Genomic DNA, 69628 nt, shown 5'->3' on the forward strand with positions numbered 1-69628 from the left:
TCTTTGTTTTCCTACTGCTTGCTCTGTGGGATAGCAACAGAAGCTAAGGGAATGGTTCTCCAAGTGTGGTCTGGGCACACCCTTTATCAGAATTTGGCAACCTGTAAAAAATGCACGTTCGGAGAACGGCCCCTAATCACATCTCCAGGGGTAATTCTGAGGCACAGGCAACCTTTTAGAACTGATCTGGGGCCTAGAGGATACTTCCCCAGAGGCCTGAGTCCTAATTCTAAACGCATGTAATCTAATAATGACAATCTCTTACCTATATAGCCCTCTCAAGTCTGGTTTTGACATATTAGTTCCTTGATCTTAGCAACAACTGCGTGCAAGAGACTACATTGCGCAGGGCCTCCTTCCAGAAGACCGCTAAGGTGAGCTGACCAAGCGTATCCGAACAAACGGCCGGTGAACCAGCCACGCCCGGAAGCCGGGTGGAGCCAGAGCTGGTGTCAACGCGGCATGGGGGCAGGGGCCGGGCACCTTGTCTTGATTTGGGGGCAGGCTCCCAGCCCACGCCCCGCCCGGCGGAGCGGGACCCACGACCCAGGGGGCCGTTAGTCGCGACCCCTAGCCTAGGTCAAGGCCAGGGTCCTCTCTGACCCCCTTCCGCGAGGTACCGCGCGCCGCGGAGCGCTGCTCGGGCTCGCAGGCTCCGGCTCGGGCTCGGGCGCGGCTCCTCGGGCCCTGCGTGGAGCTCGCCTGACCCCTGCCGGCCGGCCGCGGGGTCGCAGGCGCGCAAAGCCCGCCGCTCTCGGGTGTTTGCCCGGTTCTCGGATCTGGCGGCTTCCATTGTAGGCTTTCAGGATGCAGAAGGCTCAACGACGTTTTGTTTTGCCAAATGAGGACATTAAAGAAAAGAAAAGCCAGCTGTCCTCTATCTTGTATCATGTCATACAAGAAAGGCCACTTTTGGCAATTAAAAAAAGTGAGAAGGGTGCAAACTCAGAACAAAGGCCAGTGTTTTTTTATTTTTAATATTTTGTATATGTTTTATGTTCATGGGTTTTAAAATATAGTTTAAAAGGCTTATTTGAAAAAAAAGCCTCCCCATCCTCCCCACCCCTCCCAGGATGAAACCACTTTTGAAGCTTTAGGAGACTTCTCTTGGTAATTCGCTTCATGCCTCAAAGTGATATGCGTACTCACTGATTGAATTGCAGGCACTTCTAGAGATAGTTCTTTCAAGTGCATACATTTGATTTATAAGAAGCTCATTACATGCCCACATTTTCCTCACTTCCTAAGGCCAGTCCTGCCCACAGGCCTGCATTTGGGAACCCTGAGATCAGATGGTGCAGAGTCCCAACCACATTCCTGGCTGTCCCCTGCCTCTGCCCACACTTAGTGCTCCTCAGTACCCAGAGCCCAGAGCCACACTAGTTCCTGTGGGAGCTCTCCCCTCCCTGTGTGCTGGACCTGGTCTCTCTTCATGAACAGGGAGCTGTTCATGAAGCTGGCCTCTCCTACACACAGCACCCACCCATTCTCAGACAGAGCTAGCTCGTCTAAATATTTCTTGGATCCACAACAACCTGACAACTTGCCTGCCTTCCTCCAATCCATGCCCCTCAACCCTTCTTCTATAGTAAGCCATAGTGAACTATCAAGCTCCCCCTAAATCCTTCAGTGGCTCCCAACACCTATAAGATCTAAGGTTTTGCAAGGCAAAACCAAGGAAGGCCTCCACCTTCCCCTTGGCTGCTTCTCTCCCCATCCCAGCTGAGCACTTGTACTCCGTGGTAAATAGTCTTCACAAGCGGCGCTGTTTCTTACCCCTGTGCCTTTGCCCCAGCTGGTCCCTCTGTGGAGGATGTCCTTCTAGCCCTTCGCCTTGCTCTTGCTTCCTCATCCCTAAAGGCTTCAGGAAGACCTCCCTTCTCTAGCCCGTCCCCATCTCACCCATCCTGAGTGGGGCCCCGTCCTGCTTCTCCCTCCGCGTAGCTCATCAGTGGGCTTGCCCCGCTCTTGTAATTTTCTCGTGTGTCTGTTTCCCCTGCATTAGGCTAAGGACTAAAGGGCCAGGATTGTGATTTAGCTGCCATCATGTGCTCACCATCCAGCCTGGTTCCTGGCACGTAATAGGTGCTCCACAAATGTTTATTGAAAGAGAAGGGTAGTCATGTGACCCTTAGCTCACATTTTGCTGGTACCATAGTTATTTGTGTATGCGATTACCTCTGAGTATACTGTAAGATCTCTGAGGTTGAAGACCATTTCTCACTTAATTGAACCCTCCCAGCAGCACCCAGTGCTCATAGTAAGTGTTCCGTGGCTATGTTCATGCTGAATGAGTGAAACAACAGGTGGGCCAATCCCTGGCCTAATCCCCAGAGTTGGCAGAAACAGCAGAGCCAGCCGGCCTGGCCTGGCCCAGCTCTTTCCAGGCCTTCTCACCCTGGAGGAGCCAGGGCCCAGCTGCAGAGGGGAGGCCCTCACCCCCGGATTCCTCTGACCCACTCAGAAATAGTAAGGAACTGTGATGAGGGACCCTGACCCCTCCTCTGCCAGCTGAGGACAAGAATGGGGATTGGATGGAGTAAGGGGGCAGAATCGGGGCACACATCATCCTTTTTTTTTCTTGTGTAAAATGTATGGTATATACGGAAGAGCGTGTAACATGCATATATGCAGTGTAAAGACAATAATAAAACAGATTCCTGTGCACCCAGCACACGAAGAGAACATTCCAAGGATCTTAGAAGCCTGTGTGCCCATCCCTGACACAGTCTCCCCAGAGGACCCACCATCCTGAATTTCATGACAGTCCTCTCCTCACTTTTCTTTATGGTTTCCTGCCTCTGTGTGTATCCCTAAGCAATATTGTTTAGATTGTTTGTTTTTTAACTTTCTACAATTGGAGTCATACTAAATACATTCTTCTATGTCTTCCTTCTTTGGCTCATCATTGTTTTTAAAGATTCATTCATGTTAATGAGTAGAGCTGTAATTTGGTCAATTTTTTTCTTGTATAGTATTCCATTGTGTGAAAATATTACAATTTAATTATCCATTCTAGTGTTGGACATTTGGGTTGTTACCAGTTTGGGGCTACTCTAAAACATTCAGCATGTGTCTTCTGGTTTATAGGAACTACAGTTTCTCCAGTTACATTCCCAGGAATGGCATTTCTGTGTCATCAGGTATACACTTGATCAACTTTACTAGGTAATTCCAAACTGTTTTCCCAAGTAGTTATGTGCCTATATATTTTAGAATGATGCCACCAGAGCTGACCAGGGGCAGAGGTGGCATGCCAGCCCCAGGGCCAACTCCATGAGCTTATTTTCAGCAAGAGGGAGAAGTCAGATGGCTAAAGTGTGCATCATGCTTCCCTGCCCAGGCCCATAACCTACATGGTCAACAAACCTTTAGAGACAAGCTGAGAGCCATGCACGGGTCCAGGGGCTGAGAGACAGCACTGAGTTAGCACAGACCAGCCTCAGAGAGGGACAATTATATTTCCACTTACTCTGCCAGGCAGCCAGACACAGCTTTGCCCTTGCAGACATGGGAGAGAGAGAAGGGCTGGACGGGTAAGTGGGAGTTTTCTTGAAGAGAGAAGGATGTTCTGGGCCCAGGGATAGCTCAGCACAGGCAATGTCTTCCCTCCTCAGATGACAGTGGATCAGTGGAGGAACTACAAAGGGCTGCCCTTGCCAACAGTAAAGGGAGGGAAGAAAGAAGACTAGAGCTATGCCCAGAACCACAGAGATAGACAGCTCCGTCCAAGTACACCTGTGCCCTTGTGCCCATCCAGGGGCAAACGCAGGTGCACACACACATTGACACACACACGCTGCACACACCAAGAGACAGGCTGTGAGACAGGCTGCAGGAGTGGAGGCAAGGAGTGTGAGCTCACAGCTGTCCGCGGGAGATAAGCCCAGCACTGGGGGCTGCCTGCCTGGCCTGCCTTGAGTCCCTGACACATCCGCCTGGGCTCCCAAGAGGCCTCTACAAAGCCGGGTGTTTTCAGGACAACCTGGGGCCCCACCCCAAATGCTTGTTCTATTTATGGGAATGGGGTAGCAAAGTGTCTTAGTCTGGACCTGAGCCTTATCCGATGCTGCCAGGCTGGGTATGCAGTAGGTCTCTTTGCTTGTTGAAGCAAAATTGTTTAATTTAATTTATTATAAGATGAATTAAGATTTAAAATAGGGGGAGGAGGAATCCGAAATGAGAAAAGGCTAAGGAGGTGAGACTTGTCCTTCATAATTGGCCTGCAGCCTGTCCAGTGCTTCCTTTCTTTCCAGACTCCCGCTGTTGGCCCAGAGTGGAAGGGTGGGGTCGTGGCCATTGTAAGGTTGCTAATTAAGGCTGAAGGTATGTGAGTTTTACACTGAGGTGGCCTGGGAATGTGGGGATCTGCTCCCCAGTGCCGAGACTGCTTCCAATGCCCAGAGCTGGCAACAGTTCAGGCTAAAGAGTCACCACCCAGATATTCAGACCAGCCACTGCCAGCCCCTCTCACCTCCTCTCTCCCACCCCCACGTCCCAGGTGCCCCTGGGCAGAGGACACCCTGCAGTCCTACAAGGCTGAGAGGAGAGGGGATGGGAAGCATGTTGGCCTTTGGGATCTCCATCTCCCCTGGGTACCCTCCCTCCCTGGGAAGCTGCCTGGCTCCAGAGGGAAGGAAGGTGAAGTTCTCACGGGAAAGCATCCGGGGCCCTCTGCAGTCTTCTCCTTCTGCGCAGGATGCCCAGGTGCTTGGAACCCTGCCCCCCACCCCACCCCATGCCCCATTCACTGACCCCTAGGGGCCTGTCAGAGAGCTTCCTGCTGCAGTTTTTCTGCACTCCCCACCGGATCACCCACACCTCCAAGGGGGCTGGAGTCTCATGTCCTGGACTACTGAGCCAGACAGAGGCCGTGGGGGTGGGGCAAGACCCTGGAGGTGCCTCAGAGTGTGGAGCCTGTTGTCAATGGGTGACAAGATGATCTGTAAATGAGGCTGTTAGCCCTCCCCAAAGACGAGTCAGAGAAATGCTGGCTCCTCAGAGTTAGCTCTGAGACATCTCCCTCTCTAATGTGTACCCTTCCCTCTCCCATATTCTGTATTTCTTAAACTTCCATGTTCCCCTCTGCCCCAAGGCTGGAAGCCCAAAGTGGCCATTCTTGTGGGCTCAGCCATCTTACACTTCCCGACAAGGTCCTCTGATAAGCCCCTTCCCTCCACCCAAACCACCCCCACCACCACCACCAGGAACCACCACCCAACTCATTTCCCTGCTGCCTCATGGAAACTTCATCTCTCTGCACCTCAGAGAGTCTATGAGGGCTTCCTGGGGCCCAACACCCAATCCCCAGTCAGTGGATGGACCTGCTTGTCCACCTCCTGCTCCTCAGCCCACTTGCATGACTGGCCCCTCCATCCACCAATCCCCAGCTCAGTTAAGAACAACTGGTATTACTGAGTCACCACTATGTGCCTGGGTGCCAGGGATTCAAAGACCAGCAACAGTTATGGGGCCAAAAGAGCTTACAATTTAGTTGAGGACACAGACAAAAAACAGATCATTTCAATCACTCCTATCAATTCTAATGTCATTCATTCTTTAAGACCTAGCCGTGACCGCTCACCTAAACATTACCTGTCTCTGATTTGCTGCTGGATCCCCAGCATTAAGCCTGGCTTAATGGAGGTGCCCAACCAATAAACACTTGCATAATGAATGCCTGCCCTGGGGGGCTGCACCAGGAGACCACCTTGCTTCCTGTCACCCTCCACCAAGCTTATCTAAATGAAATCAGATTTAACTGAAACATCAAGGGCAGACTTATGGGGGGAAGGGCAGAAGTGGGCAGGGGAAGTCCCAAGGCTTTGCCTGAACTAAATTCTCCGATCTTTTCAGTAGCAGCTAAAAGAGCAGGGTTCTGGGGCCACAGACTCTAGCTTCTCCGAGAAGCCATCTGGACTGCCAAAGCCAGAACTGTAATTTCTATGTCTCCAGGTTTCAAAGAGTCTGCTCTGTGGAACCCATAACTATCGTAATCCAGCCACTGAATTAATCAAGTCAGTAAATTTTATAGTAAAAATATACACAAATCACAAAACCCACAAGCGTTAGAGACTCAGAGGCCAAGGTACTATCACAACTAGTCCTGAAAACAGGCAAACTGGGCTGGGAGGAGTGAGCCTGCTGGGAGGCAGGGCCTGGCACACAGTAGAGCTACAGGAGGTAGTCTTCTAAGGTGATAGGAAAGTCCAGCACTGTGACTCCCTGGCAAAGCAACTGGACTGCAGAGCCGCTGCAGCACAGGGAAAGGCTTTATTTCTCAGCCAGTCATTCATTTATTCATTGTCATTCGGTGATTGTTACTGAGAACCTACCATGTGCCGGTCCCCTGCCAGGCTGTGGGGAAACAGCAGGACCCAACGCAGACATGGGCCTCCCCCCAGCCTAGTCGGAGAGTCAGGCCTCACCCAGGAACCATTCACTTGCCACGCCGGGCTTGGGAGGGAGGGAGCATCGCAGGTTCAGGAGTGTGATTGGGGGGAGGGGAGTAGGGATCAGGGAGCCTCTAGGCTGGGACGGCCTCAGTCATGGGTTCCAGATTCGGATCTTCATCCTGACAGCCAGCAGGACCCACAGACGGGTTTAAGCAGGAGAGTAGTATGATGTGATCTGTTTTGGAAAGATCCCTCTGGCTGCTGCGTGGAGAACAGGCTGCGGGGGATGGGGTGGGGCAGAGCGGATGCAGGAGGCCAGGGCTGCGGTTGCTGGGGTGGGGAGGAGGAGGTGCAAGGAGTGGAGGTAAATGACAGTCAGGCTGTGGTGATGGATTAGATATGGGTGGTGGCTGGGGAGGGAAAGGGAGGTGCCAAGAATGACTCGCAGGTTCCTGGCTTTTGAAACTGGGTGGGAAGTGGTGCCTTTACTCCAAAATCAAAACACTGGGAGAGCACTGGGTTTGCCTGTAGTTGGAAGTTGGTTGAAGTGCATCTGATGTTCCTGAAAGACCGCATTGTTATTTCAGTGTCAAAATGAGTGCAGGAAAAGGGTACTTTTGAGGAGGCTTTGCAAAAGGAATATTCTTTTTATAAAGAAATATGACAATATGTGTGCAACATTTTGCCCCCCATCTAATAGTGAGATGGATGTTGCTCACAGCAACTTTATGTGTAAAATCCAAGTAAGTTGCTAACAGACATTTGCAAAACATAAGAAAAGAGAATGGTTTGGGGAAGCTCATTTAGGAACAAGTGAAGGAGGAGCAATTAAAAGGGACAAGGCTGGGATCTGAACCCTGACTCCGCTACTTATTAGCTTTGTGACTCTGGACAAGTTATTGAACCTCTCCGTGCCTCATTTTCCTCATCAGTAAAATGGGAATAATAACCGTACCTATTTCATAAGACTGGTTGAGGATTAAAAGAGAGTGTATAAAGAATTTAGCACAGTGCCTAGCTCCTGGAATCTCTCCAGGAATGTTACCTATCACTACAGAACACACTCTAACAGAGAGAAACAAACGAACAAGGCAACTGCTGACCTCCGCGTATGCTTTTCTTTTTTGTTTTTTTTATAATTTTATTTATTTTTTCCCCCAAAGCCCCAGTAGATAGTTGTATGTCATAGCTGCACTTCCTTCTAGTTGCCGTATGTGGGACGCGGCCTCAGCATGCCCGGAGAAGCAGTGCATCGGTGCGCGCCCGGGATCCAAACCCGGGCCGCCGGTAGCGGAGCACGCGCACTCAACCGCTAAGCCACAGGGCCGGCCCTGCGTATGCTTTTCAATAAAGAAGAGTTGCCCATATAACTAAGCATGATTTTCACAAATCCTCTTGTAAGATTTTTAAAAATAGAATAATATTCACAAATCAGGGGAAAATATTTGTCAGACCTCATGCCTGAGTCTTAGTGACACCTACCCAGCTATTTATTGTCTGACCCCGTCTTGCTTGGGTCTTGTACTCTTTGCTGGGTTCTTCAGTTTCGGAGGGTCTCTCCCGTGCTGGGTGGAGTGGGAGCTTCCAAGGTCAAGCAATGTGAGCAGCGTCCCTTTTCAGGGCCTGTTGGTGCCTGAACGGTGCTGAGCTTGAGTGGCACTGTGGTTGGTTAAACTACTTGTGGCCCAGAATGTAGTTTGGGGACCTCTCCAGGGGGTGTCTCTGCTGGCAGGGACTGGTCGTGGCTCTTGTGGGTTCATAGAAATTGAAGGAAGATGGCAAAAGAGCCACAGGAGACTCCCTCTGCTCTTGGTTTCGGAAGACTAGAGAGCGAGGCTGTGGCTGGAAGCCTGTAGGAGATGAGCCACCTCACCTTGGGGAATGTAATTAGGGATGCCACCAAAAAACTTTGCAAATGCAGAGGAAAATGGCTGGGGTCACGGAGTCAGCCCTGGTGTTGGGAGGGTGGAGTGGGAAAGCCTTGGGGAGAGAGGCTGGCCCCTCCTCCAGACTCAGCAAAGGGAGGCATCCAGCCTGACTGAGGCCAGAGTGGGACATGCTGCACCTGAGTGGACAGAATACAGCCAAGGGCACCACATAGTAGGGGCTCCACATGGGAGACAGGGGTGCAAACAGGGGTTGCAGGACTGGATTCCAAAGCGGAAGCAGGGCAGTCTGCAGGCATGGGGGCATGATGAAGTAGAGTCATAATTGCTAATGCTTTGGGGGCATTTGCTATGGGTCAGGCACTCTTCTAGGTAGTTTGCATGTTTTAAGAAGCTGTAGAGCCAGGACTCCTACTGGGGAAGTCTGGCTAAAGAGTTTATATTCTTAACCACTACATGGTGTGAAATGAGAAAGAGTAAAGGTTTTAGACCCACAGAGGGTTGGACTTCTGTTTAACCTTTATGTTAACTGCCAGATTAAAAAAAAAGCAAAGGTTGGGGCAGCCAGGTGGGTGGCGTCATGGTTAAGAATGCATGCTCTGCTTCTGCGGCCCCAGGGTCGCAAGTTCGGTTCCCTGGTGCAGACCTATGCACTGCTTATAAAGCCATGCTGTGGCAGGCATCCCACATATAAAAAAAAAAGTAGAGGAACATGGGTACACATGTTAGCCCAGGGCCAATCTTCCTCAGCAAACAGAGGAGGATTGGCAACAGCTCTTAGCTCAGGGCTAATCTTCCTCACCAAAAAAACCCCACAGAGGTTTGGAGCCACTCCAAGCCTGTGTGATCTTGAGCAGTTACTTAGGCTCTCCAGGTCTGTCTCCTTATTCGTTTGTAAATTTGAAAATAATATTTACCTAATAGGGTTGGTGCAGATTAAATAAAGAAACATGCATTGTGTGCCTGCCCATGCCTTCTGTGAGGCCCCTGGCTTTGGTGGCTCTCAAGACACAGCTCATTTCAGATCTGGGTTTCCTCAACATCCCAGGTGTCTGCAGGTCTGGGTTCAAGGAACCATAGTGGGTATACCCTTGGACTTCTAGTCCACAGCCACTGGGGCTCCTTGGAGGAGGGGGTCCCCCTTAACATACTCCCATTTGATACCTGAGCAGACAAGTGTCATGATAGCAGTGACCCACACCCAGATGATCACAGACATTTCATGCTTCTTGGAATGGTCCTCCCTTCTCCATTGATTTATTTATTCAGTTGCTATTTACCACTTACTATTCCATTCATGAAATATTATCAGGCACCTATTATTTGCCAGGCATTATGCCACGTTCTTGGGAGGAGAACCTAGAGGCACCCACAGACTCTAGACCATGTTTAATTTCCCTTTTCATCTCCAGCCTGGGTCTATGGATCTTGGAGTGTGTTCAGTAACATCTGCACCTGGGGCAATCATAAAGGTACTGTTAGAGATGGGCTGTGAGAATCTAACAAGGCTCTCCAAGTAGGTCCAAGGGAGGCAGATGCTCCAAAGGCCTGGACCACGACACCCATCTGTGTCTCTGTAGCCACAATGCAAAGATCACAAACCTGAAAACCTTCAGGGGTCAGTCAGGCAGGTCTCATAAATGCTTGAAGAGGCCAAGGTGAGACCACGGCAAACTGGAGCATGCCTGCCTCATAAAGATGACATTTGTTACTTGGCACCAGCCTATTGCTGCAAGTGGAAATGTGGGCCAAAGACAGCCAGGTCTTCTGACTTTTCAAGAGACACGGGAAATCTTGATTTTGGTTTTAAATCCCCCAAAATTTCATCATTGGCGCCTAATTTTAATCTTTTTTGAAAGCCCTGTGAGACAAGAACTTGTCAGACAGAACTTGTCTACCTGCTGAATTCTGCTGAAAGGTTGCCAGTCTGGGACCCCTGAGTGGGTCTATAGAAGGGGAGAGGTAGAGGGCTGTGTGTCCTGGGGCCGCTTCTTGGGACCCAGAATGCCATCCTTCCTTGGATCCAGGAATGTGCTAGACACACAGGAAGCCATAAAGAGGAAGCTGAAGCCACAGTCCTGCCTTCCAGGGGTCTATAGCTTCATCACAGAGACTGAGGCAAGGCAGCAGATGGTCAGGAAGACAGTGTGGAGCCCCCAGGAAGTCAGGGCATCAGAGAGCAAGGTGGACCTGAGCTCCTGGAGACCTTTTCAGGAAGTTAGGCTTGAGGCTTTGAAGAGGAGGATTCCAGAGGCAGAGAGTCCAGCGAGCTCCAGGAACAAACACGAATAGGCACGACCTATGCTGGAGACCCCAAAGAAAAGCCCCGGAGAGTTTGCTTCCCAACATCCTGGGAAAAGGCTCGCTGGAAAGGGCAGGGGTATAGGGTGAGGCTCTGCTGACACCCCCACACTCGGTCCTACTCGACCTGGCAATCCCGACCGTGGTCGTGGTAGGGAAGGGCAGGCCAGCGGGGCAAAGCTGGTCCCCACATTTGCCGACGTCTTTCTCGTCGATGCTGCAGGAAATGGCATTGATTCTGGGAGGGCAGACGAGAAGGGGCGAGCGAGGGAGGAGATGAAGGTATTGGGTCCTCCTCATCCCTTCCCGGGGGCAGAAATAAGGTAGAACCCCTGCTTGGCGGTGGGGGCAGCGCTGAGAGGGGACGACTCTTCCCAAGGATAGACCCTTCCCGCCTAACCCAGACCCGGGAGGACAGGGGAGCCCCAAGGTTAAACATCCCTCCGGGAAGCCGGCGCTGGGGGAAGCGAGGCGCAACAGTCCCCCTGCATGAGCCACACCCGCTGGTCCCGCCACTCACTTCCCCAGAGCTCTGTTAGACACAGATGTTACCAGGACCTTCCTTCCCTTAAAATGCTCCAGTGCCGCCAATACTTTTGGGATGAAGCTCCTTGGCAAGGCTTACAAAGCCTGGGTGGCCCGAGCCACCCCTCCAGCTTCATCTCCCGCCTCGCCCCCAACTATTTAACAGCTCTACGCCTTTGGGGCGTCCTCAGCTTTCCCCCTACGGATGACAGGTCTGCGTGAAGAACGCCTGCTCCTTCATAAAGACTCTGCTCCCGGCTTAGCCCTTTCTGGAACGTTCTCGCACCTTACCCCAGCCCCACACCAGAGGCAGACCTTGGCACCCTTCCCTTTGCTTCCTCAGCTGCCATTATGCTGCTGTCATGAAGTTACGTTTACCACGCTGTTTTCCGTCTGCCTCTCCCTCTACCGCCAACACATCCCAGCCCCCGACTGGAAGCTTCTTGAGAGCAGGAAAACAGTCTTGTTCCTCGTGGCAACCCAAGGGCTAGCTCTTTTGCTTAGGGCATTCTGGCCACTCCACAAGGGATGGATAGCCGGGCGGGGGGCACGGGCGAGCGGGCAGCTGGACGGAAGAACTAGAGCCGCGGATGGGGCCGTTTTTTAAGAACCCGCGGGGATGGGGGTGGGAGTGGGGTGAGGTTAGCCCTCCACCCTCTGTAGTAGGCTCCAGCCGAATCCAGCCCACCTGGCCCCTCTTCCGCTCTCGGAGCCCGTGCCCACTCGGCCAGGTGATCTCGAACCTTCTCCCTCTCACACCCCAACAACAAACAACCCTCGCGCTCTCCCTCCGGAGAAAGGAGGTGGAGCCTGACCTCAGCCGGAGGCTGCAGCAGCTGCCGGAGTGGGGGGGGGGCTGGGGGGGGAGGGCTCGGAGCTCCAGTCCTTGAGGGAGCCTTTTCCCCAGGGAGTGGCGGGGTGGGGGCCTTGGCGAGTTCCCAAGCGCCCGGGAAGCCCTCCCTATGCAGGCTCGACCCTCCACGGGCGAGGGGAGGAGGGGCAGAGGGGGTGGCTTCAGTGCGTTCTTGCTTCCGACTCTGTCCCTCTCTCGGTCTGGAGTGCCCTGGGACCCCCCTTCCCCCCATTCACACCCACCCGTCCTCGAACCCTGAAGCCCCAAGGGCAGGGTGAGACTAGGTGCCGAGTAAGCAGGAGGGAGAGGATGCAGTTCCGCTGGGCTCCTGGGAGCCAAGGTGTGCCCATCCCCCACCCCTTGGCTGCGGGGGGCGGAGGGGGGAAGGCGCAGGGTCGTGAGACGGACCCCAGGGACACGCCGACTAGGGGAGGTAAGAGCCTGAAGTGGAATGTGGTCTGCAGTTGTTGGGGCTGTGGGGGAGGCAAATTGGATAAGGGGCAGAGAAGGCACCCCAAGGGAAGGCTAGGGGCCCTAAAGAGGGTAGGAGTGGGGAGTTGGGAGAGAGGGAAGGAGAATGCAGAAACAGCTTTTCCGGGGACAGGCAGCCTGCAAAGACTTCCCCTGGCCAGCAATCTGGAGGCTAGCACTGGGCAGATGGGGGTTTTGGACACAGCCCCATGGACATGTGTTCCCCAAAGTCTGAGTGCATGTAGCCCCCCTCGTTCCCTCTTAGGCAGAGACTGGGCCCACATAGGCCCCCTCCTCACTTTGACCTCCCCCCAGGCTGGGGCAGTGGGTGCCATTAGAGGAGGGAAAGGTCCTGTTCTTTGCTGGGCACTCAACAGCTGGCTCCTTGGGGACGGGAGGGGGCCTTGCCCCTCTAGTTCAGTCACAGGGAGAGCACTGCTGCCTCCCACATCCCTAGGGAAAGGGGCCCCAGCAGGTAAAGACCAAAGAGACATCTGCACTTGGATTTGCTTGGGGGCAAATAATTTCTGGAGATCCCTTTAAGGAGGGGGTTCCGATCCCTTTAAGAGGGAGTGGGTCGGATAAAAAGACTATAAAAGTCCAGCTTTCCTTATTTCCCCCAGCCCCGGGGGCTTCCTACGGTGGGGGAGGGGGCAAGCGCTGCAGCCGCATTTAATTGGTGCCCTGATGTCCCTCCCCCATGTAGCTGTGCCCTCCAGTTTGTCCAGTGGGGCTGAGGAGCCAGGTGGCTCAGTAAGTGTTCCTGGGACCCAGAGTTTAGGCACTTTAGCGGGGCGGGGGAGCAGCTGCCCTACTCCCAGGAAAGATGTGACCAGGGCGCGGAATCGAGGAAGGGGAAAATGGTTACTGCCACCACTGTAGGGACTGCGCTGCCCCGCTGGGGTGCCCTGCCCGGTGCCAGGTGGTTGAACCGAGGGCCGGCCGTCTGCAGGGACTGCGGCGGGCAGTGGGGGAGGTGCCTGACGGCTGGACTGGAGATGACGGAGCAGCCAGTCTGTCCCGGCTGTCAGTCTGGTCGTACGCTGTGGGGGAGGGGTGTGCGGCGTGTTTTCTCTCAGCCCTGGATGTTTTCCTCTCTGCATCTCCCTCTCTCTGCTCTCCTGCTCTGAGGCAGTTAACCCTTCCTGATGGGTCTGGAGGCGCCTGGGTAGGGAGAGCCCCTTGCCTGGAGGCAGGGAGGGGGTGATCCAGGAGATCTGATGGATCCATTCCTGTCTCCAGACCAAGGGGCAAACCCTTTTCAGTGGGGGATCTCTGGGCTGCTGGGTGTGCAGCAGTGAGGAAAGGTGATGGGCCCCAGGCATTGGCACAGCTGCCTTAGTGGAGTGGGGCGGGGGGTGGGGGCACCACTCAGGAAAGGTTAGAGGAGCTGAAGGAAGGAGGAAGAGATGGAGACCTTTCCAGGTGTGGAAGGGCTCTGGACTGGGAAGGAAGGAGGCCCAGGTGAAGGGGTCCCTGGAAATGGGGTCAAGGAGGAGAGGAGAGGCCGAAGGGTCCCTAGGGGGACAGGCAGGGGATGCAGCCCCTGGCGTCTTCTTTGCTGGCTTGTTGACCAGCTTTAACAAAGTAGATGGGGAACTGAGGTAGATCAGTGGGCTGGCATAGGAAGAACACCAAGTGCCTTTAGCCAGCCTGTGTCTCCGAATGGTCACACACTCAGAGCCTCCTGGGGCAAAGGAGACAGCCACCCACATAGGGGAGGCTCTGAGGGAAGAATTCCTCCAGCTGCCGGGCAGGCCAGGCAGTCTGGCTAGGCTGGGTAGTTTGGAATGGGCTCTCATGACCACTCTGCTTCCTCTCCAGTCAGTGTTGCCTTTTTCCCTCCCACCAGGGCCCCAAATAAAGACAGCTCTTCCCCCTACCCCATCCCAGGGCCACTAGATCTTCACTCCTGGATGCTGGGGAAAAGTCCAGCCCTCCAGCCTCACCCTGCAACCACTTCCTAGGCCCAGCACGGGCTTCCTGCCACTTGGGTCTCCTTCCCTGCGACTAGGTACATTTCTCTTCTGACCCTTTTGGCCTCAATCCCTGCCCATTCACATGGGCATGAAGCCAAGGTCAGCACAGGCTGGGCTGCTGACAGGAGCCTGTCCCCTCTTCTGCCTTGGCTCCAGGCTGCCAGGATGGCATGGCTCAGCTCCAGTGGTGCCTGCTGCTGTTACCCTCTATCACCAGGCTCTGATGAGGGGTGGGGGACATGAGCCCATGTGACAGAATGGGACAGGGAGAGAGAGCATTTCGTGAGGGGGAAGGTAGGGCTGGCCTGGTGGTGGTGGGGTACTGCTAGGAATCTTTGTCCTGGGAGGTTCAGGGAGGGGAGAAATCTTTTAGTGTCCTACTTGTATAGATTTGGGGATTTTGCTTTCCCTAAGGGTGGGAGGTGGGAGAAGTAAGGGGCACTTGTCCTAGGAGAACTTGGTCCTTTGAGAAGTTTCTAAGCCACAGTCTTAGCTTTTAGCTTCTATTCATACACTTCCCCTACTGGGTGGCCCCCTCCTTTAAATGTGTCCCCCACACAGCTAAGACTGTCTGGGCCCCCTTGACAGCTCTAGTGGCAGATGGGGAATGGTCTTTTAGGGTTTTATTTCCCAGCCATGGGGGCTAGCAGCACTGTTGTCTTAAAGGCTGCCTTCCTGAGTGCTGGAGTCTCAGGTCTAGGAAGGGCTAGGCAGCGTGTGTGGTGCAGCAGGAGCCCCTCAGCCACACTCCAAGGCTGGGTTTCTCCTCTAGTACCCAGGCAGCCCCAGCACTCGGGGGTGCTTCTCTCTGGGGGTGCTTCTCTCCACCAAGGCTTAGCTCGGCCCAGCCCCTCCCTAGGCTGCTCCCAGCGCTCTGGTGACTTGACACTACCCTCGTCGCTGCTGCTCCTTTTACCTCCCAAAGCACCCCTCCCCCGCCTGAATTGGGAATGAGGCTTTGTTCTGGGCTGGACTCAGCATTTCTCAAGAACCTACTACGTGCACAGCCAGTGCTTACCAAAGAGAAGCCCTATGCCGGGTCTGGCAACACAAGGTGCCCAAGACACAGCCCCTTCCCACACCTCAGAGGGACCTCCCACACCTCCGTGTGACCTCAGCCTGCTGTGCCCACCCACCCTGCTGACCCCGCGAGCGTGCTCGGGCTTGGAAAGGCACGTCTGTGGGTGTGAGACGGAGCCACAGCATTCGGTGACTAGGGGCAAGTCAGGTAAGTGTCCACGCTTGGTCCCATCCTCGCTTGGGGACGCGAGGGAGGGAGTCCAGCCGGGGCTGTCAGGCTGCCCGCCCCCTCTCCCCTCCCCCAAAGAGCTCTGATGTTCCCCGCGGTAGTGGAAGAGGGTGTGTGGGTGTCAAGGACTCACAGACCAGGCTCTGCTGTCAGCTGGAAATGGATGAGGGTTCCACACTCTGCTTCTGGGAAGGGTGAATTAGGAGCTGGAGTAGGGGGCGGTAGGTGAAGGGGAGAAAGAGGAAAAAGAGATGCGGGTGAGGGGTTACCGAGCCAGGACCGACCTTGCTTGAAAGGAAAGGAGACGTGGCAGGCAGGGAAGTCGGAAAGATGAGGCAAGGGCGGGAGGGGCTTCTCAGCAGTCGGGGCCCTTTCGCTGGAGTCTGGGGCCCTTTCTGCAGGAAAGGGGGGTTGTCCTCGCTTGATTTTCGGCTAGTCTTTCCGAAGCTGTGCCCTGGGGGCAGCAGCCGCTGGCGAGGGTGGAGTGTTCCTCGGCCTGCAATTTTCTCCAGTGGGTGGTGGGGAAGAGAAGGGAGAAGAGGGATGTAGAGGGGTGACGGCCAGGGCGGGGGCGAGATAAGATTTCCAGGGGGGGTAGCAGCTGGGGGATTGGGGCTCCAGGGTCAGGTCACTATGGGATACCGGCTCAGGCTCGGTAGACGAAGAGAAAAATCCAAGAAGCCGGCAAAGAAAACCAACCCCCACCACCACCCTTGGCACCGTACCCCTCCCCCCAGGCCCCACCACTCCCCGCACCGCCTCCCCCGGCCGCCTCGTGCTGCCCCCTGCGTTGGGACGACCGACCCACGATTCTGATTGGTCGGAGACCGGGAGGGGGAGCCAAGGGCCGGATTGGCTGGCGAGGCCAGCGCAGGGCGGGGCGGCTGATTGGTGGAGCTGGCCGAGGGGCGCGCCGCTGATTGGCTGTGGACGAGGAAGCAGGAAGGAGGGCGGTGGAGGCTCCGCTCTCGGGGAGTTTGTGGGGGAACCGCGAGCGGCGTAGCGGATCCCGGAGCCCGGCCCCCGCCGCCCGCCCGTCCGGCTGCCTGCCCCGCCCGTCCGGCCCCCGCCGTCCGCCCGCCCGGGCCAGGCGCGCCCGCCCCCCCGACGGCCCCGCCCGGCCGCGGCCCCCGCTCCGCCCGCCCGGCCCCGGCCCCCAGGAGGAGGCGCTGACGCAGCAGCGTGGAGCCCGGGAATTGAGCGCCCCCGGGGGGTTCCAGCCGCCGGATTCCAGCCCGGCCGGGGCCTGCGGGCGCCCAGAGCTGCGCCGTCCGCGCCGCCGTCCGGGTGAGCTAGGGGCCGGGGTCGAGGAGGGAGGAAGAGGCGAGCAGGCGAGAGGGAGCGAGCAAGCCAGCGAGGCAGACGAGCGAAGGGGAGAGGACCGGCAGCCCGTCAGCGCGCCCCACCGAGCGCGCCGCGTCGCCGCCCCCGCCAGCCCGGGAAGGGACGGACGGACGGACGACGCGAAGCAGGTGCGGCCGCCCGCTCGCGGCGCTTCCCTCCCCCGGGTCCGGCGCCACGGTCCCGCCATCGGGGAGCGCAGCGCGCCTCGAGGTGACAGCCCCCCGGGGCCGCTCGCTTCGCAGGCCGGGGGCGGGGTGGGTGGCGGCCGCAGGGTGGCAGCTCGGCCGGGAGGCGGCGGCGCGGGCGTCCCGGGCCTCGGAGGGCGGGAGGACGCCGGTCGTTTCCTCGCCGCGGCGGAGCCGGCTCGCCTCCGAGTGCGCGGGCGGCGAGGCCCCTGCCCCCCCCGTTGCGCCCCCTCCCCCTTCGCGGTCCCCGAGGCAAGAGGCCGCGGCCGGGGGCGGCGCCGCGGGATCGCCCGCTCAGGGTGGGGGGCGCCCTCCCGCGCTGGGAGCTGGCCGGTTATTACTGGATGGGGGGCAGAGGATGGGGACCGCGCCGGGGCGGGGGGGTAGTGTAGACCGGACCTGATCGGGCGGGGAGGAAGGGAGGCGCCGAAGACGGAAGGGAACCGGTTCGAGTAGCGAGTGTGGGCCGCGGGAGGCCCGGCGGGGACCGTGCGGAGCGGCGGGCGAGTCCGAGGTGGGGCGGGGGGATCGAAGTTGTCAGACCGCCTCCAAGTGACAGCGGGACCCTGTGCTCGCGGCCCGGCCTGGTCCTGCCCAGCCCGCCTCGCCGCCTCTCCTCCGGGGCGGGGGGCCGGGTCAGGTCGGGCCCGAGGGGCCCGCTCGGCGGTGAAGCGCCGGACAAAGGCGGCGCCGGAGCGGGCGCAGGTGGTGGCGTCGGGGAGGGGAGCGGGTCCGAGCCACCCACCCCGAGGGGCGGGCGACAGGGCCGGACTCTGCCCCGGGGATTGCGGGGGCCGGGGCGCCCGCCGGGAGGAGCTGCGGCACTGGCTCACCGCTCCAGCCGCGGATCGCCTCGCGGTTCTGGGAAGAGAGGGGTCGACCTGGCCAGGGCAGAGGGGCAGAGGTGGGGGTGTGCACACGCTGGGCCTGGCCGGTGGTGATCGGGTTGCTGGAGTCACCGAGACGACAGTGCAGTGAGCCACTCTGGAGTCAGCCAGGAATGAGGGGTTTCAGCAAGCAGAGGCTGCCCACGGGCAGGGGTTTAATCCCACGTAGGACATCTCCTAGTCGACATGTCAACAGTCTTAAGAGGGCAGGACACCAGTTGGATTGGGGACTAGGAGACAAACCCAGATGTGCTACGGCAATGCGTCCACAAGTGCCTTCAGCACTTTTCTTTAGCCAAAGGAGATACCCACATAGGGAAATGAGAAGCTGAGTTTATAAATGCAGGCAGGCATTTAATGACTAAATAAAAAAGGTTTCCAGTCCTTTTTCCTTTGTGCCGCTTGAGACTTGCCTCCCCAGTCTCTCCACCTCTGTGTTTTCTGAAAAAAGGAGAAAAGTGCCCTAGAGGCACCACATGTCCTGGAGGGACACCACTGTCCTTGGCCTGCTGGAGGGCACTTGGAAACCACTGGCTTAAGCTATGAGTGCCTCTAACCCCACCAGTGACCAGCTCTAAACTGGTTGCTGTTTTCCCATTTGTAAAAACCCACTTAGAGGTACCGTGCCCCTTAATGTGACCTCATACTTAATGGAAAAGTTGGGATCACAAAGACAGGGAGGCTCAGGCTGTTCAGAATGTGGTCTTTTGCTGAGAATCTGAGTTCGAATCCCACCCCACATAGGTGTTGGTTACTAGGTGCTCCCAGCTGTGGTTGGCTCTAACCCTGCCCTGGGAAAGCTGCCTATCAGCCTTGCTTAGTACAGACACGGAGTTAATTCATGGCCACCCTCTATCCCCTCCCCAGGAGGGTCTAGACCCTAGGCTGGGTGGAGTTGAGCCTTGTGGGAAAGGGAGGTATTACCTCATGCAGGAGACTGAAGTTTGTTCTGAGAGAATTTAATTGTATGTCTAAGATCCAGAGAATGGTGAAGAATCTTAAGGCCTTCATGCCTTCACTGGGGCTACACAGTACGTGATTTCTTTTGGTGGCAATCAGAAGGGGGTGACCTGGTCTGGCCGCTGGAATATATAAAGGGGAATTGCCAAAACATTTTTCTCTTTGACAAGCTCTTACCGGGCAGGAGACTCAAGTCAGTCAAAGAGATGTCTGGGAGGATTTGCTCTGGAGACTTTAGCCAGTGAAGAGCTTCTTTCTTTTTTATGTCTCCCTACTTTTCTTTCTTTCTGTTGCTCTGCTGTCCCCATGTCAGCCCTGTGTTGTTGTCATGGCCTTTCTTTCCCTCCGGCTTCCTCTGGTGCTTCTGATCCAGTCTGTACACAGCTGCTAGATCATTCTTCCTAAAGCACTCCTCCCCCGGTGTCACTCCCCTATCCCCAGACTTGCAGTGGCTCCCCTTGTCCTGCAGTCTGACCCTAGACAGTGTCCCCTGAGGCTCTCCCTTAGCTGTGCCATGCACATTTGTCTCCCTGCGTCTTTGCTTCTGCTGCTTTCCCCAGTTGTCCCCAGTGAGGAGCCCCTTGCCTTCCTCTCCTCCCGCCTGAACCTCCTCATCCTTCATCTCACTGTCACTTAGGACACCAGGCCAATAATGCTTGCCTCTGCGACTGTGACACTAGAATTTATAACATGGTGTGTTTTTGAGTGGTTTTGTAGGTTGGAAGTTTCTTAAGTACAGGGACAGTATGAGTGTTAAAGCTTTGTGTGTGTGTGTGTCTGTGTGTGTGTGAGAGAAAGACTATTCCAGGATTTCTGGTATAGTGCAGTGCACATTGTTTTTGTTGAATGAATAAATGCAGTTGGCTGCTTGGTTGGGTGGGAACAGAGGGGAAACATTCCCTTCTGCTTCTCCAGAAATGCTCAGTATGGAGTCCTTGGTGGTTTCCAACCTTTTCTGTCAATGGCATAAAGATAGAGCATGTTTCGGGTGCTTTAGCATGGGGGACAAATGAAATTTAGTGTTGTTTGTGATATTCCGGCTGGTGAAGAGTCTGTCCTGTGGATTGCTCACATGATACCCTATAGACATGAGTTGGAAAAGGGCTGTAATCCTGTTTTGCTCCTACCCTAGCAGGCCATTCTCTTCACCCGGCTTTGCTGCTCTTATGCAATTTTCCTTGTTGTCCATGCTAAATGAATCCATATGTTTTATCTCTTCTCAATCCTGGGTGTAAATGAGGGAGAAAACACGGTTCTGAGAACAGAAAAGAAAAGGATTGCTGGGTCTTGCCTGTGGACGGGACTTTTGGGACTAGTGTTGGAAGAGGTGTTTATAGGGGCATCGCTGACATGGGAGGCACGATCAGCCCCACACTGGACCCGTCAGAAAGGAAAGCTATGATCCCAGCTTTCTCGGAACTTGCGTTTTTGTTTACCATCAGCCCTGGACCATGAGGGAAATGGGAGAGAGGACTGGTGACTGGTTTGAGTCTAGATGGTGAAAAAATAAATTCTGCATCCATCCCCTTTCCCCCAAACCTCCCTTTTGTGCCCCAGTTTGATGATTAATGGACTAGCATTTCCCTTCCAAGCGGAAAGGCCACCCCTCATAGTTGCCATGGCAATGCAGACCGCTCCCTGTCAATTAAAAAAAAAATCCCTACTACTTCTGTCCTCCTTGCTTCTGCTCTAGCAGGAGACAAGCTACCTCAGAACGCATCTCCTGGGCTCTGTCAGCTGCCCAGGCTGTTTTTTGCTGTGTGTCCTAGAACACAGTCCTTCCTCTCTTTCGGAGGTGTGCCCGAGTTTCTTTACCCTGAGCAAATTGTGCCCTTCTTGGATCCAGCAGCCCCTGGACACACTTCTATGAAAAAGCAGAGAAAATTACTGTTTTTTTATTCATCCGCAATGCAAATCAAAAACCAGAAAGAGCCCTCTTCTATCTTTTCCTTTTGGGTTAAAAAAAAAAAAAATTCCTTTCCACACCTTCTCTGGTGTGCAGAGATATAAGTTGGGAAGGATTTTGACATCCCATAAAGGAAGTTTCAGTAAACCTGGAAAGAATTCAACCTCCCAACATACATACTTCACATTGGAGTTCTATGGGGATTTTTAATTTATTTATTTTCATTCTTCCCCGCCTCTCTGTCCCAGCCTTCAGGACGACTTGTGTGTTTTCATTTTATCTGTTCTTATTCCTCTTGGCCTTGCTCCGGCAACATCTGGCCTCAGCGCCCTGTCGCAAGGTGAGTCATTAAAGAGAAGGAAAAAAATCTTAAGGGAAAAAAGTCTCTGGAGTTGAGAAGTAGCCTGTGTTGAACTAAGGCTGCCAGCCGAAGCTGCTGGGTTTATGGAGCATTATAGGAACAGCCCCAACATTAAAGGGCCTCCTTTTTATGAATGGGTTGTGAAGAATGTAAATAAAGCAGCATCTCTCAATGGGGAAGCATTTTACATAAGCAGTACTACCCCGGCCCAAGTATTTATGGGAATTTGCTAGCACAGTCTGGCAAGACTCACTTCCTTTGTGAACTTGCCATTGTGCTGGGGACTTTGGAGGGACAACGAGAGTATGCTTCTATACTGAGGGCAGCGCCAGCTCTCCTGTTCTGCGGGTCCCTGGCCTTGACTTGGTGGGCCAGCTCATGGCTAGAAGTGCCTGTTAACCCTAAAAAGACAGAAAATAACAGACCATAGAGAAGAGCTCGCGGTGATTGGAAGCATAGACTCCTCTTGCCTGGAATCCTGGGATCCTGCAGCTCCTCACCCTGTGGGCTGCTTCGACCTCCGCAGGACAGGGGACACGGAGGTCCTGGGTGATGAAATCCTGCCTGGTTTTATGGGAGGCACCTAACTGGAGTAAAATGGACTGGTTTGAATTTCAGCTCCTTTATGTTTTTCCTGCCCACCTCCTGGTACCGCCACTAATGAGCAGTAAACCAGCTAACAGGGAGGAGGAGGAAGAGCAGCCGTGGCCGCGAGGCTGCAGACGGGCTGCTCAGAGCCAGAGGGCCCGACAAGCGCCCTCGGCCCCACTGAGCTGGCTTTGCAGCACTGCTGAGCACCAGCCGGCCCTGGGGTTCCGTGAAGGGGTAGATGCCCTGCCCCAGGCTACTTGGTCTAGAAGCTGGGGACCAGAGGACTGTGGGTTTGATGAGCAGGCCTCAGGGCGAAGTCACATCCAGGACTCTGTGTTGTGTCCTGGGAAGGATTTTCATCCAGATTCCGTTTTTCCCAGTGGGAAACACCTGCAAGGATGGTTGGTTATTCACCTGACTCAGCATCCCACACAAGAAAAATAAAAAATAACATTGTCCTTGAGATCCTCTGCAGGCCCAATCCACCAGGAATAAAAGAATGGGTTTGTCTTTCAACATCTCTGAGATTTGAAATGGGAACTTTTTTCCAAGGCACCATGACCAAGTTACCTGAATGAAAAAATGACAGGTGACTCTTCTTAGTTAACAGGATCAATGCCAGGCAAGATCTTGGGGTTGACGTCCTTTTTTCTCCATCAGTTTCTTTTCTAGTGAATTTAGGGGAGCGAGGTACCTTGACTCCCTGTCCTTGGTTAAGGGGATGGGACGTGATGTGTTTGCCTTTTGTGACCCCAGGATCTCACCTGGAGTGGTATTGACTGCTCCTATGTCTGTGTCATCTCCAGTGCCTGTTGGGTCCCCTGCCCTTCTTGGCTGCAGCTGTTTCAGCTTCCTGCCTGCAGAGGAGAGCGGTGGCCCACATTTAGGTCCTGCTCCAACCCCAGCTACCTGTCTAAAATGTTTGGGGAAAATTCAGTTTATTAGTCACATTCTCATCTGGCCAGGTGGTTTAGAGATGAATTATTAGTTTTTAGAGGATCTTTGTAGAAATCATAAGAAAGGTATTAGGGTGCTGGTTGATGCCAGGATATCTTGACAAGTATGCCAGAAGGAAAGGTGGAGTCACATTTCCATTATAGTCAGGGTTGGCAGGCCCTCCTCAGATGTGAGGGGTGTCCCCTGCTGTATGCCTGGAGGGGTTCACGCAGTTTGAACAGAATGTAGAAAAGAATTCTAAAATGGACGAAATGACTATAAGAAATGATCTTAAGAGAAAATCAAAAGGACTTGGTCCTATTCAGCCCAAAGAGAGGTAGCCAAAGGGCAGTTGATAATGTTTCGAATATTAAGATGGCTGTTTGGTGTGTGATGACCAAATTTCAGTAGTCATTGCAGGTCGGGCTGGAGGTGATTCGAGAGATATAGTAAGATGCGTCGGGGCAATCCATAGACTTCTTTTCTGGATTTACTGTAAAACCAAGACAATATATCTTTGAACCCCTTATGCCTTTCTAGGATATAAAATGGGTTTGTTTCCAAAGTGCATGTAAGAGTTAATTGGGAACATTAAGCAGATTTTCTGTAGAAACACTTTGTAAAATTATGTGTATGTTCCCTGGGCAGCCCACAGACGCCATTTAATTGGCGTACGTCTTCAATTCCTTTGTGGTGAAAAATCAGGAAAAACTAATAATGTGTTAATGCCAATAATTAAAACAACACTGAAAAACAAAATTGAATGTGCAAGTGTATCCCTGATGTGGGTCTGTGACCCAGCAGCTGTCCTGTGTTGGCGTGGGGGTGTGGGCTTTGGGACTGACGCCAGACGCCCGGCCTCAACCCTGGATGGTGCGGGAGTGTGGGCAATGGAGTGTCTGTTACCTCTATGTTCCTCTGTTTTCTCCTCGTTTGGATGAGATAACAGCTACTGCGTGGGGTGGTTGTGAGGATAAATGAGAGTGAATGTAATGTGCTTCGAGTGGTGCTGGGCACATAGTGAGTGCTTGACAAACATTAGCCATCCTGTTAGACTAGAAACCTCTGTGGTGAATCAAGCATTCCTGACCCTGCACACTTAGGGGATTTGGAGACTAATAATGCTAACTCTGGTTCTCCTCTACAGAGTTCACCTATTTAATATATGTGACATTCTTTGTCTTGATAGAAGAACCACCCTTGCTCACTTAATGGTTTGGAGGAAGGAGTAGAATGAGAGGAGTATTTTCCTGAGATAGCTGGGCAAGTTGGGGGAGAGAGAAGAAAGAGGATGGTAGTGAAAGAGGATTGTGCTATGTAAATATGGGAGATTTCCTGAAGTAGCCCTCTTGAACTTGGATTACATTGAAGAGGCAGGGTGGACTCCCGGGATGGGTGAGAGTGTGGGGTCACAGTTTCTTGTCCAGGGCTCCAAGTGGTGCTGTCAGTCTAGGGTAGAAATGTTAAATGGGGTGGGGTGGGATGGTGGGCAGCCAGATCTTTATTCATTCAGCAAGCTCTTATTAAGCCCTGTGGATGGGATTTAGTGATAAGGAAGGGAGAGCCCACCTGTCCCCATAGACCTTGCATCCTCATGGAGGGGTGGCACTAGTCAGTTAATCAGTTAGGTGTGAGATATGCAGGTTGGGTGCCCACAGCTCTAGTAGGGTCTGCCTTGCGGTTCTGCTCCTGCTGGCGCAGTGTTGGGAAGGCCTGGTCTTGGGTCTCGTTCCTCATGGCTGGCTCATTCAGGAGGTTAGCGCTCTGCTGGGGAGGCCAAGGGCAGAGCTTCCATCTTGACCTGGCTGGCCAGTCTCTTCTGTTCAGGACAAAAGATAGCACCTCAGTCTTGGCAGGCCATCTTAGAGATCTGAGTTGTTGGTTCCTGGAGTGTCCTGGTGGTTGAACAACACAATACATACCCTTTGCCATTCCTGGGCAAGTGCCCAGAGCAGGCTGGTGAGCTGTTGTGTATTTGAAGAATGATGCATTTGTAGCACAAGCTTTTCTCCTGGTTTTGCTGAGGCCCTGGTGCTGAGATTTGGGGTGCCCCTGTCCCTATTCCTGTTTTATGTCTCCTGTGCTGTTAACTACCCAGAGCAAATGGGTCCTGCTCCAGGAGTAGATTTGCTTCTGGCTCAGCCTGGGCACTGTGGAGCCTGGCTGGGAGGGTCCAAGGGAGCCTTAGTCCCGAGCTCCCTTGTCCCCCAGCCTGGAGTAATCCTGCGTGGAGCCAGAAGGGGTGAGTGTGGGAAAAGTTGCGTTTATCTCCTGCCTCGAGACTTCAGCTTTTGTCTGTTGCCTGTTCCTGCATCCAAATGATTGTGAAGTGAATTTCTCTGAGTGCAGCCCACCACTCCCTTCGGGGCTTTTCTTCCCTCAGTACACCTGGTGTGAAGTCAGCTCTCAGTAAGGATCTGAAGTCTAGCTCCAGTGTGCCCTCTGTGAAGCTGCCTTGGAGCCGGAGCTCTGTCCACCGAGCTCTCCATCACAGCCCTTGTCACACTGTCTTGTCCTATCTTCCTGCCAGCCCAAGCTCCAATTTCTTAGTCTTTTTTGCATTTTTCTTCAGCATTTAGCCTAATACTTGACATGTAAGGGGAAAGAATGAGCTCATATTGAGCACCTCTTGTATACCAGGCACTCTGCTAGGCACTTGACACACTTTCTTATTTAACTTGATCCTCATAACAACCTTGCTGTGTAGATAAGGAAACGAAAGCTCAGAAAAGTTCAGACCATTGACCAGGCCCACTTACGATTAGCAGCAGCACGAAGTGGCTTCCAGCTCTATGTGGATCTTGCCTCTGCTGTGTTGAGCCATGGCGAGGGGCCAGCAAATGCTGGCTGAATGAGCAAAGGTCACAAGAGGTGCCGGGTGCCTGGGAATGAGCAGCGGGTGCCCTGACTTAGCTGGAGTGACACCTGCAGATACAGGTCTACCTCGTGCACACAGGAGCTGTGCACTGGGAAGAAGCTAGGGAAAGGGAGATCGCCTAAAGTAGGGACATGTACCTCTAAAGAAACCTTCTAAGGACTAGTTTTGTATTGCACTTGATTACCTTCTGATTCGTCAGGTTAGAGTTTCTTAAAGCAGAGCACGGTGGTATGACTAACGATGCTCCCTGCCCACTGTCCTAGCTCAGGGGTCCATGTGTGTATATCGACTTCTAGATCCAAGAGGTAACTTGTCTCACTCAGCCCCCTACCTGTAGGAAGGGCCTTAAGACTAAGGCACTGGTGGCCGGCCCCGTGGCTTAGCGGTTAAGTGCGTGTGCTCCGCTACTGGCGGCCCGGGTTCGGATCCAGACACGCACTGACGCACCGCTTGTCTGGCCATGCTGAGGTGGCGTCCCACATACAGCAACTAGAAGGATGTGCAACTATGACATACAACTATGTACTGGGCCTTTGGGGAGAAAAAGGGAAGAAAAAAAGAACAGGAGGAGGATTGGCAATAGATGTTAGCTCAGGGCCAGTCTTCCTCAGCAAAGAGGAGGATTGGCATGGATGTTAGCTCAGGGCTGATCTTCCTCACAAAAAAAAAAAAAAAGAAAAAAAAAAGACTAAGGCACTGGCAGTTTCCATTGGGAAAGGGATTCCAACAACTCTACTGTTACTATATTTCTGTTCTTTATTGGGATTCTACTATAAAATGGGGAGTCCACTTTATAGTCTGAGTTAAAACTCTTCCTTCCCTCTGAGATTTGTGTTTCTTTACAGTTACAAGAGGTGGGATGTCTGGCTTTGTGTCTGGAGCCAGAAGTAAGTGGAGGTTCTGGACACTTGTGTGCAGCTCTGGGCCTGTGTGTCTGGGCTAAGATGGTCAGAGTGGACAGGAGTAGCCAAAAGTGGGGCCTGGCTGGTGCATCAAACCCTATGTGGGGTGGGTGTGGACTTTGCCTGCACCTCTTTGAGCTCCTGGGAACCCCCAGTGTGAAGTGTGAGAAGCAGGTGGTCTGAGAGGCCATAGATAGGCTTGGTGCCTCCAGGGGGCAGGCCCACCTCCCCAGATGGCCGCCAGACCGGAGGGCAGTCCATGAAACAGGCTGTGTCCAGACAGGTCAGGCCAGTTCCCTTTGGTTGGGCGTCGTGCTTCCTGCCCAGGTGTTCGTAGGATCCTAGCCTAACTGCAAAGTGCATCAAGTGCCCACAGCAAATGAGGCTGCGTGGGCACCAGGAGGTGGGGCCGGTGGCCCAGGCCACTCCTCTCTCTTCAGAGGCAGCGCCCCAGGGCATGAGCTCCATGCTGCCGGAGAACTCTGCTCCATGGGTGCCCGCACTGAAGCAGCAATCAGGTGGCGGCAGCAGGCAGAACTCACACCCTCTGACCCCATCCCCTGGGCCTTTAGCATCTGAGGATCTCGCCTTTCACCATCAAGTTGAATGTTTCTCAGAGGCACGGAGCTGTCGTTCAGAGTCTGTTGGGATACAGTTTCTGCCCCTGTCCTCTCGCTGTGTTGTAAACTGAACTCTCCACAATTCATCCCACACTGGGAACTGCATGGGAAAGGAGCAGCGTCGCCATCTTTCCCTGGGGTTGACACTTGGGTGTTTTGGTGGACTAGTAGCAGAGCATAGTTCAGGTGCAGGTTGGGTTTTCAGATTTCTCACAGTGAAAGCTGGTTTCTCAGCTACTATGGGCTCCTGCTGTGGGGAAAGGCCCAGGCTGAGGGTGGCAGGCTGCCCTCCTCTGCCTGTGCTTCTGGAAGAGGGGAGGGATGTTGGCCTGCCTGGTTCCTACCCTGCTGGGCTCCTGCACAGTGACTCTGTCGTCCTTACCACCACTCTTCAGTAAGGTTCATTTTGATGCATCTGTTTGAGATGAGGAATCTGAAGTTCAGAGAAGTTAAGTAAGTTGCTCATGAGGGGCAGAGCTGGCATTTAAATCCAGGTCTGCCTGACTCAGAGCTTGGTGCTTTCCACTTTACCAGCTCTTGGGGATTCAAGAGATCCCAGCTGCGTCTTTACCTGGCTTTATCATAAGAATTTCAGCAGCTTCACCTCTGTTTTTCCGTGAAGTAACATCAACTGAATTGAAAGGAACAGGAGCCTGCCTTTGAGCCCTTGCTGCTTTTCTTCTCTCATAGAAGATTCAGGAAACTCAGTGCTCATGAAAAAGTATTATTCCTTTGGGGGAGGGGGAGGTTATTCCAAGAGAGATTGCGGAGGAGGGCGGTGCTTAACTCAGGGCCACTGTGGCTTTAGGTGTAATTGGGAGGTGGCTTGGGTCAGGGCCCTTCCTGGCCCTCACCCAGGTGACCACCTGGTCTGCCGTTACCTAAGACCCCCCTGAATACTCCCCTCCCATTAATAATAAACCAAAAAGCCTGAAAAGCAAAATTTAAAGTGCAGTGGGTCAGAGAGGTTTCAGGAAGGACAGTGGCAGAGTCCTGGGTCCTGAACCCCTAAGAATGGGGGTGGAGGGGTGGCCTAGAGCTGGGTAAGTAAGAGGGGAGCCACAGTCAAGGCTGAAGACCACTTCCTGCCCCAGGGCAGCCTCTGCTTGTGGGAGACATCTGGGCTTGACCTACGTGTCCAGGCCCCCCCTCATTTTCGCCGTAGTGGTGCCCACAGTGCACACTCCTCCAGGCCTCTGACCCTCCCTTGCACACATCTTGGGTGTGCTCCGCCCTTGCTGGGGCGGAGTTGGGTGGTAGTGGTGGTTCCCTGTGTGCTGCAGCTTGAGGGCAAAAGACAAGTTCTCCCTCCCTTTCTGCTTCTGTGGAGATGACTTCTCCCAGCCGTGGGCAGGCTTGGGGCAGCACTGAGGCCCAGACCCACCGTGACACTTCGGCTGGGCCTGGTCTCCCCCCTCGATTTTGAGACCCTGATGTGCCTGGACCCGAGATGGCCCGGTCTTGAGAGTACACTTGTGATTTGGGATTCAGCCTGTGGTTCTCTGGGTCTTTGGCTTTGGAGGCCCAACAGCCGGCCATTGTCCTTCATGGCAGCTGGCCGATTGCTGTTCAAAACTGGGGACTGTCAGACTGGTTTTCTTCAGTGAGAGCTTGCTTGACATGGTCTAGGTGAGCGATAATATGCCCTGGGGAGGCCCTCCTAGGAACCTTCTCCCGAGGGGTCTGAACTGCTTGTGCCTGGGAGGACAGGGCTTCCCAGAGAGGAGGAGGGTAGTGCTGAGAGAGAGTTCCTGGTTGAGCTAGTGTACAAGTGGGAGGGACAGGACAGCAGGAGGATTGGCAGAGCTGGAATGGGAACCAAGCCTACTGCTTTCCCCACGTCTTCTTTCCCCAAGTTGCTGGGCCACCCCCTGCAGGTGGGAGGGGCCCTGGCAGGCTGGAACCCCCCCCTCTACTGAGCCCCACCCCAGGGAAAAGCTGCACCCGAGGTTCTCACCCATCCAGCTTCAAAGCGTAACTCACACTTGCTCTCCTCAGATTGGGGTGCAGTGAGGCGGGCGGCAGAGACCCCAGCCTCTCCTCAGGATGAGTGACGGTGCTGCCTTAGGCACCACATGAAAGCCCGTTGTTGTTTTCAGTGTGCCTTCAGTGGCCTTGGGTGTTTTTAGTGGATGACAGGGGATTTGGCAGATTCAAGGGAGGCTAGCTGGAGGCTCTTAGGCTTGATTTGGAAATGTGACTTGCACCCTGTGATTTAGAGCCTTCCTGAGATGGTCGGCCCGTGGACAGTGGGTATCCTCAGGGACTGGAGGGCTGAATGGGAGGTGAAAGAGCAAGATTCTCTCCAGGGAACAAATTCCCAGGTTCTGAAGACAGGCTCCTGAACATGGAAGGTTCCCCTCTCAGCCTCTCCCTGCTTGGGACCTTTTGCATGTTGAGAGGACAAGACTGAGTAGAGGGCAAGTGTCCCAGAATCCTGGTACTGTCCACCCATGCAGCCAGTCCATGCACCAGGCTAGAAAGCACCTCCCTGTGCTCGCTCGCTCTTTCCCATCCTCCCCCTCCTTCCTCAGTACTTGGTGTCCGTGTCCTTAAAGGCCACAACCCAGGTGATCTCAGCCTCGGCCCCCGCCATTCCCAGGCCTGACTCCTCTGGTAACTTGGGCCTGTTGAGAGGCTTCGGCCCCTCTCAGCTTTGTGGTCTGTTCACTGTCCTCTGTCTCCAGGCCCTTTGGGGGTGGGGAAGAGTGGGCCGAGGCTTTCCTAGGAAATACAGATGGGCTTCTCCTTGCTGCCACCTCCGGCACAGGGTGCTCTGCATTTGAGAAAAGGGCCTGTGGGTTGTAAGCAACTGGGATGCTTTTGCGAGTGAAAGGAGGCATTGCTAATAAGCGTGCTGAGCAAACGGGTGGCTGGGCACCCTGATTAGAAGCAGGAAAGAGTCTTAGGGAGCCTAGCAGATGCTTGGGATTTTTTAGGAGCTCTCCCGTCTGTGCTTCAGGAATGAATGGATTTGCCTTGTGTGTGACTCTGTCTTGCCTGGGCCCTGGTCTCTGGGCAGTGGCAGGTCCCTGCATGTGGCCAGAGCAACGCCTGGCATACTGCCTCCCTTTTCCAGTTTTCCGAGTCCTTTCTCAGGGCCGAGAGGCACCCACGCTGCCCTCAGCCTGGTTTTCTGAGCAGCGTTTCTCAACTAGTGCAGCAAGTCTCAGGAGAGAAGGTACCGAGTGACCCCCGCCACTGGCCCAAAGCCACAGGAACTAGCTGGGCAGAGCTCAGGAGTCCCTGGGAGCCCAGTAGTGACTGCTCCCAGCTTCTTGGGTAGAGTGAGTGTGAAGAACAGCAGCAGTGGGGAAATTGAGCTGAAAACCTGGTCCTGCTGGGTGGGGAGGAGTCACAGGGTGCCCAGGAGGCCAGAGCCTTGTCGGGCACCTTACTTGGCAGTACCTTGCTTTGGGTTGGGGAGAAGGTAGGGAATAAAGAGCTCAGAAGTCTCTGACCACCACCACCGCCACCCCCGGTTCTTCGTTGCCTTGGTCCTGCCAGCTTCTAGTGCACAGCCATCTCTGGCCTCTCTCATTCAGGATGGGGCCCAGGCTGCCCCAGGAATGTTGGGGTGGTGGGAATGTTTGTCCTGCAAAGTTAGGGAGTGATGCCTGGTCATGGGCATTTTCTTTCAGGGGCTCTGGGCTTCCTGCGACTCCCCTGCTCCCCTCACCCCCCACCCCTGCCCGCCCGCTGTCTGGCACCTTACCTACCAGGAGGGAGACCTGAGGACTGACAAGGCAGCCCCCGTTTGTCAGTTTGTCCTCTGAGTTAGTTTTTCTTTTTGATACTTTCTTTTCCCAACTCTTTGTGGCTGGTGGGGGTTTAAAGCTGTACCACAGGCCTAGTGTGTGGTCTCTGGGTTTCCTACCCGGGAATGCTAGTCCCGCCCTTACCGACAGCCCTCCCCAGGCATTGCCACTGTTTGGGCTGCCCTTCCCTGGAATCGAACCAAGGTAGGTCTAGCTCCTAGGACTGGCTGAGACCTCCCCTGACCACGGGCTCCTCAAAACCAGGGCTCTACCCTTCAAGGGGCTTTTCCAGCAGGACCCAGGTTATGGCTGTCCTGCCATACTTGCCAGACAGGGTGTCCTCACAGGCTGGGCTTTGCCTCTTCCACTGCCCAGCAGGCAGGTTCTTTATCTCAGCTCCTCAGTGTCCACCTCCTTATCCTCTTGTGGCCAATCTCAGAAACCCCAAGATGGGGGAGAGAGTTAGTAATGCTTTTGAAGGAATAGATGGGCTCCCACCACCCAAGTCCCCATCCTGGTCTGGTGTCTTCAGAGCCTCCTCCTGCCCTGCAGGGAGTATCTAGTGGGAGAACAGGTAGAGAGAACAGAGAGCTTTGCCCCCAGCTCCTTCTGTCTTCTGACCCTGGGGTTCGCATTGCTCTGTTGGCTCTCCAAGGGCTTAGTTCAAAGAGGGACCCTTGGCTAAAACGAGAGTGGGGCAGCCAGTTCGTGCATGGCTGCTAATAGCCTGAGCCCACTAGACCTTTCCACTCTGGAAGCAGGGTCCTGGGGAAGTCCAGGCTAGAGATGGAGTGAGGGTAGGTCAGAATTACTGTGCAGAGGGGAATGCTGGATGGGCTGCAGTTGGGGAGAAAGCAGGTGGGGCAGGCCAGGGCAGCCTTCTCTCATGGCCTGCCTTCTGTTCTGCAGATCAGAGGGTGCTCCATGACACACACTCGGAGGAAGTCCCTTCCCATGCTGAGTTCGGGCCCCACTGGCCGCCAGGAGCCCCTGCAGATGGAAGACAGTAATATGGAGCAGGGGGTGGAGGATGTGGAGTCAGGCATGTCTGAGAGCCCAGGGCATCTCACAGGGCGCCGCAAGAACTACCCGCTGCGTAAGCGCCCATTAGTTCCTGAGAAGCCCAAGGCCTGCAAAGTGCTACTGACCCGCCTGGAGAATGTGGCCGGTCCACGGAGTGCAGATGAGGCTGATGAGCTGCCCCCTGACCTGCCCAAGCCCCCCAGCCCGGCCCCATCCAGTGAGGACACTGGCCTTGCCCAGCCCCGCAAGCGACGCCTGGCCTCCCTCAATGCCGAGGCCCTCAATAACCTGCTGCTGGAGCGGGAGGACACCAGTAGCCTGGCGGGCACCCGCCGTAGTCGAGGGGGAGACCCTCACCGCGGTCGGGACCGTGACCGGGCCACTGGGGGCTGGTCCTCCAAGAAGCGGCCCCGGCTGGAGGACCTCGGAGGAGGAAGTCGGGACCTGTCCCCAGAGCCAGCACTGGATGAAGGTGCCCGCCGAGATGGTGACCCAGCTCCCAAGAGACTGGCCAGCCTGAATGCAGCTGCCTTCCTAAAGCTGAGCCAGGAGCGGGAGCTGCCCCTGCGGCTGCCTCGTGCCCACCCAGAAGCTGATGGGCGTTCCACTGAGCCGCCAGCACTGAAGGCCCCGAGGCCAAAGTGGGCCAAGGTCAATGGCAAGAACTATGCCAAGGCCCGGCAGGGGGCTGGCTCTGGGGAGGCTGCAGGGCCACCCAGCTGGCAAGGACACCCCGAGGAGCCATGGCCATCTGCCACCCTTCGTGGGCCATCCAGCCAGCCACCTTACCAGCCCTTGAGCAAGGGTCTGGGGAGCCCCTTGGGGCTGCCCCCCCAACTGCCCCTGCTGATGGGTGGGCAGGCAGCCCTGAAGCCGGAGCCTGGGCGCCCAGGCGAGGAGTCACCTGCCCCCAAGCAGGAACTGCACCAGCCCTCTTTTCCCGCACCCCAGCTGTCCCCCCTGCCAATGCCTGGCAACCCCGCCGATTACAGCGGCCTGTGTGGCCGGCCTGAGCTCACTGCGCTAGGCAGCTTCTACCTGTATTGCAGCCAAGACGGGCTGCAATGTGGAGGCTACTCCCTCTGTCCCATGCTCCCTGAGGGCAAGCTGTCCCCAGTGACTGCACCTAACGAGGGGCTCCTCTTGGCCCCAAGCTCAGTGCCCGCGGGCACGCCTTTCCAGCACCCTCCCTGGGGCTCTCGCTACTGCTCCAGTGAGGACCCTGGAGTGAATGGCTACGGCATCTGTGAAATATTGCCCTCGTCTCTTACCCACATTGGCACTACCTGTGGCGGCTGCACCTACAAAATGCCTTTTGCAGCAGGTAAGTCTTCCTGGGAGTGGGATGTACGAGGAGTCTCAGAGCCCCAGTGTCCTAGGAGGGTGGGATTGTGGATCGGGGTGGGGCTCCTTGGGGTCTAGCTCTTGCATGGGAGTTAGGGGACTTTGAGAAGGGAGCACTCCCCTGGTTTTGTGCCCCAAGCCTAGGAGCATTCCCAGGAAAGGGGCCCATATTTAGTTCTTAGCATCCCTGCTCTGTCCCCGCTGTCTATGGAGATTTCTTAGCCTGGTAGTTAGGTGGCATTGTGGTGGTGGGAAGGGACAGGGAGGGCCTCTCCTCCCTCCTTGTTGGGATACCCATTCTTAGACTCTGAGTAGCAAGTTAGATATTGAAGTTAGGGATTTTGCCAAGTTGTTGCCATGTCCCTTCTGCCCTCTTCAAGGAAAGTTGGAATTCCTTACTTTCCAGAAGCCCAGACCATCTTTTGCATGCTGGCCAAGTTCAGCATTCATGGGTAAGGTGGTGGGTACCAGGCCCAGTCGATGGTGCCAGCTGCAATAGCATACAGGCCTTGAAAGAGAAGTAGTGCCCAAACTTAGCATCACCTTCCTAGGGGTGGACGAGGTGCGGACACTCTGAGGACAGACAAGCAGAGACCCTGGCACAGACAGGGTGCTGCTGGACCCTGTGGCTTTGGTGTCTGCCTTCCCGGCAAGACCCAGACACCTGAGAAGCTTATGCTGCAGCTTATGAGATACCCCTACAGTGATCTCTCTTCCCCCAGACTGGCAGGAGTGTCCTCACATGCCTCTCCAGGCCTCCTTGGCTCCTGGGTGGAAATGAAGTGACCACAGCCATCCTGGCTGGCAAGCCTGCCCTGCTGCTGGTGAAGCGAGGGGCCAGGCCTTCCCAGGGCTCTCTCCCCACCGACACCCGTTCTTGTGGGGGTCTATAAAACAGCTTTATAGACCAGTTGACTCTGGGCAGACTGGTTGTGTCAGGTTCTGGTGTGAGTTGGAGCTCTGAGAAGTGAAACCAGGCTTCTTTCTGGGCTTTTCCTTCTCTTTCATACCACTCTCCAAGTCTAGACACCTAACTTGTAGGACCCAAGACCCCTGCCCCCCTGCCCTGGGGCATTAGTAAGCACCACGTGCTGGGCACTGTTCTAAGCGCTTTACATGTAGGAGGCCACATAACATGTAATTGAGCACAGAGTCTGGAGCCAGACTGCCTGGAGTGAAAGCTTCTCCCCTACTTCCTTAGCTACGTGACCGTGGGACAAGCCAGTAACTGCTCTGTGTCTCACTTTCCTTAATTGTAAAATGGGGGTGATGGTTCCTACCACATAGGGTTGTTGTAAGGATGAGATAATACATTGATAAGAAAAACACATAGGACACAGTATATGATATTCACAACTATTTCTATTGCAAGGCACTGAGAGGTAAAGCGAGTTGCCGGAGGTCACACAGCTAGTAAGTGGCAGGCCTGGGATTCATATCCCAAGCTGTCTAACTCCCTGCTCCTGAGGACTGTGGAAATCTTAGAGAAGATTAAATCACAGCTAGAGACACTTCTTATTATTTCCCGTTCTTTCAGGCTAGAAGGGGAGATGGAGATGTCTGTGGACCAATCTCCAAGGTCAAGAAACACTCTTAGCCATTCACTCTGACAATCCACCTTAAAGGCTCTGGACCCCACCTGCCACCTCAGTGGCATTTGGGTTCACACGTAGAATTAAGACAGGAGCAGGCTCTGAGAGCAGAGGGGCCAGGGGATACTGCTTGTCCTTACCTGCCCTGACCCTCTCTCTCCTTTTCCCAGAAGGCTGCAGGTCCTTGGGCCAGCTGGAATTTCCTCTTCCGGAAGCCGGCCACCCTGCCTCACCTGCCCACCCCCTCCTGGGATGCCCTGTGCCCAGCGTGCCACCTGCAGCAGAGCCTGTCCCCCATCTTCAGACACCCACCTCAGAGCCCCAGACAGTAGCCCGTGCCTGCCCTCAGAGCGCCAAGCCTCCTAGCGGCTCCAAGTCAGGTCTGCGCACGGGCTCCAGCTGTAGGCACACTGCGAGGAGCAAGGCTGCCCGCAGGCCCAGCCACCCCAAGCAACCGCGTGTCCAGCGCCCACGCCCACGCCGCCGCCGCCGCCGCCGCACTAACGGCTGGGTGCCCGTTGGGGCTGCCTGTGAGAAGGCCGTCTATGTCTTGGTGAGTGCCAGCTCTTATCTGATGGGGACAAGGGAGGGTGGCAGTGGGGGACATAGGACCTGCAGTGAGGTGGGTCCCAGGAACCCCTGGCTCTAGCCACTCTGAGAGGTGACACGGGGCTCCAGCTCCCTTGTACTCCAGGACCCAGTCATGCTGGCCCAGCCTGCTCCCCCAGCCCCTACTGATCCTGGACCATGCGCCTTGGGGAGGTCAGAGGATGCAGTCAGTCACAGCTGGTGGCTGCCATCTCTGTCACTGACTCAGGGAAGCCATCTGAAGTGTCTTCACCTCTCATCCCTGCTCACGTGGTCCCTTCTATCCTGGATTATAAAGTGGAGGACTTTCCTGGAGGCTTTTTGGATAAGTACGTATAGGGGAAATTGGGATAGGCAGAGAAAATTAGTGGTATAGGAACATCTGGGATGATGAAAAGAATGTCGACTAAAATTGATTGAGCACTTCTTAGGTGCCAGAACTGAGCTAAGCACTTTGCATTATCCGCTTTCATCCTCACCACTACCCTGTGAGGTACGTACCCCGTTCCTATAATTATCCTCATTTCACAGATGAGGAAACTGAGGCTCAGTAATCGATTGAGTAATTTGCCCAAGGTGACGCCACTTACCATGGTGGTTTAAGGGTCAAACCCAGACTGTCCCATTAGGAAGCTTGAGGGACCTACCTGGTGCAGGGGGCTTGGATGAGAGAGCCGATTGTCGGGGGTGTGGTGGGCACAGTGCAGCCCCAGAAGCTTCGGGCCACTTTCCCACCCCTGTTCCCCTTTCTCATCCTTTCTCCAACCATGGGGATTCACCATCCTGCCCCCGAAAGCCAGGCTTAAGGAACAGGGGCCATCTGCAAACTGCTTTTGCAGTTTCCCATCCTCAGTGGTTTGACTGCCCTGAGGAAAGCGTAGAGAGGATGTCATCTGCTCCCTCCCTCCCTCCCTCCCCACTCTGAGTGTGGCCCCACAAGCCTGTTTGTGTCATTGGTTTGTTGCTCAGGATGAACCAGAACCAGCCATCCGAAAGAGCTACCAGGCGGTGGAGCGGCACGGAGAGACGATCCGAGTCCGGGACACTGTCCTCCTCAAGTCAGGCCCACGAAAGACATCCACACCTTATGTGGCCAAAATCTCTGCCCTCTGGGAGAACCCTGAATCAGGTAGCCCCTGCCTAGCGTTTGACCTGACACTGGTCTCCCCGTGTTCTTGGCACAGAGTCTGCCTTCCACTCGGCCAGCGTCTGTCAGCTTCTGAGAGCTGCAAAGGGCCTTGTGGCTTAAGTTGTATCCACTCATTAACCTTTCCAGCTACCAGGGCCTAGGCACCTGTCCCCCTCCCTCACCTATCAGTGCCTTTTCCCCCTTCTTCCTCCATGCTAACAGCATTCCAGGCCACTGAAGGCCAGGGGCAGGGGACTTGGGTGGCTGGAGCCTGCAGGATTGGCCTAGGCATTGAAGTTGGATGAGCCTCCAGGGCAGGCGGCCAGCCTGCCCGCCTGTCTAAGTAGCTCTGGGGTTGCCAGCTCAAGCCGTGACTGCTGCTCTTGTCCCCCCAGGAGAGCTGATGATGAGCCTCTTGTGGTATTACAGACCAGAGCACTTACAGGGAGGCCGCAGTCCCAGCATGCACGAGGTGAGCCACCGGGCAGATGGGGTGGAGAGGGCAGGGGTGGCAGAGGGAGAAGTTGTGGCACTAAGAACATGGCATGGGGAGGCAGCCATGGGCAGTCAAGTCCCTGGACTCGTCACCTTGGATGCCAGAGAACCTGGGGAAGGGCCTGGGTTTTAACCTCGTTCCCCAACACTGCCCCAATTCATGTTTCAATGGGAATAGTAACCTTTGTCTTTAAAGGGAGGCAGAGGGGCCGGCCCCATGGCTTGGCGGTTGAGTGTGCGCGCTCCGCTGCTGGCGGCCCGGGTTCGGATCCCGGGCGCACACCGACGCACCGCTTCTCCAGCCATGCTGAGGCCGCGTCCCACGTACAGCAACTGGAGGGATGTGCAACTATGACATGCAGCTATCTCCTGGGGCTTTGGGGGAAAAAAAGTAAATAAATGAAAATTATAAAGGGAGGCAGAAAGGGAGCTCTCGATAGCAGGGGGTGCCAGAATGGGAGCAAGTGGATATGTCCTCCTGGCGACAGGAAGCAGGAGGTGGAGCAGCACACCTAGCCACCTTTGATACTGTCTGCGGCATGAGAGGGAGGGGGAAAGACATCTCTTGACACCCCTAGGTGCTCTACCGAGCCGTGTGCCAGGAGAGGTGCCAGGAGAGGTAATGCCGTCTGGGTGTGGTCGCTCTACCCCAGGTCTGGGCTCCCTGTTACTTTTGTTTCCCTTGTTGGGACTTTTCATCTAACCAGAAGATGCACACCATTCTCCTCTCCATCTCTGGGTGGCAGGTGGGGGTCGGGAGGCTGATGACAGTCAGGGGTTGGAGCAGGCGCCTGGCTACTCCTGTGTAGGAGGGGACCTAGGAGGAATGCCTCAGGGTGCTAAGCAAGGAGCAGTTAGGCTGAAATTCCAGGGAAGCTCTTGGCTTTCTGGGCACTAGCTGGAGTTCTCTCAGGTCAGGAGGCCCAGCAGAGGGGTTAGTGTCTGCCGTGCTCCTGGAGTTGGGTTCTTCTAACCCTGGTAACCAACTCCTCCTCTCTCCCCTTGAGCCTTTGCAGAATGAAGTCTTTGCATCAAGACATCAGGATCAAAACAGCGTGGCCTGCATCGAGGAGAAGTGCTACGTGCTGACTTTCGCCGAGTACTGCAGGTAGGTGGTGCCCTGTGCCTCTGCTGGCCTCTCCCCTCAGGCTCCCCAGGGCTGTTTGGGGTCCGCCTGTGATCCCCAAGAGGATCTCACTAGGCCTGACCTCCCAGAACTTTGTTCCTCACAGCCTGTTTCCACCGTCTGATTTTTGTAGAAGAAAGAAGAACAGTTGTTCCCTCTCTGAGGCAGAGTTGAGGGGGTTACAGTACTCCTTTCAGAGACTGTCACGGAGAATTGGCAGGTTGTTGGGAGGGAGGCCCTGGCAGATTGATCCCCCAGTGACAGAGAAGATGGACTGGTAGTTGGCAGAGAGAGCACAGCCCCCAGGACAGGGATGGAAGCATCATCAGCCCTTGTAGGTGCGGGAGGGGATGTCCGAGCTCTCTGGGCAGGGTGGGGAAGGAATTGGTCTTCTGCAAAGGCGGCCGTGGTAAAGACAGCGAACGGTGTGTCACTGCAGATTCTGTGCCATGGCCAAGCGCCGAGGTGAGGGCCTCCCCAGCCGAAAGACAGCACTGGTGCCCCCCTCTGCAGACTACTCCACCCCGCCACACCGCACAGTGCCCGAGGACACGGACCCTGAGCTGGTGTTTCTTTGCCGCCATGTCTATGATTTCCGCCATGGCCGCATCCTCAAGAACCCCCAGTAGCCTCCTCAAGGCCATGCTGGGCTGCCCACGGCAAGTGGGGCTCGGGGCAGGGGGCACTGCTTGAAGCACAGCACTTGGTTAAGGGGCCACAGGGGCCTGAGGTTGCTGGCCTGTGGTTCTCTCGGGGGGAGGGCAGGGGCCCCTATGGGTTCTGGGCCCCATGGGAGGGAAGGGGAAGCCAGGTATAAGAAAAGCTTCAGAGCTTCTCAGCTTTGCCCAGGGTACCTCTCTGTGGTCTCCTGGGCGGAGACTCCTGAAGAAGCAGTCTTCCCTGGGGCTGGGCCAAGCCTGAGGGGCATGGGGCCCTGGAGGGTAGGGGAGGTCCTTCAGGAACCAGGCCCAACAGGCCCTTCTTTAGCCTCCCCTAGGCCCTTCGAGGGGGAGTGGGAGCCAGCTTTACCTCACCCACTGTGACCTGCTGCTTCCCCATTAGCCTGGGACCAGGCTCTCCCCGATTCTAGCACAGCTCCGAGCTCGTTCCTTTGAGGCAGAGAGAGCTAGAGTCTGGCTTCCAGAGCATTGACTTCCTCTTCCTGGACTTGGGGCCTTTCCCTGGCTTTCCTCCTTTGCCCCTGCAGTAGCCCCTGGTGCTGGGACAAGTTACCCGGCCCTCACAGTCCTGAGTGTGGCCCACTTGTGGGAGTCAGCTTCCTGTCCGCCTCCTGGTGAGGGCTGCCCAGCAGGTCTGGCTTCCCAGAAGTTAACTAATCAACATGGGGTTTGTCATGTCTGGGAGGGCAGAGGGGGTGGGGGCAGGGGGCAAGGAAAATTGCTACCTGATTTATTGAAGACTTTTCCTCTTGCCTTACACTTGGAGGTTCTAGGAAACCTCTTGCAGAACTTCATACATGACTCTTCAAGCCACACCCACCTGAAATCAAACCAAAGGAGTGCTGTGGCTCCCCTAGCCCTGCCACCCCTTCCCCTAGTCTTTTGTAGATTGCACTAATTTACATCCCAGCGCGAATCAACACTGTATCAGTCCACAGACCTGCTGAGCTGCAGCCACTCACTCTAGGAGCTAAGGACCTGCATTTTCAGTTTGTCCCTGTTGCCCAGGGGCCCTCTTCTCACCTCATGCTGCTCCCCAGAGTAGATTAGGAGGCTCAACCCAGTCCCCTGCTGTCCTTGCCAGGACTAGACCCTGGCCCTGGGGCTCTCTGTGAGGGAACTGGAGCAGCCTGGTTCTTTCCTATTTGTACCAAAGAGGAGCATAGTGGGGAGAGGGAGAGGAGCACAGCATGGCTTGGGCCTGGCACTGGAACCTGCTTGTGAGCACTTCCACAGGGCACACCCCTGGGGACAGAGGCCAAGGAGGGCAGCCCTGGGTCCTCCTCCCCTACGGAGAGGCAGACACAGACCCAACAGGCTGAGGAGGTGGCACTGGGTGAGGACAGGAGCTGGAGAGGGAGAGGTAGAAGCGAATCCTGAGGGCACTCCCAGCAACCCCCTGCCCTGTGCTGTCCCTGAGAAGACGGGCTGCTCCTGATTGGTCACTGGGGTTGGGGGAGGCCTAGAGGCTTCAGAGGCAAATTTACACGTGGGAAGCCCAATCTCAAACCCGAAGGGAAGGGACTTGGGTTCCTTTGTGTTGAATAAGCTGTTTAGAGGAAGGCATCATCGGTCCGGGAGAGCGGAGCAGTAAGAGAAGTTGGCAGAGTGGCTGTGGGGGCTGTGAGGAGCCAGCCTTGGAGCCTGCTCATTCCCAGGTGCTGAGTCCTTGCTGCCAAGGACCCCAGCCTCACCCAGCAGGAGAGGAGATCACGGCCCCTCCTCCCAGGAGGTGGGGTCTGCTGCCCAGAACTTAAATGCTTTTGAAATCTCTTAGATGTGGAACTATTTTTTCGAACCTGAAAATGCAGCTGGTAGAATTTCAGTGGAAGCATAATTCATGTAAAATATATTTTAGTTGATATTTTGTAAAATGCACTTTTTGTGTGTGTCGACCCTGGTTTCTCAGATCTGTATTTCAGTGTTTACAAGGGAGGGAGGACCTTTCTTCACCTCCCTTTTGACAGAGATTAGAAGTACTTCTTTAAGAAAAAAAATAAATTTGAGAAATTGTATTGATTTAGAAAAGGATCATTTCCTGTGTGTCCTGTCATCTTTTTGTGTGTGAGTGCAAGAGGCTCACTACTCTCTTTTGGGGGTCCCTCTTAACCCTTGTATTGTAGGGGCTCACTAAGGCCAATAAGCAGAGGGGGCAAGAAAGTAAGCAGAAAGCAGAGGGAGGAGAGGAGACAGCAGGAATGGGAGCTTGTAGATGACTTCCTGGCATCGTGGTGGCCAGAGCCACCTGCCTGGACTGTGTGAAATCCTTAGATTGCCAGCCCTCACCTGGTCAGTGACCTGGGAACTGGTCACCAAGTAGGTGCATGGTGAAGATACCATCTCGTCATCTTGGGTCATGCCCTTGAGGACTGGCTAGCAGAAACTGTCTTAGTGCCTCAATATCTAGCAACTGGCACTCCTTGCTGAGGGAATGAAGGCCACATCATGGGGCCAAGGATTTTTGACTGCCTGGAACCTGGTTCAACCCAGCCCCAGCCCCAAAGCCTCAGTGTTCACCGTGCTTAAGGTGGGGCAGCTCTAAGGCCATGGGGGTTCCTAGGAGGCAAAGCATGGCCCCCCATCCTTTTCTGCATTTTGGTAAGGACATCTGGGCAGGTGCATGTCCATTGAGGTTTTTAGTGGCACGAATACCACCATGGATTTACTATAGCACTGCCATCAGTGTGCTGCCCACAAGAGTCCCATGACATGGGTGGTAGCCTATCATTTTACAGACAGGAAACTGGTGTGGAGACAAGTACCTTGCCCAAGGATTCCCCCAGAGTAAGTGGGTGTTCCTCAGGTTACTTCGCTGTGACTGCTAACACTGAAAACCGTTCAGAGAAATGAATGCGTGTGGCCAAATTATCAAAAACTTTTCAAAGGTTTTTTTTTTTCCCTCTGCTAATATAAAAGATGTACTTACTGTTTAAAAGAAAAAAAATTTTTTTTCAGTAGAAAATAATTCCACCACCAGAAATCTACCTTCAGTGCAGTTGGAGGCAAGAAGCTGTTCGTTGAAGGCTGAACCTGGATGCAAACTTCTAAATCAGTGAATGGTGCATCCTGAGGTGCACCCCAGCATTGAGACAGTGGAATGTGGGGAGCCTACTCTAAGGAGCTGGAAGGCCACCAGGCTTCCTATTCCTTCCCCTTGCTCATCCCTTGTGCTCTCACGTTACTAGGATCGCGGGGCAGCTTCCGTGAGTCCTCTAGCTTTGTCTCATCCCTCAGAACCCCTCATCCTTCTTTGTGAATTCATCTGCTCAGTGGTAGCTCCATTATCCCACTAAACTCAAAGCCTCTGGCATCTCCTCCTATTCCATCACCGCCTCAGTACAGCATTTCCTGGGGTCAGCTGCTTCTTCCCTTCCTACCCTTCCATGTTTGTGCTCCATTAATCTCTGAAGGATCGTAGTTAGGAATTTAGGTTTTAGAATCGGACCGACCCATGGAGAGTCTCAGCTTCCCTGAGCTTCTGTTTCTTCAGCTGTACAGTGGGAATGCCCATAGTTACCTACCTCCCAGAGTGACTGTGACAATGGAAGGAGAGAATACAAAACACTGAACCTGCTTCAATAAATGTTGACTCTCTTCACATAACTGCTCTGCTTCAGAGCCTCACTGGCTCCCCACGTAGCAGGGTGAAGTTTGGACACTTAGCTAGGTGCCCAGTTCAGGTGGGTAAAGGCTGGCCACTGACATTCTAGGCATTCCCGTAGCTGCCTCTAGCCCATGTGACCGGCTGTGGCTCCAAGCAAAGGAGGCAGCTGCTCTGTGCCCAGCTCCTCACCCTTCAAAATGTGTGCTGAGGGGCTGGCCGGAGTCGTAGGAGTGAAGTTCTTGTGCTCTGCTTGAGCGGCCCGGGTTCGCCCATTGGGATCCTGGGCACGGACCTACTCACTGCTCATCAAGCCATGCTGAGGCAGCGGCCCACGTAGAAGAACTAGAAGGACGTACTACTAGGATATACAACTATGTACTGGGGCTTTGGGGAGGGAAAAAAAAATTTTTTTTTTTAAATGTGTGCTGCCCACACCAGTGGGTCACAAGGCACCAACTTGTCATTAGCCCCTCACCAGAGAGTGTCCCAGTTATCCCACCTCTTAAAGGCTGGTGAAGGGAAGGCAGATGAGGGGAGAAGGTTCCATTTCCAGACAGTTCAGCATTACCCAGTGGATAAACACTGTAATCCACCAAGTACTGTTAAATCTAAGGGTCACCATGGAGACGAGCCATTGGTCAGTGCTTGACAGTCTTGTTTCTCTTTACTGGAGTGGCCAGGACAGGATGGGTAAGGGGAGCACACTGGGGACTCTGCTTCCAGCTAGGAAGAGGGGCCTCCCGAAAGTTTGGACTCGTGGAGAGCGCCGCAGGGACACGCTGCCTCGCAACCGCCGGGGCGCCGTGGGAGGAAGGGCTCGGCCAGGGCGGAGTGTGCGGGTGGGCGTTGGGTGCAGGTCCTCTCCGTCCAGCTCCCTGAGGGCACGCGCTGAGCGAGAGAGGAGGCCGCAGCCCCGAGCTTTTCTGCCTTCGAGGCCTTGGCAGCTTTTGTCCCCGAAGCCCGGAGCACCGGGGCGGCCCTGGCTCAGGCGCCCTCTCCCGGGTGGGGGTCTGCACGCTCTTCGGTAGCCCGCTCCCTGCAGAGGTGCCTGCCTCTCTCCCCGCCCCCGGCCTGGGCCCGCCCTCGCGCCTGTGTCACGGCGGGGCCGGGGGCGGAGAGCTGCCGGGCGGGACATCCGGCCCCGGTCCCTCGCCGCGCCCGCCCGCCGCCCGCTGCCCGCCGCCCCCTCCGGCGCCGCAGCCCGGGAGCCGGCCACCCCTGCGCGCGCCGGGGGCTCCCCTCTCCGATCCCCTCCCGGCGCTGCGGGCCCAACCCTCGGCTCCCGCCCCCAGCCCGAGCCCGCCTCCCAGGCAGCCCTCGGATCGGCCGGTCCGCGCAGGCCCCTACCCCGGGAGCACCATGTTCCCCCGCCCGCTGACCCCGCTGGCGGCCCCAAATGGCGCCGAGCCCCTGGGCCGGGCGCTGAGGCGGGCCCCAGTGAGCAGGGCCCGGGCCGGGCTGGGGGGGCCGCCCCTGCTGCTGCCGTCCATGCTGATGTTCGCGGTGATCGTGGCCTCCAGCGGGCTGCTGCTCATGATCGAGCGGGGCATCCTGGCCGAGATGAAGCCCCTTCCCCTGCACCCTCCCAACCGCGAGGGTGCAGCCTGGCGCGGTTCAGTCGCCAGGCCGGGGAGGCTGTCCCTGGATGCCGGAGACTCGGACTTGCAGGTGAGGCAGGACGTCCGGAACCGGACCTTGCGGGCAGTGTGCGGACAACCAGGCATGCCCCGGGACCCCTGGGACTTGACAGTGGGGCAGCGGCGCACCGTACTGCGCCACATCCTCGTGAGTGACCGCTACCGCTTCCTCTACTGCTATGTCCCCAAAGTGGCCTGCTCTAACTGGAAGCGGGTGCTGAAGGTGCTGGCGGGCGTTCTGGACAGCGTGGACGTCCGCCTCAAGATGGACCACCGCAATGACCTGGTGTTTCTGGCAGACTTGCGGCCTGAGGAGATTCGCTACCGCCTGCAGCACTACTTCAAGTTCCTGTTTGTGCGGGACCCCTTGGAACGCCTTCTCTCTGCTTACCGCAACAAGTTTGGCGAGATCCGAGAGTACCAACAGCGCTACGGGGCTGAGATCGTGCGGCGGTACAGGGCTGGAGCGGGCCCCAGCCCCGCAGGGGATGATGTCACCTTCCCCGAGTTCCTGAGATACCTGGTGGATGAGGACCCTGAGCGCATGAATGAGCATTGGATGCCCGTGTACCACCTGTGTCAGCCTTGTGCCGTGCACTATGACTTTGTAGGCTCCTATGAGAGGCTGGAGGCTGATGCCAACCAAGTACTGGAGTGGGTGCAGGCACCGCCCCATGTCCGATTCCCAGCTCGCCAGGCCTGGTACCGGCCAGCGAGCCCTGAAAGCCTGCACTACCACCTGTGTAGTGCCCCACGGGCCCTGCTGCAGGACGTGCTTCCTAAGTACATCCTGGACTTCTCCCTGTTTGCCTACCCGCTGCCTAATGTCACCAGGGAGGCCTGTCACCAATGACCATGGGTATGGGCCAGCAGCTGTTGGGGACTGGTTTTGACAATGCCAGCTTCTTGTACTGCTGCCTGCCATCCAGAGAAACCCTGGCTCTGGGGCGTGGGGCTTCTCCAGATGCCTGGATGGCAGGGGCTGCCCTCGGAAGTTCCTTGTCCAAGGTGGGTGCCCATAGTGGCTCAGAGAACAGAGTTGGACAGGAAGTCTGGTGTCCCCACTGGGGGAATTTCTTGGGCGCCAGTGTGATCATTCTTGCCCTGGCAGGGCCAGACACCAGTTCGCCAGTGAAGCAACACGTCTGTTCTAAAGACTGGCTCCCAGCCCCCAGCTACAAGGATTATGCCGTCCACTTGGTCCACCTTAATTTAACCTGGGTCCCTCTGGTTCTGACCGCCCATTCATCCACTCCGTGTGCCTAAGGGCTGGAGTCAGTAGTCATGCCTTATCAATGACTTTTGTGCCTTTCTGCTTCAGACAGAGTTTCCTACACTTAACAAGTAAAGAACCATTTTTCCAAGGAAAGGAAAACTGTCAGGGCCCTTGTCTGGTAGCTCCAGGACCTGGCCTTATAGGCATCCAAAGACCCCTGTGCCCAGCCTCTTCTTTGGGGCTCTGGCCACCTGCTCCCTTCCCCCAAGGTTGTGACTGGTTGGTGTATCTGGCTGCCACTTTTCTGACTCATTTATTTAAAATTTATACTTTTTGATAGAACCCTTGTGAAGCCTTTGTTTTTCTAATAGCTGAATTTTTAATAAAGCTGTTTTGTGTACAAAGTCAGCATCTCTGATTCTCCCTTTGAGTTCCTGTGAGTCCAGCAAGTCTCTGTGTCTGTCTCCCAAGGTCTGGAGAGGGAGCTTGCAGGTAGAGAAAGTGAGACAGAGAAAGGAAGACAAAGTGTAATTGCTTGGGCCATTGCCAAGTCCAGTGGGCCATCACCAGGCCATGGGGCCTTTGGGGGCTTCCCACAGGTCATACTGGATCACAGACTCAGCTTCTGGGATGAAGGGCCGATAAAGGGCAAGCCCCATTAGGAATGGCCCAGGTCTGTAGCACACCTACGGGGATTATTCCCTGAAGAAGGGGGTGGGTATGAGACACTGGCTCCTCCTCTTGGGCAGGACTACTTCTTAATTGAGGAGGCCCCCAGATAAAAAAGGAGATCGTTGTGTGAGCAAGGGGAGGTTATTTCTGGCATTGAGAATTACAAGGAAGGTGAGGAGGTTGAGCCCTGGGCAGGCTCTTGCTGAGGTAGGTCCAGAGGAAGTTGTGGGCCATGTGGGAGGAATGGGGTCAGGGCAGTAGAGGACAGGCCTCAGTGTGACCTGTTCCCCCATTGCTCTTCTGAGATCCCAGGCCCACCACGGGATGGAGAACAGGTGGCTGTGCCTGCTGTGCCCATGGGAGAGATGCAAGGCCAGAGCTGGCTCTGCCCTGTTGGTATATTTCATATACCTGTAGGGGAACAGCTGTACTTCAGGGACCTGAGGCAGTCGTGAGAGGTGGTGCCCAAGGGAGTGAGGGAGGGAGGTGGGAAGGGCCCCCTTGCAGATGCCACTTGTACCTAGCCTTGCTATTGGCCTGACTTTGGAGGAGAAATTTGGGGGATGGGGCTTCTATGGGCACTCATGGTTCTCTGCTGTGACTCACCAGGAGGCCTTACCTGATCCCCTGTCTGAGTCAGATGCCCCTCTTCAGGGTCCCCTAGGCTCTAGGGACTTCACTTCAGATAGCACTTACTGTGCTGTGTTGTACCTGCTCAATTACTTGTCAGTCTCCCCAGCTGAGACTGTGAATTGTGGGAAGTTGAGACCATGTCTGTCTTGTTTACCTGACATTCTCAGAACCTAGCCCAAGGGGCTGGCACACAGTAGGCGTGTAGATGGCCCAGCAGAAGCAAGGTGTACATCTTGCTGCAGGACGGAGAGCACTGTGCTTGGAGTCACCCAGACCAATCAAGTCCCAGGTCTACTCGACAGCTGCTCGACCACCTCTCTAAGCCTCCATGTGCCCCGCTGTATCATGGGAATAATAACACTTACCTTATGCAGATTGCTGTGAGGATTAATGAAGACAAAACTAGAAAAAGGGCCCCTCCCAGCACCTGGCTTAATGGATGTTCTTTGAAGTGCTAGTTGAACACCCGATCCCTCAGAGGCCTATGGGGACAGGGGAAAAGCCAGGACACTGTCCACCCAGTGCTGGAGACGGGAGCTGCCTCTGGGCAGAGCCCCTTTGACGCGTGGGTTCACTTCCTCTGCCAACCAGTCAGTCTTTCTCTGAGCTTCTGGCCCCTCAGGAGCCCCCACCCCCACCCTGCCCCCAGCTTCTTCCTCCTTGGCTGGGAACTGCCTCTCCAGACCTACAGCAGCTACTCTGTCCCCCTCACAAGGGCCTACAGCACGGAACCCAGAGAATGCCGGCCCAGCTGTCGTGTTTACCTCGTCTCAAGTAAACCTCACAAAAGCCCAATACCGGAGGCGTTATCCTGTTTTACAAACACAGAAACTGGCACAAGGAGAGTATCCTGCCCAAAGGTGGGGGGGACACGACTGTGGAAGGTGGGGGTAGAGAGAAGAGGGAATAGGAAGGTTAAGAAAGATAAGGTTAAGGAATAATGTCCTGCACACATTCTCCCTCAGTTCTTTCATTCCTTCATTTGCAGAGAATCCAGTTCAGCCCAGCTGACATTTGCCATTGTCTGCCCTGGAGGAGTGGGAAACAAATGAAGTCCTTAATGTGGTTAGCTTATTGGCTACTCTCCTCCCAGGCAGAAAAGAGTGCCAGGCCGCAGAGCATCCTGACAGCTGGAACCCAACACCTGTGGTGTGAGGAGGGGGGTTGGAGGTAAGAAGGAGAGGGACTGCTGAGACAAACTGCCACCTAGCGTCATTTTTTCCCCTAGAGTCAGCCCCTGAGGAACTTAATTTGTCATCTACCTTTCCGTCTAGGAAAATGGACTTTTTTTTTTTATTGATGTCATAATGGTTTATAACATTGTGAGATTCCAGCTGTACATTATTATTTGTCAGTCACCATGTAAAGGCGACCCTTCACCCCTTGTGCCCACCCCGCAACTCCCTTCCCCCTGGTAACCACCAAACTGTTCTCTCTGTCCATGTGTTAGTTTATATTCCACATATGAGGGAGGTCATACAGTGTTTGTCTTTCTCTGTCTGGCTTATTTCACTTAACATAATACCCTCTAGGTCCATCCATGTTGTTGCAAATGGGACGATTTTGTCTTTTTTATGGCTGAGTAGTATTCCATTGTATATCTATACCACATCTTCTTTATCCAATCATCTGTTGATGGACACTTGGGTTGCTTCCATGTCTTGGCTATAGTGAATAATGCTGCAATGAACATAGGGGTGCATAAGCCTCTTTGGATTGTTGATTTCAAGGTCTTTGGATAAATACCCAGAGTGGGATAGCTGGATCATAAGGTATTTCTATTTTTAATTTTTTGAGGTATCTCCATACTGTTTTCCATAAAGGCTGTACCAGTTTGCAGTCCCACCAGCAGTGAATGAGGGTTCTCCACATCCTCTCCAACGTTTATTATTTTTTGTCTTGGTGATTATAGCCAAAATGGACTTCTTAAAAAAAGCCGCCAAGGAGGTGGCAGAGAGTTGTGGGGGTCCAGCTAGCCCTAGTGGGGCCTGCCTTATACTGGGCACTCAGACCAGAGCTGGGGGTGTGTGGCAAGCTCTGGGTTGCCAGGGGCAGGGCAGGGGCATTCTCAGGACTGAACACCTGGGCTGTGTCTTCTTGGAATTCCCCCTTTTCACTGCGTCTGCTCTTATCCCCACATGGAGCCAAGCCCTTGCCACTGCCTGGCACCTATGTGAACAAGGGTCGCCTCTAGAATTCGCTCCGTCATGGACAACCCAGTCCTCCAGGGCACAGGGGGATGGGGCTGGCAGTTATTTAACTTCTCTCACCGGCTAAGGGCGATGAACAAAGAAGAGAGGAGGAGCCCAAAGCCTGGCCTTCCAGGCCTGGGCCCTGACTCCACTTCCAGGGCCTCCAATTCTGGTCCATTTTTCATCCTACCTTAAGCTACTGTCCAGAAATCACCTCACCTTAAATTCTGAGGTCCTTACCCCTCCCTTTCCCTCTCCCACCTCTGTCCCCTCCCTCCAGGAGGGTCCCACACAGGCCCTCTGCAGGAAGCAACAAGATCTGAATGGAACAGCTGACCCCTCCTGCCTGGGTGTACACAAAACCCTCACCTTTCCCAGGGGCCCATCACTAGGGGGCCAAGCCCCCAGGACCCTTCCCAGGGTGGATCCGGTTCTTTTCTCATTCAACCAGCCCGTGCCTGGCTTCAAGCAAGAGGAAAGTCATTGTTTCTTTTTCTGAAGGAAAATACTACTAATTAAAAATAGCTATTCTGAATTGAGAGCTCCTGTGCCAGGCACGCTGCTGAGTACTTTACATGCATCCTCTTCATTCTTACAACAACCCAGCAAGGTAAGTTAAATTATTCCCATTTTATAGATGAGGAAATTAAGCCTAAGTGACTTGGCCAAAGAGATGGGGGGTTGGGATTAAAATCCAGCTCCTTCTAGTGTTTTCTCCTCCATAAGTGAACATGCATTGTAAGTTATCCAGCTCATCGCATTTGCTGATAAACGTGTTCAGTTTTCTCTGATTTTCACACCCTTCTCCAGCCCTCCTTCTCAACACTCCACAAGTGATTCTGTCCACCAGCCTCTCTCCAGCTATTGTAAAATTGCCCAGATTTGCCCACCCTGAGAATCAACCTTACAGTAGAGCTGGACCCAGACGGTGAATATACCAGACTTTTAGTTCGGGTCCTCCGAGAAGCAGATGCCAAGACAGAATTAGACGTGCAAGAGATTTATAGGAGAAAACAGCTGTGAAGGATAAAGGGGGAAGGGAGCAGGAGTAGGCAGTGAGAGCCTGACACGTGTGAAAGGAGAGAGGGAAGGAAGAATTAGGTGGGAGGAGTCTCAGATTACAGTGCAGCTGTAAGAGTGTCAGCAAGGCCAATGGGGAGTCCCTGGCAAAGATTGCCTACTAGAGGAGTCTTCCATTGGGCAGAAATGGGGGACACAGACATTGAGGCAGATGGAGAGGTGTAGAGCAGCTGGGGGCTGTCAGCCAATTACACTTCTCACAGCAGGTTCTCTTGAAGGGAGATGTGAGCAGGGCACCTCGATGGCTGCCATGTAGACCCAACTTGGCCACTCTGACATATGGGCATGTGTTCCCATAGATTCCGTTGTCATAATGACCTTTTCAACAACCAGAAAACAGCTATTGGCCGTGAAAGAGCCTCTAGATGTCTGGGGGCTCCTGAACTAAACTCTTCTCCCTGGTCATTCCTGGCTTTCTCAAGACTGCTGCCCCTGTCTTGGGCATTGGAAGACATGTGCCATCACTATGCCCAAATGCCCATACTGAAATTGTCAGGGTGTTTTCTCTGCAGTTTACTCAACTCGCTGCAGGTTTTGATTATCTTTGGTTTGTGTCATTGTCATTAATTGAGTGGATATTGACGATCATCTTTGCCTAGCTTCCAATTCTCATAGGCTCACATCCTTTCAGCTGAGAGCAGACGCACCCAGAAGTTGAGTCTGGATGCTGAAGCCCCAGACCTCCCAGGGGATATAGTCCAGGCTTCCTCCCAACATGATCATTCAATTGGACTTAAACTCCAGGGGAAGCCTGAGAGAGAAGCCAAGTTCCCCTAAAGGGGTCTTCCATGGACCCACATGCACAGCAGTACCAAGTTTTCTGTAGCATCCTCCTACTGAACTCTTCAGCTTGTTACTGCCTGGTCCTGGACCCATCTGCAGAGGAGTCCCCACAGAGGCAAAGAGGATCACAGCATCAGTCCTGATTATGCCATTGTGAGGGCACAAGGAGGACCAAAGTCAAGCCAGGTCATCCCCTGCCCCTCAACTCCCCCACAGGAAAACTGTGCCAGCTCAGCGTTGGGGTAGAGCTTTGGAGAGCAGAAAAACATGAGGGGCTTCCGAAGCCTGGGAAGGAGGAGCCTGTGGTGCCTCCTGCCACTGGCCCAGTAGTGCCCCAGACCTGCTGGGCCACCACCTCACTGACCGTTTGCAGATGGAGGGAACCCGATATTTGACTTCATGGCAGCCCAGGGGGCAGGTGGTCATCAGGCATCCACTAGATCATTTCTCTCTCCTCAGCCCTGGAGATATTGAGCTGCCCTTGGGGCTCCCACCAGAGCCCCAGGGGCAGCAGAGTCCCAAGAGTCCAAGCACTGTGGCCAGAGGGGCCCTCAGAGCAGTGGCATCCATGGAGCTGGAGATCGGGGTGGCCCCTAAGTGTGAAAGGCCAGTGTATGGCGCTGTGAAAGGCCATAGGCTGCTTGGAGGAAGGCCCTTGAGGCAGGCCCAAGAACAGTGAGGTTGGCTGGGCAGGGATCGGGGGAATGGGGCGAGGCTTTCTGGTTGAGGAGCTAAGCCAAACTGGTGGTCAGCTGACCACTGGCAACCAAGGCATGCCTCCCCCACTCACCCTCTCACTCCCCAATGAGAAGCTATAATGAGCCTCTTCTACAGAAGCTGCTGGACACAGTGGAAGGCCAGTCCCTTGGAAGGGGGTCTCCTGCTGCCTGGGTGCAAGTGTCCAGTAATAAAAAGAGACTGTTCTGATAGACGAAAGAGAGAGCTGGCCTAACCAAAGCAAGAAAGCCAGGCTCTGTGCAACTTTTGGGGAGGGATCTTTGATTTTTGTTCACTGAGACTACCTCAGCCCAAGAACCCACAGATAAAGTGAATAGATGGAGGAGTGAGGGAGTGATAGGCACAAAGGAGGAACAGAACAGTGAAGGGAACTCATAGTCACAGCTCAGATGTCTGGCCCTCCCTGAGGCTTTTCTCAGCTACTGACCCATTAGTCCCTCCCTCCTCTAAAGTTCTATGGTCCCTAGTACACACTTCTAGGAGAGCTTTCAACCCATGGTGTTACTTGTCTGTCCCTGCCCTATAGACCAAGAGTTTCCCAAAGACAAGGGCCAGGCCTTGTTTCTCTTTGTATTTGGTACATAGTAGGTGCTCAATAAAGATTGAATAAGTGGAAGGTCAGATGATTGCATGGATGGATACATGGATGGATGGATGGATAGATAGGTGAGTGGGTGTGTGTGTGTAAATGGAAGGATGGATGGCTAGATAGATAAGTAGTTGAATGGATGCATGGATGGGTGGATTGGTGGATGAGTGAGTACATGGATGGACAGATAGGTGTGTGAGAGTGAGTATGTGTGTACATGTGTGAAGGGGGGATGGATGGCTAGATGGATAAGTAGTCGGATGGATGGATGGATGGATGGTTGGATGGATGGATTGGTGGATGAGGGAGAACGTGGATGAATGGATGGGTAGATGGCAACAAGGGGAATAAAGGAAGAGGAAAGCCTGCAGGAAGAGAAATCAGGAATCACAATGGACATCTGGTGGTTAGCACAGTGCTTCTTAAAAGGAGGAGACCAGAAGGAGAGATGTTCCACTAAGGAAGCAACAGTAGAGGTTTGGGGGAAGTGGCTCAGGCAGGGCTGAGTTCTGGGCTTGCTGAGATACAGGAGGGAAAGAGTACCACCTGGACTGGCAGGAACATAGCCAGGTGAGAGACAGATGTCGTGAAATGTGGAACCAAGATAGGAGCCTGGGAGTTGAGGAGTGAGCATGGGAATTCCCCGAAGGGAGGACCTTCCAATAATCAAATTGCTTCCCTAAAGCAGGGGCTGGGTTCATTTGTTCCTAAGCCATCCAGGCTTCCTAGAGGAGATAGGTCTCAACCTCCAATGGTCACTAGCGGGGGAGTCCCTTGGGGTAGTAAAGACTCAGAGTGATCTGATTCCTGTGTTTCAGTCCAGACTCTGCCACAAGCTTCTGATGAACTTGAGCAAGTCCCTTCTCTAAGTTTTCTCACCTGTCACCTTCACTACCTTACAGGGACTTGCAGACCACATGAGAAAAGGAGTGTTACATGGTATAAAACTGCACAAACAGAAGGCTGGAGAGCAGCAGTGGGATGAGAGCTTAGCAGTCAGGAAGTCCTGGATTCAGATCCTTGGTCTCTTGCTCAGACTTACTAGCTGGGCCAATCGAACAAGCCTCTAAACCTTTCCAAGCCTGTTTCCCCACAGGTGAAATGAGCAAAATAACATCTATCCTGAAGAGTTGTTGTGAGGTTTCAAAGTAAGTCACAGAATATGGCATTCAATAAATGGAAGCTAATATTACATAGAAAGGATTAATCAGGACTATTGTGTGCAATTGGGCTGCTGGTGCCCAGACACAGGCTGGGTGTCTCAGAGGAAGGAGAACCTCTTTCTCACAATGGTACTGTCCGCTCTCGAAGTTCTGCACCAGTGCAGAGGGAGTGCTGCCTCCACCAAGCCTGGGATTAAAAAATGTCATTTCCAGCTCTGCTCTCTTACCTTCCACAGAGAAGTCTGAAGGCCAGGCTCTGAACAAGGCTGACAACCTGGGCCAGGTGGGCCCAGACATCCTCCTCCCAGAGTGTGAGGGGAGCAGCTCCCTCTCTGTGTCAGGAACACTCATCACCCCTTGAGTGGCCAGGCAGAGTGGAGGAGGCTCCAGCAAGGCTCTGGCACCCCGAGTCCTGCCACTATCCCATGCCAGAGCCTGTAATTCCACTGTTTCACAGTCATTCTTTTGGTTTAAGAAATCATCCCCACATAGATACAAAAATCAAAGAATCATAGTAAGAAGCTATCATTTATTAACTGCTTCTTCCTGTCAGGCCCTGTGTGAAGAGATGTCTGTATACCTTTTCTCCTATTTTTATTTTGAAAATGTTCAAACCTACAAAAAAGTTATAAAAATAGTACAATGAACACTCTTAGTCCTAGGTTCACCAGTTTACGTTTTGCCACATTTGTTTTCTGTGTATGTATGTTTTGCTAAACTATTTCAGAATAGATTACAGACATGAGGGTGATGCTTCACCCCCAAAATATTTCAACATGTATCTCCTAAGGAAAAGAACATCCTGCTATGTAACCCAATACCATAATTAAACCTAAGATATTTTACATTAATACAACAGTATAAGTCCACATTCAAATTTTCCCAATTGTCCAGATAATGTCTTCTGACCTTTAAAAAAAAAAATCCAATCAGGGGCCGGCCGGGTGGTGCAAGCAGTTAAGTGCGCGCGCTCCGCTGCGGCGGCGAGCGCGCGGCGGCCCGGGGTTCGCTGGTTCGGATCCCGGGCGCGCACCGACGCACTGCTTGGCAAGCCATGCTGTGGCGGCGTCCCATATAAAGTGGAGGAAGATGGGCACAGATGTTAGCCCAGGGCCGTCTTCCTCAGCAAAAAAAGAGGAGGATTGGTGGATGTTAGCACAGGGCTGATCTCCTCACAAAAAAAAAAAAAAAATCCAATCAAAGATCATGCACTCTGTATTTAGTTGTCATGTCTTCTTAGTCTCCTTTCGTCTGAAACAGTCTCGCACTTTTTTTTTTTTTTTTGGTCTTTTATGCCATTGACTTTTTTGTTTTAAAGATTTTATTTATTTATTTTTTTCCCCCCAAAGCCCCAGTAGATTGTTGTATGTCATAGCTGCACATCCTTCTAGTTGCTGTATGTGGGACGCGGACTCAGCATGGCGGGAGAAGCGGTGCGTCAGTGCGCGCCCGGGATCCGAACTGGGGGCGCCAGCAGCGGAGCGCGCGCACTCAACCGCTAAGCCACAGGGCCGGCCCGCCATTGACATTTTTAAGCATTCAAATCAGTTGTTTTGCAGAATGTCCCTCAATTTGGATTTTCTGGTGATTTCCTCATGGTTGAGTTCAGGTTGACCCGCATGTTTCATCTCCCTAGTGACTCTCTGATGGATTTTACTACTTCACTTAGCAGAAATGGAGGCTGAGGCTCAGAGAGGACTGTCACATGGCTGTGAGAGGCTGACCCGGGATTGGATGCAAAGAGCTTGGTTCTCAAGTCTGTGCTCGTTCCCTACGCTGCCAGGAGCAGCTGCGAAGTTGTATCAGTTGGGTTCTTATGATGGATTCGTTTATCAGCCCCTTTTAGCACCTTGACCATGAATGGAGAGCTGATTTTGACAGGACTTGGTGCAGGAAGAAGAGGGATATCCCGGGGGAGGGGACACCTCCAACCTACTCTGCAGTAAGCCCTGGCCTCCATAGTCAGCTCTAGCTGGCACCTCCAAAAGCTCCTTTCAGCTGTTTTAGAAATTTGACTTTTTCCGCTGCCTTCTAGACCTACAGGGGAAATGATACGTCACATCACACACACACACACACGCATACCACATGCCACACACTACCAAGGGTGTAACAATCTTCTGTGTACCGTTATCACTGAATTATGTCTCGTTGCCTAGCAACCCTAGGGTATTTCAGCCCTTCCCAGCCAGACGGTGGGTAGAGGGTACAACTACGTGACTGGCTTGTTGTCTCTTTCTCTGGAGGTCTCCTGGCCCCACTTCCTCATGACCAGTTGCCTAACAACCAAGGAGGTCCTTGTACTCTGGGGAGTTACCGTCCTCCTCATAGGGGATGAGTAGAATCTCTTTAGCGCCTTTCCTCCTGGCTTGGGGGCCACACAAGAGTGCTATGAAATATGAGGCTCCTCCCACGGATGGGTTCCTGGAAGCTAAGGGGAGGATGCACACTTCACCCTGCAGTGAATCCTTGAAGAGAAAAGAGTAAAAGGAGAAGATCCAGGTAAGAATCTCATCATGCCAGGACAGTTAAGCTTCTCGTGGTATGATGCCACAGAGGTTCAGAGACCTGCTGGCCAAGGTCTCTGAACTGGGTGCTGGGTTTGAGTCCGGCGGTGCTCCTCCGTGAAAGGAGAGAGATGGATGGTCCACATACCTGGGCAGCTCCTTAATCATCCAAGCCTGCAGCTAATCATGAATACGTGTGTATAACTTTAACTGTTTTATTTGGGTAAGATTTAGGCCAAAGATCCTTGCCTAGAGTCTTTGGGACCCCTAAGGGTCTGTGGACAGAATTCAGGGGGTTGGTAAACTTGGGAAAAACTTACATCTTTATTTTCCCTAACCTCTTCTGAAATGTATTAAATATTTTATGAAATATTATAAATTCATAGTTTTATAAAATATTAGTAAAATCGATGACTTTGTCATCTATATAAATCACAGATTTTTGATATCACTTTATAGTTGCTGAAGATATAACAAACTATTGATGATACTCATCACTACTTAGAAATTACAGAATTATTAGACCTGCCGCTAGATCCTTAATGTGTTCATAAAGAAGCACATATCAACATCACATTTTTGTTTTTTAATATTTCAATAACTAATTTTCAATATAATTGGTTTCTTTTGCAATCCTGTGCATTTTTTATGCAAAACATTATTCTGAGGCTTCACCAGACTACCAAAGGGGGCTGTGGTACAAAAAAAGGTTAAGAGCCTCAGGTCTAGGTTATGGAAGTTTCTGTCAAACTAAGACCCAAGGAAGTATTCTGAGGCATCTTCTAATTTTGAATGTTGATGGAAACCTAAACAAATGACCGTATTATATTCCTGAGGGTTGGAACGACTGCCTTATAATCCAGCAGTGCCACACCATCTCAGCTTCCGAGTTTGCATTTACAACAGCGGTGGTGCCAACAAGCTCCACCCAAATTGTTCCGTTCTAATTATAAAGGAACAGAGACAGATCTAGTATGTAAACGGCAATAATACCAAAAGAGAAAAATGGTGGGGAAGTTGGTAGAACAAAGTGTGCTGAACGCAAAGAACCTGCATCCCAGCAGTGGGCACCATAGTCAGGCGGGCAGAATTCAGTTGCAGCAACATGGTATCATTTATCACATAAAATTAATGATTTTAATTTGGATTGTTTTCAGTGGTAATTTTGTTTGAATTTGTCATTTTGTTTTGGTTTTCACAGTAGTATAATGACTGTTAGCATGAGTATCTTGAGCTGCATGTCTTGTACTTACTTGAGTAACAAGCGGACACGAGAGATCTGGGCATTTTTTCTTCTCCTTTACTGGGGGTGTGTTACTCAAGGGTGAAAAATGCTGGGCTCTGGTACTCACTGAGATCGCTTCATGTTTCCTGCTCTGGTTTACCCTGTTTTCTTTTCAAGAATGACTGAATTCGGGTCTCAAGCATTAGAGTGACTTGATTTCAAAGGCTTCACAGATAAAGGATTAAATAGCAATTTATCTAGTAATTTCTGGAGATGTCAAGTGTGTGATTCCTTGATTTGTCCACAGTCACTTTCCCACATTGTGAGAACTGAAGCGTATAAATGGTTTTATTCCGTTGAGCATTTTGGACTGTGTTCGACCTTCTCAAGATATGGCTTCCTTGTGATGTAAGCACTAATCATGAGGTGGGGGACGCAGACTGTCATGAAGTCAAGGGGACAGACTGGACTGAAATGTACGGTGTACACGAAATATTCCTCATCTACTCTGGAAAGTATTTAAGTCATGTTTTCCATAGTTCTACAGTTTAAAAAAATATTTATATAATGTAAAATATATATATGTATATATGCCATAGGAAAAAAAACACATACATACATACATATATATGTATACATGTATACATATATATATATATATATATATTTTTTTTTCCTGTAGCAGGGCCTGAAAATTGGAAAACCTACAGTGTCAGAGGGTTCAACTTGAAAAGCCTCTTGAGGATTAAATATCAAGCAATTTATCAGTGTTGGTGTTTTAAAGTGGTGTGTAGGGCCGGCCCCGTGGCTTAGTGGTTAAGTGCGCGCGCTCCGCTGCTGGCGACCCGGGTTCGGATCCCAGGCGCACACCGACGCACTGCTTCTCCGGCCATGCTGAGGCCGCGTCCCACATACAGCAACTAGAAGGATGTGCAACTATGACATACAACTATCTACTAGGGCTTTGGGGGGAAAATAAATAAAATTATAAAAAAAAATAAAGTGGTGTGTAGCACTAGTTGCACTCTGAGTCCCATTCGATATGGCAATATCATTCCCAGAACTAAAGGCTCCTTCTCTGTTTGAGAGTCCCAGCTGCTCACATTGCCCCTCTACTCCTGGGGGGGCTTTTCCTGTAGTCCTGGCAACCTCACTCTGTTTCCAGGCTACTCAACAACCTGTAGAGTGGTGGCCAGCCTTGGACAGTGCTCTTGCCCCCGGCTGTGCCCTTCCTTGGGGCAGCTTCCTCTTGGCATTACCTCCTCACCACCCCACTGGGGTGTACTCTATGCTGTCGTGTCCTTACTTGCAAATACAGCTCCCCGTGCCGCCACGCCTGACTCCTTGAGGTCAGGATGGTCTCTCTTCCATCATTCCAGCTCTTGAAGCTCAGTTTTACATTCCTATTCTAGAAGGCACTTGGAAAGTAATGATTTTCCCAAGGCCTGGCTGAGGATACTGCTTGAGGAACATTGTTCAGAGCAGCATCAGAGGACGTTCCTAGACAAGGCATTCTTTTTTATGTGTGTGTGGTAAAAAATACATAACATAAATTTACCCTCTTGACAATTTTTAAGTGTACAGTACAGTATTGTTAACCATATGCACATTGTTATACAATAGATCTCTAGAACTTTGTCACCTTGCATGACTGAAAATATACCCATTAAACAGCAACTCCCTATTTCCCTTCCCCCCAGCCCCTGGCAACCACCATTCTGCTTTCTGTTTCTTTGAGTTTGACTACTTTAGATCCTCATATAGGTGGAATCATGCAGTATTTCTTTTTGTGACTGACTTACTTACTCAGCAACCATGTTGTAGCATGTGACAAGATTTTCTTCTTTTTTAAGGCTGAATAATATTTCATTGTAGGTATATACCACATATTGTTGATCCATTCATCCATTGATGGACATTAAGGTTGCTTCCACATTTGTGCTATTATGAATAATGCTGCAGTGGACATGGATGTGCAATATCTCTTCAAGATCCTGTTTTAAATTCTTTTGGATGTATACCTAGGAGTGGGATTGCTGGATCATATGGTAGTTCTATTTTTATTATTTTGAGGAACCTCCATACTGTCTCCTACAGCAGTTGCACCATACTGGAATCCCATCAACAGTGCACAAGGGTTCCAATATTTCACATCCTCATCGGCACTTGTAATTTTCTGTTTTGTTTTTTGATAGTGGCCATCCTAATGGCTGTGAGGTGATATCTCGTTGTGGTCCTGATTTGCATTTCTCTGATGATTAGTGATGTTGAACATCTTTGCATATGCTTGTTGGCCATTTGTATATCTTCTTTGGAGAAATGTCTACTCAAGTCCTTTGCCCATTTTAAAATTGGGTTATTTTGGTTTTTGTTGTTCAATTGTAGGAGTTCTTTATATATTCTGGATATTAACCCCTTATTAGATATATGCTTTGCAAATATTTTCTCCCATTCCATAGGTTGCCTTTTTACTCTGCTGATTGTTTCCTTTGCTGCACAGAAATTTTTAGGTTTGATACAGTCCCATTTGTCTATTTTTGCTTTAGCTTTTTTTTTTTATAATTTTTTAATTTTATTTATTTATTTATTTTCCCCCAAAGCCCCAGTAGATAGTTGTATGTCACAGCTGCACATCCTTCTAGTTGCTGTATGTGGGACGCGGCCTCAGCATGGCCAGAGAAGCGGTGCGTAGGCGCGCACCCGGGATCCGAACCCGGGATCGCCAGCAGCAGAGCGCGGGCACTTAACCGCTAAGCCATGGGGCCGGCCTTGCTTTAGCTTTTTTTGCCTATGCTTGTGGTATTGTATCCAAGAAATCATTGCCCATCCAATATCAGGAAGGTTTCCCCCTATGTGTTTTTCTAGAAGATTTATAGCTTCAGTTCTTACAGTTAGATCTTTAATCTACTTTGAGTTAATTTCTGTAGATGGTGTAAGGTAAGGGTCCATCGTGATTCTTTTGCATGTGGATATCCAGTTTTCCCAACACCGTTTGTTGAAAGACTATCCTTTCACTATTGTGTTGTCTTGACACCCTTGTTGAAAATCACTTGAGCTTATGTGTGAGGGTTTATTTCTGGCCTCTCTATTCTATTCCATTGATCTATATGTCTGTCTTTATGCCAACATCATACTGTTATGATTACTCTAGCTTTGCAGTATGTCTTGAAATCAAGAAATGTGAGTCCTCCAGCTTTGTTCTTCTTTCTCAAAATTATTTTGGCTCTTCAGGGTCCTTTGAGATTCCATGTGAATTTAAGGATTTTTTTTTTCTATTTCTGCAAAACATGCCACTGGTAGACAAGAGGTTCTTAACCTTGGTCCTGGAATCCCAAGATGGCATTTGGGGTGCTAAGAGCCCCCTGGAACTGTGAACGTCTGCCTCCAAGCATTTTTATCTGGTTTCTGCTCAGACGTCTGAGGGTTCCCGGGAGCCTGTAGATTGGGCTCCTGATCACATGTTCCAGAAAGGTCAAGAGTGATGGCCATGAGCAGCCAATTTGTCATGATGCCAGGGAAAATCACATATAGGCATAAAATCCAAAGGAACTCATGGAATACCAATCTGGCCTTATTGTTACTTAATATTGTTGTTGTTGGATTTTTCAGTTACGGCTATTGACACTTTGGGGAAATTAATTGCTCTCTTAACCTATACCTTGAAGGCTTTATTACAAAGAGCAACATTCCATTAACTGATTATAGCTATAGGGGTGTTTTGCCCTAAAATGGATGTCTGCTTTTCTCAAAACGTGTCCTCTTTTTCTGTTTTGGTCTCTGGTGGTCTATCGTCTCAGACTGTAAGCCCCACAGGGGCAGGACAAGTGTCCTTTTTAATTGTCCCTGCCTCATCGTGTTAGGTGTGGGAGTTTGGTGATGAAGTTGTTACTATGACACCCCGGTGGTGTTACAGCAGGTTGGGGAGCAGCTCCACAAAGTGTTGACACATTTTTTTCAAAAGCTTGTATTTTTTTTTTCTGGAAGATTGGCCCTGTGCTAACATCTGTTGCCAATCTTCCTCTTTTTTCTCCCCAAAGCCCCAGTACATAGTTGTGTATCATAGTTGCAGAGTTGTAGCTCTTCTATGTGGAAGGCCGCCTCAGCATGGCTTGAGGAGCAGTGAGTAGGTCCATGCCCAGGATCTGAACTGGCGAACCCTGAGCTGCCAAAGCGGAGTGTGCAAACTTAACTGCTATGCCACCGGGCCGGCCCCAGTATTCCTAAGCATAATGGCACAGTAGACTTTTTTAACAATAATTGTTAATGTAATCATTGTTAATGAGACTGCTGTGGACTGAATGTTTGTGTCCCCTCAAAATTCATATGTTGAAGCCCTAATCCCCAGTGTAATAGTATTAGGAAGTGGGGCCTTTGGGACGTTATTAGGTTTAGATGAGGTCATGAGGGTGGTGGGATTAGTGTCCTTATAAGAAGAGGAAGAGACTGAACTCTCTCTCTCCGCCATGTGAGCACACAGTGAGAAGGTGGCCATCGGCAAACCAGGAAAAGGGCTCTCAGCAGACACCAAATCTATTAGCACCTTGATCTTGGACTTCCCAGCCTCCAGAACTGTGAGAAATGAAAGTTTGTTGTTTAAGCCACCAACCTATGGTTTTCTGTTTTAGAAGCCCAAACTGACTAAGACAGAGACTCTTCCTGATTAAAACACAAGTCAAATAACAGGATCTTATGCTTTATTTTTCATAATTCAAGGCAACCTTCTCCTCCTGGAAAACACCAGCTGAATTGCAAACTTGAAGGTATTGTTTCCTTAAACCAGCAAAGTAAATTTGCCCATCTTGTGTTGGCTCCCTCCTCTGCCCCTCCCTTTGACTCGAGTGGCTGTGGCTTTGTCTCCATTGCCCCCTCCCTCCTGAACCGCTACTTGACTCAGGAGTCTAGAGGTATTTTACCATTCCAAGTGCGCTGTCATTAGCATTACTGATCAGGAAAGCATCTGTTCCTGCCCCGGTCATTAGTGAGCGCCTACCTCAGGCCAGGCCCGTACTGGCACCTCCCCAGAGGAATACAAGTTGCATTCAGGTGGTAAACGCCTCGTGAAAGGCTCAGTGGTCAAATATGTCGGGGAAATCCAGAGTTACACAGACTTCAAAGATGACTGCGGGACTTTTCTCCTGATATGTTAATGTGTCTTGCAGATCTGAGCGGAAGGTGGAGACGGTGGAGCTCCCGCTGTTCTTCCGAGCTTATTCGACTACATCATCCGTCTTTTCACAGGTCTGAATCCACTTCGGGAAAGACAAGTCTCTAGGAGGCTCACACCAGCTCCTGAATCAGCTTTGCCACTTTGACTCTCTCCTGTGGATAAACACATGTACTAAATGTCTAATCTCTAGGAGTAGCAGAAATTAGAAGGTACGATTCAGGTAGAAAGATGGGTGGTGTGTACGTGAATGTTTATTTTATTACTCTTTGAACTGTGCATATATTTTATGTAGACTCTTTTGTACATATATTTTGTCAAAAATTATTTTTCTCTTGCTTTAATACTAATTACCATAGCTTTTATAATACACATATCATTATTTGTTGATTCTGGAAATGGAGAAATGAGTTTCCTGAAATTTTAAATTACAGTAAGCAAACCTAAAAATTGGTCAGGACAGGTTTATCCTTTTCCCACTTAGCTACTATTTTAAATGTCTGTTTTTTTTTAAAGTCTACATAAAGAGATCACGAGGCTTGGAACGCCTATAAATATCCCCCCGTTGAACTGTGAGTTACAGACTAGAAAACTTCACCTTCTATCCTCGTAAGCCCGGTTCTTTCCAGGATATCCAGCATAGTGGTTAAGAGCACAGGGTGGGACATCAAGGAGCTCTGTATTGAAATCTCCACTTCATTACTTCTCTGTATGATATTGGGTAAATTGATTCACTTATTGAAGCCTCAGTTTCTGGATCTACAGAATGGGGTTTATTTGGAGATTTAGATGGCATAATGCATCTAATACTCTATAAATTGCAGCCATTCATGTAAAGTACTTACCAGCGCCATCACTGGTTCTGGCCTTGTGAACTAGCAGGCAGAACGAATGACTGCTTGTTGATTTTAGGGGCAGCAAAAAGTCTTGGTGACCTCTACTTTTATGATGGTTAATTTTATGTGTTAACTTGCCTGGGCCACGGGGTGCCCAAATATTTGGTCAAACATTATTCTGGGTGTTTTGGGATGAGAGTAACGGTTGACTCAGCAGATTGAGTAAAGCAAATTGCCCTCTCTAATGTGAGAGGCCTCATCAAATCAACTAAAGGCCTGACTAGAACAAAAAGGCTGATCCTCCCTAGAGGAAGGGAGCACTCTTCCTGCCTGACTGCCTTGAGCTGGGACATTGGTCTTTTCCCGCCTTCAGACTACAACTGAAACATCAGCTCTTCTTGAGTCTCAAGCCTGCTAGCTTTGAACTGGAACTATGCCGTCAGCTCTCCTGGGTCTCCAGCTTGCCAGCTGCAGATCTTGGGACTTCTCAGCTTCCATAATTGCCTGAGCCAATTCCTTATAATAAATACACACACACACACATCCTATTAGTTCTGCTTCTCTGGAGAACCCTGACTAATACAACTTTCATAGATATTCTTAAAATTTCACAATTAAGATAATCAAAGTGACTAAAAAAACATCAACCTAAGGACTGGTATGAGCATTAAATATACAGTTACTCGTAGAACTAAGACTGAGTGAGGGTTAAAACAGAGAAAATATAGCATGTAAAGGCCATACGTTCATATGATGTAGCTATAGTACAACTATAAAAATGGGGGAGAATGGGGAGAGCATATGAAAAAAACCAGTTTTAACCGTTCTCAGTAATTATATCAATGGTGGTAGTGTTAATGTTATTCTGAGACTATTGTGTATGTGATGTGGGATAAAGTAGATTATTAATAATGTGATATTCTAATTTTATCCTGCGCTGTGTCTTTGAGAACCAGGCTTCTTGGATTGGAAGAAAAGAGCTATAGATGTAATACAGAAAGATTAAGTGAAGACCCTGTAGTCCTGAGTTCTCTTCACAAGCCACAGCTTCCTTCCCTTGTGCCCTATAATGGTCCTCACACCCAGCACAACATGGACTCCAGCTTATTGAGGTTCCCTCTTGCCTGGGAATTGCCCTTCCTTCTCGTATCCCAGTCTCCACCCCTAATAGCCATGTTTGTAACACAGGAAAATGCCCACTGGCTAGACGTGTTTGGACACCTTTTACTAACCACATGTATGATGGAGTGGAGAAAGGAGATCTGGAGAAAGAAAAGCAAGAAGCTGCCCTGTAGAGAAGGGCTGCCCTGAACCCTGACAACTTTCTTGTCCCTGGTTCCACTCCCTTCCTGAGACCTGGCTGCATTTCTGTCCGTGGGCCCTGTGTATCTTTATACTAAATTTCCCTTTTCTGCTTAAGCTTGCTTGAGAACTTGTTCTCACCTGTCAATTTGGAAAGGATCTAGCTAATTCTTATTAAAGTATACATGACTAATAAAACTCCCTTAGATTAAAAAAGAAAAAAAAACCTTTAGTCCTGAATTTGAACTGAGAGTATCAGTAGGAACTCATGAGCTATTTTGTGTTGATTGATCTATCAATTGATCTATCCATCCTAGCTTTGTCAACTGAAGAGGCCTAGAAATAATGACCAACACAGTAGCAATGAGTAAATATAGTATCCAGATTGTAGTCTTGAAATACCATTTTCTACAAAAAGAAACTAGAGCTTCTTGGAGAAATGGCTGATTCCAGGTCTGGGGTAAGAAATCTACAAGATCAGCCTGGACATCTTGTTTTTTTTATTGGATAGCACAGAAATGATCAAAGACAACTGCAGTCATGTCCAAAGACTCAGGAGCCAGCTTAAAAAGGCTCCCACCAGGCAAAGGTGGGACAATTTTAACTTCAAAAAGGATAATAATTGTAACTGATTGAAACCATTAGCTGCATTCAAATTTATGAGTCCATACCACTATTTCAAACACAATCTTCTTCAGAAAAGGAGAGTCATTATCTTCAAAATTCGTAAATAAAAGGAAAGAATCAAGCATTTATCTTGCCTTTCTATTAAACTTTACTATTGGGTAACCAAATACTAGATGAAGGGAAGCGTTTTTTAAATAATGTACCCCTATTAATAAATAAAAAGTAGGGGCTGCCCCGGTGGCAGAGCAGTTAAGTTCACATATTCCACTTTGGTGGCTTGGAGTTCGCCAGTTCGGATCCCCGGCGTGGACCTACTCACCGCTCATCAAGCCATGCTGAGGCGGCATCCCTCAGAGAAGAGCTACAATTCTACACCTATGATACACAATTATGTACTGGGCCTTTGGGAAGAAAAAAGAGGAAGATGGGCAACACATGTTAGGGCGGGGCCAATCGTCCTCAAAAATAAATAAATAAATGATAAAATAGCACCATTTTATAACCCCCAACGAATTAATGGATGTAGGCACTGAACATCAACAGCTGCTAACGTCGGGGGCCAGCCCCATGGCTTAGTGGTTAAGTGCGCGCGCTCCGCTGCTGGCGGCCCGGGTTCAGATCCTGGGCGCGCACCGACGCACTGCTTCCCCAGCCATGCTGAGGCTGCGTCCCACATACAGCAACTAGAAGGATGTGCAACTATGACATACAACTATCTACTGGGGCTTTGGGGGGAAAAAATAAAAATAAATAAAATCTTTAAAAAAAAAAAAACAAAACAGCTGCTAACATCACAAAACCTAAGATAACCAGGTGCCAATTTGCAAGAAATACAGGGGACAGAGGAACATCTTGAACTGTGGCTTAGGGAGCTGGGAGGATATATATAACCCTAAACCACCGATAAAAGTATTAGACGTTACTATGTGCCAGACATTGTTCTGGCTTTCCATGTATGATCTCACTTAATCTTCATAACAACCACACAAAGCAGGCACAATTATCATGCCTAATTTACAAATAAGGAAAGTGAGGCACAGAGAGGTTTAGTAACTTGCCCAGGGTCACACAGCTAGCAAATACATGAGCTGGAATTTAAATCTGGCCATCTGGCTCCAGGAACTACTCCCTTAAACACTAGGTTATATTGCCTCTCGTAAAAAAGTTTGTTTTTTTATTTAAGAAATAAAAGTTATGGGCCGGCCCCGTGGCTTAGTGGTTAAGTGCGCGTGCTCCACTGCTGGCGGCCCGGGTTCAGATCCCGGGCGCGCATCGACGCACCGCTTCTCTGGCCATGCTGAGGCCGCGTCCCACATACAGCAACTAGAAGGATGTGCAACTATGACATACAACTCTCTACTGGGGCTTTGGGGGAAAAATAAATAAAATTATTAAAAAAAAAAAAGAAATAAAAGTTATGATACTAATGACAAGTCTGTGCATACACAGATACATACAAACTCTCAAGTTCCTAAATGTTATTTAAGAAGATATGTGCAAATGCTAAAACCATAATATTAAACTAGGGATAGAAGACTTCAGTGAGGTCCTTCCCCTAAATATGGTTTGGTCCCCACCAAATATCATCTTGATTCTCTCAGAAAGTGAAGGCGGTGGACAGGCTTGATTCTTCTGAGCATATGCTCGGAAAAAGGTGTCTTGGAACAAGTTTTAAGGTCCTCTGTTGACATAGCAGTTGTCAAGACTGATGAAAAGACCTTGGAGGCAGCTTTGTGAAAGCAAGTGCCTGAGGCTTGCCGAGAGGGCAGCCAAACCATGGCTCCTTTTTGATATGCCCATTGTCGACAACCCAGACACCCTGCTCAGGCTCCCAAGAGTAGAAAGAGCCCACTCCCATCTCACGCAGTTTCTCTCTCTCCCCTCCCTCCCTGTCAGACCCAGCCCTGAGCTGAAGCCAAAATGTGGGTTCTGTCGGCCTCGCGTGGACACGCCCCCATTGCCGCACCCCTTCCCCACCTGCGTGGGTCTTTTTCCCACTTTCCTTCAGGCCCAACCAGTTTTCTGGTTAAGTCTCTGAATTACCTCCTGCCGGGCCATACGTATTTACATTTTATCTCAAACTCCTATCAGGGGGATTCTGGGCTCGCACGCTGAGGGAGTTTTGTGATTGTAATGCGTCGCGTTCCCACCCTCCTCCCAGGAGATCCTTTCCCAGGCACCTAAGTCAACCCAGGCGGGAGCTTGCCTCCTTAGCCCTGGTAATGAGTGGCTCTGCCAGGAGACCCTGGGGTCCTCTGGCCCTGTCCGCATTGGCTTCCTGCTTGGGCACGCCCTCCTCATTCTCCTCCTCCGAAGACCTGGAGATATCGACATTTATTAAAGTGAATTGTGGCGCGAACGAGATACTTTGGCAGCTCTGGCGTCTTTCTTAAACCCAACAAGGAGCTCAGGCATGAGGAGAAACAAGCACCAGATGTCTGAACATAGATAACTGTCACTGTCAAATAACCGCCTCTGAAAACCCTTCCCTTTAATATATGCAAGGTCTCTGAATAAATACGTTTCAAGTGTGCCCGAAGCTGTTTTTTAAGTACCAACACTCTCCGTGTATGGCATCTCGGCTGTCATTATGATGTGTCGTCGGGGTGCCTGCCTTAATGAACACCAATTTGAAAGTTTCAAACACTCTCTATTCTCCTGACATGTATTTCCACTTTTCAGGATCCGCTTCTTTCCAGGTAACAAGGATAAAATAGAAGGAGAGGTATCCATCTCTAAAACGAAGTTTTTGGGTATCAGAAATTAGAGTCAGGAGATTTGGGGCATAGGCACACAGATCAAAAAAACGTGCTGGTTCCTATTCAGTACCAAGTGAGTGTTGTCAGTGTCTTCAAATAGGTCAAAATGTCTGAAATATTGGGATCCAAAATGACTTAAATAATCCTCTGCCTTTAACTTTGGGTATCACACCTGTGGGTGTTAGTGTATGTTTCAGTCTCCAAACCCTGTTTTTTCATAGTTCTGGTTTGTGAGGGTTGAATGCCTCATGCCTAGCAGACCCTTCTTCTTGGTTTTAAGGTGGCCTCAGTGCTGTTTGAAGCATCAGGGGCAATGGTGGTGAGACCTGTGTGTCGATACACGCTGTGAGTCAGGAATTCTGATGCACTCATCCATCACTGTGATTAGTCTCTTTTCCTGTCACTTCCTGTTCCTAGTACATCAACGGGCTAAAAATGCCCCGTATCGGTAATTGTTTACGAAACCATCTGTGCATACAGACCATGCTATTTAGGTTTACAGGTGCATACCCCAAATGAAGAACATTTGTCTTGTTGCTGCCATGATATATGTAGCAATCCCACCAGAATCAATGCTCCACAGATTCATTAAGGGGGGCACCAATTCTGTTAGTATGTGAATTTCCCATTGACAAATGATGGCTCTCTTTCCATTGAAATATAGTACTTGCTTCAGTGAATCCAAACGCTCAGGCTTCAACAACACAATTGCCTGCTTTAACAGAATAATCAAGCTTCTAGAAAGAGTTGTTTATGCTCATTGTCTCCATTTCCTAATTTCCTATTTATTCTTCAACTCTGGACCCTATCACTCCATAGAAACATCCTTCCCCAAGATGAAGATCTAGTGACTTCTGATTCACTACATCCAGTGGGTAGCTTCAGGTTTCATTCTTGACCTCCCAGCAGCATTCAACCCTGTGGGGCACTCTCTTTCCTGAAACACCCTCCTCCCTTAGATTTCTGGGCACCCCCTCTACTGGTCTTCCTCCTCACTCTCTGACTCTGCTGCTCTGGCTGCTTTGTGGGCTCATCTCCATTCAGTCATTAAATGTTGAGGCTCATCAAGATCTTTCCAGGGCCCCTTTCTCTCCTACTGTATGCTTTCTCCCCCAACCATCCATTCATGCCCAATGTTTCAAGTACCATATATGTCAATGATCTCACACACAGATCTCTAGCCCAGGCCTCCTCCTCTAAGTTACAGACTCTTTTTTTTTTTTTTTTTTTTTTTTTTTTTTTAAGATTTTATTTATTTTTTGCCCCCAAAGCCCCAGTAGATAGTTGTATGTCACAGCTGCACACCCTTCTAGTTGCTGTATGTGGGACTCGGCCTCAGGATGGACAGAGAAGTGGTGCCTCGATGCGCACCCGGGATCCGAACCCGGGCCGCCAGCATCGCAGCGCGCGCACTTAACCACCAAGCCACAGGGCCGGCCCTAAGTTACAGACTCTTGTATCCACCTGCTAATTAACATCACCACTTGAATGTCTCAAAGGTGCTTCCAACTCAAGATGTCTAAAACTCAGGGTTTTTCCCTAAGAAAAAGAAGGAGGAGGGAGAAAAGAAAAGGGAAGGAAGAAAAGGGAAGGGAAAGAAAGAGAAGGGGAAGGGAGGGGAGGGGAGAGGATGGAAGGAACAAACAAGCAAGCTTTGCTTTTTGTGCTCCGTCCCTGTCACAATGAACATGACCACCATTCATACAGTTCCACGGGCCACATACCTGGGAATCTTGCTTAACACCTTTTTCTACCCAAGTCCAGATTCTAGTCAATCACCAATGCTGTCCCTTATACCTCCAAAATTCCTCCACTTCTCTCCATCTCTACTCCGTCTCCCCAGTGCCAAAAGTCAGGTGATAACTAACATTATCTTGTGCCTTAACTATTGCAATAGCCTGCTTTCTGTCTCTCCAAACCACCTTTGGCCTCATTCC

General features: G+C 52.0%; 3 protein-coding genes across 5 annotated transcripts in view; all 3 read left to right on the forward strand.

The window, feature by feature from the left end:
• The window catches only part of IVD (isovaleryl-CoA dehydrogenase), a 15497-nt gene extending 12592 nt beyond the window's left edge, over window positions 1–2905 (forward strand). The window contains exon 12 of the mRNA XM_004421413.3: window positions 1–2905. This exon is cut by the window's left edge and continues 2159 nt beyond it. The gene's annotated coding sequence lies outside the window, so the exon portion shown is untranslated.
• A 12422-nt stretch (window positions 2906–15327) lies between these two features.
• On the forward strand, window positions 15328–41000 carry BAHD1 (bromo adjacent homology domain containing 1). Of its 3 annotated transcripts, XM_087425211.1 has the most exons (8): window positions 15328–15638; window positions 16138–16143; window positions 31904–33334; window positions 35117–35499; window positions 36504–36663; window positions 37059–37135; window positions 38166–38266; window positions 38724–41000. In XM_087425211.1, exons 1-8 carry the CDS (start codon window positions 15443–15445, stop codon window positions 38911–38913), a joined length of 2544 nt encoding a protein of 847 aa, XP_087281337.1. In that variant the 5' UTR covers window positions 15328–15442; the 3' UTR covers window positions 38914–41000. The 3 variants fall into 3 exon arrangements, with proteins under 3 accessions (XP_087281337.1, XP_087281324.1, XP_087281330.1); XM_087425198.1 differs by lacking the exons at window positions 15328–15638; window positions 16138–16143 and adding an exon at window positions 17804–21281 and having other exon boundaries at window positions 31897–33334; XM_087425204.1 differs by lacking the exons at window positions 15328–15638; window positions 16138–16143 and adding an exon at window positions 17804–21281 and having other exon boundaries at window positions 31897–33334; window positions 38175–38266.
• Window positions 41001–41071: 71 nt separating this feature from the next.
• CHST14 (carbohydrate sulfotransferase 14) lies at window positions 41072–45832 on the forward strand. Its single transcript, XM_004421416.3, has one exon. It carries the CDS (start codon window positions 43928–43930, stop codon window positions 45056–45058), a length of 1131 nt encoding a protein of 376 aa, XP_004421473.1. The 5' UTR covers window positions 41072–43927; the 3' UTR covers window positions 45059–45832.
• Window positions 45833–69628: the final 23796 nt, after the last annotated feature.

The sequence above is a fragment of the Ceratotherium simum genome, chromosome 3 (genome assembly GCF_057802395.1).
Source record: "Ceratotherium simum simum isolate JZ-2026a chromosome 3, ASM5780239v1, whole genome shotgun sequence".
Classification (NCBI taxonomy): domain Eukaryota; kingdom Metazoa; phylum Chordata; class Mammalia; order Perissodactyla; family Rhinocerotidae; genus Ceratotherium; species Ceratotherium simum.

Coding starts and splice junctions, on each gene's coding strand:
- BAHD1 (XM_087425211.1), top strand. CDS start 15,443: ATGCCGGGTCTGGCAACACAAGGTGCCCAAGACACAGCCCCTTCCCAC. Junction 33,335..35,116: donor CAAAATGCCTTTTGCAGCAG/GTAAGTCTTCCT, acceptor TCCTTTTCCCAG/AAGGCTGCAGGTCCTTGGGC. Junction 35,500..36,503: donor AGAAGGCCGTCTATGTCTTG/GTGAGTGCCAGC, acceptor TTTGTTGCTCAG/GATGAACCAGAACCAGCCAT.
- CHST14 (XM_004421416.3), top strand. CDS start 43,928: ATGTTCCCCCGCCCGCTGACCCCGCTGGCGGCCCCAAATGGCGCCGAG.